Source organism: Mirounga angustirostris, unplaced genomic scaffold, assembly GCF_029215605.1.
Source record: "Mirounga angustirostris isolate CCGP_5_RB_7025 unplaced genomic scaffold, mMirAng1.0.hap1 SCAF_5, whole genome shotgun sequence".
NCBI lineage: Eukaryota > Metazoa > Chordata > Mammalia > Carnivora > Phocidae > Mirounga > Mirounga angustirostris.
Window position 1 is genome coordinate 1 of NW_026991713.1, and position 53,735 is coordinate 53,735.

Below are 53,735 nucleotides of genomic sequence, written 5' to 3' on the forward strand. Positions count from 1 at the left end.
GAGAGGGAAACACGGACAAGGGAGGCTTCTGACGTTTCTCACATCACCCCTGGAGTCCACAGATCCTGCTCCTGTGAGAGACACAGAGAAAGAGACAGAAACAGAGAAGGAGGCAGAGAATGAACACACGACAGAGGGAACCAGAAGAAGTCACACACTTTCCTCCATCAGCTTGGAAATGACATCCCAGCATTTTGCCCCATTCTCTTCCTGAGAGCGCGGTCACACAGGCCATCCACCCCGGAGGGGAGGGGATTCCACAGGGATGTGTGAGCAGGATGCGGGAATGCCCGGGAACCCCTGTGGGGACTGCCCAGCACATGGGCGCAGACGAGGCCCCGGGGCCTGAGCCTAAACCTAAAGAGAGCCCCCTGGAAGTGTGCATCACCAGGGGACAAGGTCAGAATCCGTTCATTGCAACCTTCCCACAGGGGCTGGGAACAGGCAAGAAGGCGGTGGCTTTGCCCAGACCCCAGAGCAGACCCAGGCCCCTCTGAGCTGTATTCCATGTCCCGCCCAGCCCCTGGCTCATCCTTGCATTGCCAAGTGTGCCCCAGCCTCCTGTGATAGCAGGTACGGAATGTATGTAGAGGTCCTACCCCTGATGGCGTCCCTAGGAGTAGAAGCCAGAACACCCCACTGTGCAGATGGGGAGCCTGGGGAGGCCCTGAGAGGCACAGGGTCTGTCCAGGGCCACAGCCCTGGGCACGCACAGGAGCCCAGTCTGAAGCCAGCTCTGTGTCCTCACAGTGGGGACACCGGCTGCACCCAGGCCTTGGGAAGGCTGTGGGTGGGCTGTGAGGGAGTCACTGTATGGATGGGGCATGGGGGGAGGGGGAGCATTGAGCAGCTGGGGGAGGGGGCCCTCGGGGGTGGGGGTCTTGTGTGAGGAGGAAGTTGGGTAAGGGGACCCCGGGCAGTGGTGACCTCACTTCCCTGACAACAGAGTCCAACAGAATTTGGAACCCAGGTAACAAGGCACCCACATTCCAGAGACAGCCCCCTGCCCAGCTCATTTCATTGGAGATCATCCAACCATGAACATGTGGGCTTGTTGCCTCCCTAAGTCTGGATGCTGCAGGCTGAAGAAAGCCCGCCCTGCAAACGCTGGCCCCCGCTGGGGATGTCCCATCAGGGCTCCCCACCGTCTCTGGCCGTTTGGCCGGAAGGCCCGAAAGGTGACACCAGCAGGCCCAGAGCCGGCCACCCAGCCCCACAGGGTCTAATCCACCTGTGCAGCCCCAGGTCCCCTCCCCTCCGTGTGTGTGTGTGTGTGTGTGTGTGTGTGTGTGTGAAGAGGGGTCATGTGGGGTGGGCCAACGCCATTCAAGAGCAGGCTGATGAGGGGTCAGATAACCCGTGGGCAGGTCATGTTCAAGGTCCAGGCTGGCTGGGTGGGACGGGGTGTGGGGGGCTGTGAGCTTCTGCCCAGGGTTTATCTCGATCGCCCTGCAGGGATGGGTCATTGTCCCGCGAGCAGGGCTGTGCACCCACAGGTGTGTGTCTGATCTGGGAGCAGCAGGGCGACTGGGCAGGGGACAGGGAGGTTGGCCGGGCAGGACTGGGATGCCTCCTGGCCGGCTACCCGTCCCTGTCTTTGCAGACCTCCGATGAGATCGGCACGAGGCTGGCGGACACCCACTCCATGTCCGGGATCCGGAGCGTGACCCCACAGGACTCCCCTGGAGCAGGTGCTGGGGATTGCGGGGAGAGGCCTCCAACACCACCCAGACCACTGTCCCTGGTGGTCATTGACTGCATTGTGCTCCAGGAGCCGGAGCCCACGGAGACCGAGCCTGAGGCTGAGAAGCCCGGGGCTGGGTGCCCGTGGGTGTGTGCGGAAGGGTGGGGGCTGGCCCCACAGGGAGGAGCCCCCAGAGCCTGGTGTGGGGCCTGGAGCAACGACTGGGCTCAGAGTGCCCAGCGGGTGGACTGCGGTCGGGGAGACGCCCCGGGGAGGGCTCCTTCCTGGCTGCGGCTTCTCTGGGAGGCCCTGGGCTGGGTTCTGTCTCCACGGAGAGCAGGCTCGGGCTGAGCTTTTCTCCTCTCACAGCTGCTCCACCACCTGAGGAGCTAGAGCCGGTTCCAACTCCATCGGCAGCTCTGGACGGAGGGGTGGTGGCTGCGACTTCAGCAGGAGACCAGGAGCCGGCAGGTGACCCAGCACCCACCCACGGAGAGCCTGACGGTGGCCAGGAAGGGCCTGCTGGACAACCTGCCTCCGGAGAGCCTGCCCCTGGGCCTGCCCCTGTTCCTGCCAGAGCCGCCGCCCCTGCACCTGCCCCGAACTGTGGCCCTGCTCCTGCCCCCGACCCAGCTCCTGCCCTGGATCCTGACCCATCCCTACCCCTGCCAGTGCCCCAGTTCTTGCCCCTGACCCAGACACTGCCCCAGTTCCTGTACGTGCCAATGCGGCAGACCCTGTCCCTCCCCTTGCACCTGCCCCCTCCCCTTCCCCGGCTTGTGCTCCTGTTCCGGCCCCTGCCCCAACTCCTGCCCCTTCCCCTGCCCCTTCCCCAGCCCCTGCTAGAGCCAATGTCCCTTCTCCTGACCCACCTCCTGCCCCTGCACCTGCCCCTTCCCCAGCACCTGCCTGTGCACCTGTTCTTGCCCCTGACCCAGCTCCTGACCCTGCACCAGCCCCTTCCCTTACCTGTGCACCTGTTCTTGCCCCTGATCCGGATCCTGACCCTGACCCAGCTCCTGCCCTGGATCCTGCCCCTTCCCTTGCCCCTGCCTGTGCTCCTATTCTTGCCCCTGACCCGGGTTCTGCCCCTGCCCCTGCCCCTGCCTGTGGTCCTGTTCCTGTCCCTGACCCACCTCCTGCCCCTGCACCTGCCCCTTCCCCTACCTGTGTTCCTGTTCTTGCCCCGGACCCAGCTCCTGCCCTGGATCCTGCCCCTTCTCCTGCCCCTGCCTGTATTCCTGTTCTTGCCCTTGACTCGGCTTCTGCCCCTGCAACTGTCCCTTCCCCAGCCCCTCCCTGTGCTCCTATCCTTGCCTCTGACCCAGCTCCTTCCCCTTTCACTACCCATTTCCCTGCCCCTACGTGTGCGCCCATTCCTGCCCCTGACCCACCCCCTGCCCCTGGACCTGTCCCTTCCTCTGCCTGTGTCCCTGTTCCGGCCCCTGCCAGAGCTGATGCCCGTTCCCCTGCCTGCGTCCCTGTTCCTGCCCCTGCCCCTGCCCCTGCCAGAGCCGATGCCCTTTGCCCTGCCTGCGTCCCTGTTCCTGCCCCTGCCAGAGCCGATGCCCCTTCCCCTGCCTGCGTCCCTATTCCTGCCCCTGCCCCTGCCAGAGCCGATGCCCCTTGCCCTGCCTGCGTCCCCGTTCCTGCCCCTGCCAGAGCCGATGCCCCTTGCCCTGCCTGCGTCCCCGTTCCTGCCCCTGCCAGAGCCGATGCCCCTTCCCCTGCCTGCGTCCCTGTTCCTGCCCCTACCCTGCCAGAGCCGATGCCCCTTCCCCTGCCAGTGTCCCTGTTCCTGCCCCTGCCAGAGCCGATGCCCCTTCCCCTGCCTGCGTCCCTGTTCCTGCCCCTGCCCCTGCCAGAGCCGATGCCCCTTCCCCTGCCAGTGTCCCTATTCCTGCCCCTGCCCCTGCCAGAGCCAATGCCCCTTCTCCTGCCGGTGTCCCTGTTCCTGCCCCTGCCCCTGCCAGAGCCGATGCCCCTTCCCCTGCTTTCCAGGGCCGCTGCCCCTTCCCCTGGCCCTGCCTGTGCTCCTGTACTTGCCCCTGACCCAGCTCTTACCGTGGATCCTACCCCTGGCCCTGCTCTTGCATCTGGCCCTGCCCCTCCTCCTGCTCCTGCAGGGCTCCCAGAACCACATCCAGAGCCCACATCCTCACGGGGAGAGCTCCTTGTACCATTACCCTTAGCTCCATCACCCGACCCCGATGCCCCGCCAGATTGTTTCATCCCCTCCCCCTATGTTCTTTCTCTCTGGTTCGTATTAACTGTTCTATTCTCTTTCCATGTCCTATATGCTGTTTATTATTTATTTTAAATAAAATGAATTGTTTTCAGTTGAACAAGTCCTGAGCATCAAGTACATTCCCAACGCCGGGCCACCACACCACAGAACATGGCTGTGGAATATCTGCTTCCCCAAAGGAGTCCCCGAACCAGAAGACCTCCCTGGAAACCCCTAAGCTGCTTCCTCTCTCTGTTCCTTTACCTGTTCTGGATGTTTCCTGTACGTGGAATCACACAGTATGGGCCTTTGTGTCTGCCCCCCTATTTTCAAAGGGGACTCCTTCTTTTCTGGGTTGACTTGACATAGAATTTCCCTTATTTGATGTTGAAATCCCCGATGGATTACAGATGAGATGGAACCATAGAGCCCCCTTTGGTAAATATGGACACAATCTCGGGGCAGAGACCCCTGTTCCTGCTGGGACACCTCAGCCTGACCCCAGACAGGAAAGGGCTGGTTCCTCCTGTGACCCACAGAGAAACCAGGGAAATGCAGAAAGCTGGAAGACACACCCCAAAGGGCCAAAGCATTGCTCACAACCCAAGGCCACAGAAAGGTTTCCCATGCCTCTGGTCCAAACCATGCTCCAAGTCACTGGGTTCCACAGGGACAGAGACGAAATGCATGCAAGTCCAAGGGGAGGGGGACAGGCATGGGGGGAGTCAGAGATGCAGGAGCTCCCGGGGAAGGACTCTGGCAAAGGAAACCCTAGGGAGGCAGCACTGGTCACCCTCAGACTGGCAGGTGTCTGGTCTGGGGACCAGCAGCCCTGGCGAGAACGTGAGGAAACGGAGGTCCCCGGGAGAGAAGGGTGACGGGCACCCCTGTCTGGGAGAACAGTGAGCAGCACCCATCCCAGGCCACAGGTGCACCCATCACCTAGCGTGGGCAGCTCACTCCCACCCTGTTGAAGGGAACACCGTGTCCATCAACCTCTATTTGCAACAGAATCCATAAAGTGGAGTTTCTGGGTCAACACGTATACAGTGTTGAAGGTACAAGCCTCAACTTCCAACATCCCAGATCTGCTTGTCCACCTTGAGCCTTGTTTGGGAAGCAGGGGTGGGGATCCCTGGGGCTGTGACCTGTGGGAGGGGTGGGGAGGGGGAGCTCTGAGTGGAGTGACCAAGGTACCCGGGGTGACCTGCCCAGCAGGGACCCTCCCGCCCCCAGCCCCTCTCCTGACCTCGTGCACGATGGCGAGGGTGTGACGGTGAAGGTGCTGGCCCTTGGCTGGCGAGTTCCCTAGCTGGTGCTGGAGCTGCTCAAGCTCCAAACCGGGCTCTGATCCCAGAGCTGGCGCGAGAGCCGAAGCTGCAGCTGCCCCAGTCTCGGGAGCTGCGGCACGCATCGGTGGAGGACCTGGCTCGAGCTCTGGGGCAGGTGCTGGAGCTGAATCCCCCTCCAGAGATGATCTAGACCTGGTTCCGCACTTGGATAGGGCTCTTGAACCCACGAACGGCTTTCCTCCCCTGCCCACTTCATGGATGACAAAACTCGGGATGGTGACGGGACCGGCTACATGGGGGTAATGGCTACGGGGGGATTCAGACCAAGGATCCTGCATCCCCTTCACCACGCGCCCCACGCGGGTCGGTCCTGAGCTGCCAGACGGGGACAAGGGCCTGACCCGCTGCTCCCGGCAGCTGCCCCCAGCTGAGCAGAGACACTTGCCGGGGACCTGAAGTACTCGTTTCACCTCTGCTCCGGCCAGCCCCACGCAACCAGGGACCGTGCTTCCTCACCGCTGGGTCCCCAACCCCCAGAACAGTGCCTGGGAAGTGGTAGTACTTCACAGTTTAGTGAATCGGTGGGATCCCCCAGCAGCCCCGGGATGCAGGGGATGTTCTTACAGATGAGAGGTCTGGGCCACAGACTCTTGTGTTCGCGCTTTCTTCCACGCGTGCATCATCCACACCTGTGTCTGTTCGCTGGAACGCAGAGGGGACCCCCAGACACCCTCCCTGCCCTCAGAGCTCCCAGCCTAACCGGTGGGTCAGCATCTCACCCACGGTCAGCAAGTGGGCGGTACAGAGCTAGAGGACCTCGAGCACGAGACCTTGCACGAGCCGTGGGGCAGCTAAGATCTAGAACCATCTGACGCACCAGAACGTGCCCCAGCGCTGACTCGAGCCAGCCGTGGAAGCAGCTCGAGAGCCTGAGCCAGGGCCCTGCAGACTAGAGCCCCTCCAGCTCCGACCCGCGGTCCCCCTCCGGAGGCAAAAGCAGCTCCGGGGTGAATTCCAGAGCAGAGCCACCTCCACACCAGTTCTCCCACCCGATCCGGCACCACTGGCAGAGTGAGAGGCAGCCCGAGAACGAGAGCCAGGTCTCGAGGCAGCTCAGCGCTGCTGGGGGAGGCCGGTTTCCTCTGACAAGGCACAGGGACGGGCTGTGGGGATCAGCACAGGGTGATCACGCTGGCAGGGTGGTGACCTTCTCCCCTCCTGCTGCTTCGGCACCATCTCGAGACGGAGAACTGGCCTCTGCCCCGGGGCCGGTCACCGCTGCAGAGTCGACGCGGCTGCAGAAGCAGCTACAGACCCAAAGCCCGTTGCAGAGCTCGAGGCATTTCCATGTCCTGCTGCGGGGCCTTCGCCAGGAGCTCGGGAGCTGGAGCCACGTGCGCCCCAGTGGGAGGAAGCCCCTGGACCTACGGCTCCATCACCGACTGCAGAGCTAGAGCCAAGGCAAGACTCCGAGCTGGACCGGCTCCACAGTCAGCTCCGGCGGCACCTCCGACCTGGAGCCAGCGCTGGCTCCCCCTGCAGAGCTAGGGCCAGTGGGAGCGAGACCCAATCCAGCACCAGTTACAGCCAGCTCCAGCCCCACCTCCCGGAGCAGCTGATGAGCTACAACCAGGGCCAGTTCCAGCACCAGAGTCGGCCTGTCCTCACCAGCGAACGCATTCCTTTTCTTCTCTTTTGGCTTTTGTTTCTTTTCATGTTTCCAGGTATATTTGTAGCTTAACATAAAATAAACTTTATCTTTTTAAACATTTCAAAGTGTGCAAACCACTGTTATCAACTCCATTTCCCATGCTGGCACCATCACCCTATCTAGTCCCAGAACATTTAATGCCCTGGAGAGAAACCCCGCACCCTCTGAGCAGGCAGTCACTGGTCATTCCCCATCCCCCTGCTCCCAGGCAACCACTGATCTGGCACCTGTCATTTACCTGGGACGAATTTTTCATACACGTGGGATCATACCGTATGTGGTATTTGGGGTCTAGTTTCTTCCACTGAGTAGGATGTTTTCGAAGTTCACCCACGTGATAGCGTGTATCACTACTTCATTCCTGGCGTGGCTGAATGAATCCCATTGTATGAACAGACCACGTTGTGTTTGTCCATTCAACTGTGGATGCACCTGTGGGTTGTTTTCATCTTTCGGTTATTGTCGAGAGTGTTGCTACGATTACTTCCGTGCAGGCTGTTGTTAGAGGGCCTGTATTCCATTCTTCTGTTTAGACAATGAGTGGAGTTCGGCCAAATGAGAACAGTATGCTCAACGTGTGGACGACGTGCCACACCCTTTGCCACAGTGGCTCTGCCATATTACATCTCCCCCAGCAATGGAGGAGGGTTCTGTTTCCCCAGATCCTCTCCAACACTTGTTATTTCTGCTTATTCACTATAGCCCCTCCTCCTGGGTGGGGGAAGTCATGTCACTGTGGTGTTGGCTTGCATTTCTTACGATCTCATGAGGAAAATCGCCCCATGTGCTCACTGGGTCGTCTGACTATCTTCTTTGGAGAAATGTCTATTATTTTCAGTGGGGTTGTTTAGGTTCTTAAGTTGTAGGAGTTTTGTACACATTCTAGATGCAAGACTCGTATGAGATTTGCAAATATTTCCTACCATTCTTTGGGTTTCTTTACATTCTCTTGAGATTACCCTTTTGTTCACAAAAGTTTTTAGCAACGTTGAAGTCCAGTGTCTCTGTTTTCTCTGTTGTTGCTTGGGCTTCGGGTGCCATACAAGAGACACCATATTGCCAAATCCAAGGGAAGGAAGATCTGCCCCTAAGTGCTCTTAGTTTCCTTCTGAGTGTTAAGAATTTTCACTCTTAAAGTTCATTCTTGGATCCATGTGGAGTTCATTTTTTATATGGTGGAAGGGAATGCTCTGACTTCACTCCTTCGTATGTGGATATCCGGTTTCTCAACACCGTTTGTTGGAGACACTGTTTTTGCCTCATTGAATGATCTTGGTCTCCGTGTTCGAAAACAACTGACTGTACATGTATGTATTCCTTGATTCTCAGCAGTATTCCATTGATCCATATGTGTTGGTCTTCTCTGCTCATACCTTTCGGGAAATATTATAATCTCGTACAGAGTTTTTCAAATTCTTAGGATTATTTGCATAGAAGATCATGTCATATATAAATAACCTTTTTCTTCTTCCTTTCCATTTGTGAGCTTTTAGTACCTAATCTTGTATAATTTCTCTGACCAAACTTCCATGACAATATTGAAATGAAGTGGTGGACATGGGCATCCTTGACTTTTTGGGGATTTTAAGGAGAAAACTCCCAGTCTTTCACCACAGAGAATGATATACATATGAGTTATTTTTCATAAATATCCTTTATCATAATTTTTAAAGAATTATTTATTTATTTATTTATTTGAGAGCATGCAAACCTAAGAGTGGGGAGGGGCAGAGGGAGAGAATCTCCAAGCAGACTCCCGACTGAGTGCAGAGCCCTCCCTGGAGCTCAATCTGAAGACTCTTGAGATCATGACCTGAGCCCAAACCAAGAGTCGGACACTCAACCCACTGAGCCACCCAGGCACCTCTCCTTTATCACAACTGAATCTTCTATTTCTATTTTATTGAGAATACTTGTTATGAAAAGGTTTGGATTTTGTCAAAGCTTATCCTACAACAATTGACATGATCATGTTTCTTCTGGATGTGGTCTAGGACACTGATTAGCTACGTTGAACAGCCTTTGCATTCCCGGTGTAAATCACACTTGGTCATGATGTAGAGTCCTGTCAATGTGCTGCTAGATTCTGTCGCTAGAATTCTGTTGAGGATTTTTGCCTCGCTCTTCATAATGGATTTTGGCCTGCAACTGTCTTTTCTTGTAAGGTCTTTGTCAGTCTTTGGAATCGGGACAATGCTCGCATTCTAGGGTGACGTGGGAAGTGTTCCCTCCTCTTGTACTTTTTTCAGACTTTCAGAAGGATTGGTATTATGTCTTCTTTAAACGTGTGGGCCAAATCACCAGGGAAAGCATCAGGTTCTGGACTTTTCATTCTTGGGAAGTTCTCATGACTGCTTCAGTCTATTTACTTATTATAGGTCTGCTCAGGGTTTCCATTTCTTCTGGAGTCACTTTGGTAGTTTGTGTGCTTCTCAGAATTATCTGCTTCATCTCAGGGAGCCAATTGGTTGGTATAAAGTGGTTCCATTTTTGTCTCTTTGTCAATTTTGGTAAATCTGCAAAAGAAAGAACTGTTGTTTTCACTGATTTTTCTCACATGCTCTTCTCTTCCATTTATCTCTGCCCTAATCTTCATAGTTTCCTTTGCTCTACTAACTTTGATCTTCTCCTTCGACTGAACCAGAGGAACATTCTAACTGTTCCAGATGCCAGCCAGCCAGAGGGCCATTGTCTAGGTCTGGGTTGTTGGGTAGAGAAGCAATACAGACTGGAGTGGATCAGGCTACCTGGGCAATTTCTACCTCACCTGGCATTCCAGGTCACCCCCAGACCATCATTTCAGGCTGAAGCTCTCCTCCTGCTAGGCATGATGCCCAGCAACAGACTGACCTGACTTCCCATGAACCACTCACGACCTTAGGGGCCTTCTGTGCTCTAGGAACAAGCAGACTAGCTGAATTTTGCCAAGGAGCACTGCCCATGAGCAGAAAACCTGCATAGCTCAGGGCACTGTCTTCCGTGTGCTTCCTTCACACCTTCCCATGTGTGGGTCACAGCCACCTGTGCCCACGGACACCCTAGAGCACCCATTCACCCAGGGTGTCGGATCAATGCAAAGTCAGCCCTTCAATTCTGCCACCGCACCCCCAACACAACACCCAAGACCAAAAGGAGCGCTCACTCCAAGTCCTGGGACCAGCTCAGATGCAGCCCCTACCTGCGCAGCAGGGACATCGCCTACCCGCTCTGCATGCTCCTCCAGCCCGATGTAGATGTGGAGGACATTAGTGTGGGTTTTGTCTCAGGATCCCTGATGGCCAGGAAAAGGAGGTGACTGTCCCACCCTTTCTCCCTGACAGACATCCCTTCCTGGAGCCTGAATCCCCACTCCACAGCCACAAGGGGCCAAGAAGACTCAGTCTCTAGAAGCTTCTGGGCTAGATGCTGACCAGGGTTGCCTTACACAGTCTGGTGTTTCTGCTGGCCTTGCCATTCCTCAAGTTCCGGAGTTGACCTCCCAGTCGTTGCTGCAGACCTCAGGCATCATCTCAGCCTCTGTCAGCACCTCCCCCTCCTCAGCCTCCATCAGATCTGTGGCAGCCTCGGACTCACACGAGCACCGTGTCTCGGGGTCTGCAACCACGGCTCCTCGCTGCCGCTCTCCATGCAGCAGGTAGGCGCTGCTGCCTCAACCCCATCAGCCTGGACATGAAGATCGGCACCATGTACAAGAGCATCCTGCTGAACTGGGCACGTGGGGCGTCTCTTTGGTCTCCTGACTCAGACGTCTCTGAGTACTGACCTCACTGAAACAGCTAGCTACTCTGACGAAGCCACCTCTGGACCTTCCAGGCAGCATGCCCAGGCCTGGAAGGACGCAGACGACCACCACGGCCCCACTCTACACAGGAGGAAACTGCGGCAGCCTCCTCACCTCTGGCTGGTGCTTGCTTGGTGATCCCCATGCTTGGGTGGGGACAATAACATGCCCACCAAGCTCCTTCTAAATCTACGATGCTGTGGCTCTGGTAAGACTGCCCGGATTGTGTCCCCTGAACCCCCCAACCCGCAGTGTCCCCTGACTCCTTGCCCAATATCCAGAGAGCCCTGCGTGATCTGGTCTAGACATGCTCCCCAGTGTGCACCCCTCAGCCCACTCCAGCCTCTGTAGGGCCTTCGTCCCCCAGGGAGCCCGGCAAGAATTTGCCCCTCAGAACCCCTGCCGTCCCTCCCTATGACCCCCATCCAGGGTGGCCTCACCTCCAAGCCTGGGCTCAAAGGCTACTTCCTCCGGCTCCTCTGTAAGCTCAGGCTTTGGGTCAGATTGAGCTGGGTTCAAACCCACAGCAGGGCCATGTCACGGCCCTGTGACTGGCAAGCTCCTGTGGGAACTCCTGGGACCTCAGTTTTCTACTTTGGAGATGGGGTCAGTGACTCCCACCTCAGGAGGATGGGTTGGGGTTTAAAGCAGGGAGATGAAGGTGTTTGAGTGCCGGATTTTGGGGAGAGGGGCTGCTGCCAGGAAGACAGGGGGAGGGGATGTAGAGGAGGCAAAGGCGGCCTGACCTCCTCCCTGCCCACACGTGTCCCCATCACCCTCCCCTGACCCCCCCGCCATGCACTGAGATGAACACTGAAGTGGAACGTGGGGGCCAGGACGGCAGCGGGGGTATATTTCATTTCTCTCTAGTCCCCAGGTCTCCATGTCCACTCAGTCCAGCGGCCCTGCCTGGCGGGACTGGGGCTGGCCCCCGGCCTAAGAGGACGTGAGGGTCACTGAGCAGGCAGTGGAGATCGGGACACGGAGGACCAAGGCCACAGCCAGCCCCTCGGGGTTGCGCAGGCCTGCTGGCAGGTGGGGTCCCACGCAGGCGTCGTCTGCTGGGCCGTGTGTGCCTGCGCAGGATCCACCTGCCTCCGACCCACCATTGGTGGGAGGGCCCCACCCACCCAGAGTGCACCTGCGCCACGTCCACCCAATAGGTGGGAGCCGACCGGCCACGCCGAGCCACGCTAATGAAGTTCCTCCTCCAAGCCCTCATGGGACAGTCGGCAAACTGAGGGCAGGAGAGGCAGGGACTGGCCTGGGACCCACCAGCTGAGCAGAGGCTAGAGGAACAGGGAGGGTTCCAGCTTCCGAGGCCAAGCTTCACCTCGCATGGGGTTTCCTTTGGGAACGAGGACCCCTATGATCCGGGGGACCCCTGCCCACACTCCCATGTGGGGCCCTTTCCTCTGGTCACCCTCGCGCGGGCACACGTACACACAAGGCTCTGCGTGCGCGCGCGCGCACACACACACACACACACAAACTCCCCAGGGGCGTCCAAGGGGGCGTGGACCCTGGAGGGGACAAGGGGGAAAGAAGGAGGAGGTTGGAGGCAGCTGGGCCGTGGGCTGTGGGCATTGTCTCCTGGGAACATGCCCGGGGCCGTAGCATGGGGCTCAGGGGAGACATGCCAGGCTGATGGCCAGGGCGTCCCCAAGATGCCCAAGGGCTGTCACAGGCACCCACATTCTAGAAACAGCCCCCTTCCTACTCAGTTCACTTGGCTGGAGATGCTGCAATCCTGCTGTATCCCGATGTCCCCAGGATGTGGTCTCAGCAAAGCCAACAGTGAGAGCCGTTGCCTACACTGCAGACCTAGGGTCAGGTCCCACCCCTGACACCTCTGGCCATTTGCCTGGAGGGGCCCAAAGGGAACACAGGGAGGCCCAGAGCCAGCCAGGCCAGCCAGACACCGCTGTGATCTGACCGTGCAGCCCAGCACCCCTCCTGTGTGTGTGTGTGTGTGTGTGTGCAGAGGTCTCAGGCAGGGTAGCCCACCCTGAGCAGGAGCAGGGTGATGAGGGGCCAGATGCCTGGTGGGTGGATCATGTTGACACCCCGGGTCAAGGCTGGCTGGGTGGGACGGGGTGTGCTGGGGCGGCCTCCTTCTCCCCAGGGTTGATCCGGAGCCCTGTCGATACATGTCACTGCACCCCGGGCGCAGGGCTGTGCCCGCACGGGGCTGTGTCTGATCTGGGGGCAGCAGTGGGGCTGGGCAGGAGGACGGTGAGGACGGCCGGGCAGGGCTGTGATGCCTCCGGGCCGGGCGCTGCTCACTGTCTTCGCAGAGCCCCATGGAAGAAATTGGGGACAAGCTGGTCAACAGGAGCCTCACTCGACGGCTCCTCGGCGTGGGGCACCTGCACCAGGCAGTCGGTAAGGGCTGGTGCGGGCTCAGGGGGAGAGTGGGGACGAGGGCGCTCCAGGATCGGGCTCGGGGAGGGCCGCGAGGGTCTCCTGCCCCGACGCCATCCGGGACACTGACGACCCGGGGTGCCACGACGGCTGTGCCCCTTACGTGGCCATGATCTCAACCCAAGGGGTCTGGGCTGCTCCCTTCAAAGACACACACAAACAGACACACACGCCAAACACACACACACACCCAGTCCTTCAAACACACACACACACACACACACACACACCTGGTCCTTCACACACAGACACACACACCCGGGCCAGCCCCAGCCTTGGCCATGTACAAAATCACCCTTCACATACGTGGAAGATGATCCGAACCAATTTGGATATTCTGTTGCACTTCAGGACACGGACAGAAATAGTTTTGCAATTTCTGTGTTGTGAATTGTCCCTCCTTTACCACAGATCAGCCCCACCGTGAACCTGAGTGGGCCCTGCCGCTGGGGGCGAGCCAGAGGCTGTGGGCGGTCCGTGCTGACAGCCTGAGGAAGCTGGTGGAGCCGGGCCAGGCCCTCTCCTGTGGTCCCTCTCCCGGAGCACCTCCCAGAGGAACGCCTCCCCAGCCCTTCCCACACCTGCTGCTCACCAAGGTGAGCAGGGCCCCCCGTCCCGCCCGGAGACTCCCCCTCACCTGCGGGCTGTGTATCTCGGGCCTGGCACGTCCCCTCTCCGAACCTCAGGTGTCTCCTGGGGACCCTGCGTGCCACGAGGCCAGGCCCCACACACGGGGTTGCCGTTGGGCCTGGTGGGACCGCTCCCCGACCCTGTGGCCGGCCCACGGGGAGGGTGGCCTGGGGCTGAGGCGGTTCCTCTCCACCGTGAAGGAGCTCTCTGCCCCAAGCCTCGGTGTCCTGTGTCCGGGGCAAAGCCGCATTCCTGGCTGTGAGGAGGTTTCAGATTCCATCTGGGGCTCCCATCCTGGGTGGAGCCAGAGCAGGGATCCCTGGGGGCTGGCAGAGGGGCCCCAGAGCCACTCAGACATCTGAAAGGTGCTGGCTGGGCTTCATCGACTCCACAAATGGACAGGAAGCCCCTTCTAGACATTTTCCATAATTCAGGGAACAGGGCAGACAAATGTCCCTGCCCCGCGGGCCTCTTTCTAGGTGGGGGTCCGCCGCTAAGCCTAGACGACAAAGCAGAGATGGGCACACGACGTTCCGTGGGACGCCCTGCCGGCCTCCTCTAGATACGGATCCCTCTGCTCTCATTGTCCGAAGGATGACGGGCCCTAGGACGAAGAAGAGCCCTTGTCTCCGAGGTGGTGAGGGAACGCGGGGGACCGGTCAGGTGCGGAGCCATGGGTCTCGTGCACATCTGCCGCAGGGCTGGGTCATGGTACAGGAGCTGTGGGCAGGTCGTCTCTGCACACCTGGCCATGACACACCTGGCTGGCCCTCTCGGTGGGGAGGCCTGCGTGCCTGGTGCACCTGTCCCCCACCTAACCCTGGAGGAGCAGCCACGTTCAAGCCTTTCCATGTCCGACCCTCAGGGACAGTTGGGAACCTGGGTCAAGAGAGGCAGGGACTGGCCCAGGACAACTGAGGGGTGCAGAGTCCAAGGAGCTGCTCTCCAGTCCTAGGCCAGTCCCAACCCTCCCATGAGGTTTGCTTTGGGGGTGAGAGCCCCTCAGATCCTCGGGAAGAGCTACCCACCCCGTCCCATGTGGGGACATGACCTTGGCATCCCCAGGCACGTAGAGGCACGTGCACCTGCACACCCACCCCCCACCCCCCCCCCCCCACACACACACACCACTCTGACTGCCCAGCTGGGGGTCAGAAGGGGAGGACACCCTGGGAGCGAGGTGGGTGACAGGGGGGAAAGAAGAAACAGGTTGCAGATAGCTGGGCCATGGGGCAGGGCATCAGGACTCCTGGCAAGGACCCAGATCCATAGCATGGGGAGGGGAGACAGGCCAGGCTGAGGGTCAGGGGTCCCCAAGGGGCCCAGGGGGGTTGCCAGGGCACTGGGAGAGGACAGGGTCTGGGTTCCGGTGTCCATCACCAGCCTGGGCACTTGGAAGCAGGAAGAGATACCCACCCCCAAGTCCAGAGGGGCTACAGCACAAAGGCCTCAGCTTACTCTTCTGTCACTTGGGCTGTAGAGATGCAGTGTCCCTAGGGTCCCACAGGCTTGTGGAAGAGCCTGTTGGCCTTGGATCTCCATCCCCGACCCACTGTGCTCCCAGTCCTGGGAAAATGCTTTGTACTCCCTCGAGGTCCTTCTGAGCAGGGGACAGACTGGGGGCTTGGGGGGCTGAGGACCTGGGTACGCAGAACGTGGCAGAGCACTGACCACTAGTCTGGGGACCAAGGCCAAGACCCTCCTTGTTGCAGCCTCCGGGTCTCCATTTGGAAGAGGTTCCAGATTCACTGCTCTGGTCCGGGTGACAAGGCCTTAGGAAGGAATGGAGCACCGGGACAGACGAGGGAAACACGGACAAGGGAGGCTTCTGAGGTTTCTCACATCATCCCTGGAGTCCACAGATCCTGCTCCTGTGAGAGACACAGAGACAGAGACAGAAACAGATAAGGAGACAGAGAATGAACACACGACAGAGGGAACCAGAAGAAGTCACAGACTTTCCTCCATCAGCTTGGAAATGACATCCCAGCACTTTGCCCCATTCTCTTCCTGAGAGCGCGGTCACACAGGCCATCCACCCCGGAGGGGAGGGGATTCCACAGGGATGTGTGAGCAGGATGCGGGAATGCCCGGGAACCACTGTGGGGACTGCCCAGCACATGGGCGCAGACGAGGCCCCGGGGCCTGAGCCTAAACCTAATGGGAGCCCCTGGAAGTGTGCGTCACCAGGGGACAAGGTCGGAATCCGTTCATTGCAACCTTCCCACAGGGGCTGGGAACAGGCAAGAAGGGGGTGGCTTTGCCCAGACCCCAGAGCAGACCCAGGCCCCTCTGAGCTGTGTTCCATGTCCCGCCCAGCCCCTGGCTCATCCTTGCATTGCCAAGTGTGCCCCAGCCTCCTGTGATAGCAGGTCCGGAATGTATGTAGAGGTCCTACCCCTGATGGCGTCCCTAGGAGTAGAAGCCAGAACACCCCACTGTGCAGATGGGGAGCCTGGGGAGGCCCTGAGAGGCACAGGGTCTGTCCAGGGTCACAGCCCTGGGCACGCACAAGAGCCCAGTCTGAAGCCAGCTCTGTGTCCTCACAGCGGGGACACCGCCTGCACCCAGGCCTTGGGAAGGCTGTGGGGGGGCTGTGAGGGAGTCACTGTATGGATGGGGCATGGGGGGAGGGGGAGCATTGAGCAGCTGGGGGAGGGGGCCCTCGGGGGTGGGGGTCTTGTGTGAGGAGGAAGTTGGGTAAGGGGACCCCGGGCAGTGGTGACCTCACTTCCCTGACAACAGAGTCCAACAGAATTTGGAACCCAGGTAACCAGGCACCCACATTCCAGAGACAGCCCCCTGCCCAGCTCATTTCGTTGGAGATCATCCAACCATGAACATGTGGGCTTGTTGCCTCCCTAAGTCTGAATGCTGCAGGCTGAGGAAAGCCCGCCCTGCAAACGCTGGCCCCCGCTGGAGATGTCCGATCAGGGCTCCCCACCGCCTCTGGCCATTTGGCCGGAAGGCCCGAAAGGTGACACCAGGAGGCCCAGAGCCGGCCACCCAGCCCCACAGGGTCTAATCCACCTGTGCAGCCCCAGGTCCCCTCCCCTCCGTGTGTGTGTGTGTGTGTGTGTGTGTGTGTGTGTGTGAAGAGGGGTCATGTGGGGTGGGCCAACGCCATTCAAGAGCAGGCTGATGAGGGGTCAGATAACCCGTGGGCAGGTCATGTTCAAGGTCCAGGCTGGCTGGGTGGGACGGGGTGTAGGGGGCTGTGAGCTTCTGCCCAGGGTTTATCTCGATCGCCCTGCAGGGATGGGTCATTGTCCCGCGTGCAGGGCTGTGCACCCACAGTTGTGTGTCTGATCTGAGAGCAGCAGGGCGACTGGGCAGGGGACAGGGAGGTTGGCCGGGCAGGACTGGGATGCCTCCGGGCCGGCTACCCGTCCCTGTCTTTGCAGACCTCCGATGAGATCGGCACGAGGCTGGCGGACACCCACTCCATGTCCGGGATCCGGAGCGTGACCCCACAGGACTCCCCTGGAGCAGGTGCTGGGGATTGTGGGGAGAGGCCTCCGACACCACCCAGACCACTGTCCCTGGTGGTCATTGACTGCATTGTGCTCCAGGAGCCGGAGCCCACGGAGACTGAGCCTGAGGCTGAGAAGCCCGGGGCTGGGTGCCCGTGGGTGTGTGCGGAAGGGTGGGGGCTGGCCCCACAGGGAGGAGCCCCCAGAGCCTGGTGTGGGGCCTGGAGCAACGACTGGGCTCAGAGCGCCCAGCGGGTGGACTGCGGTTGGGGAGACGCCCCGGGGAGGGCTCCTTCCTGGCTGCGGCTTCTCTGGGAGGCCCTGGGCTGGGTTCTGTCTCCACGGAGAGCAGGCTCGGGCTGAGCTTTTCTCCTCTCACAGCTGCTCCACCACCTGAGGAGCTAGAGCCGGTTCCAACTCCATCGGCAGCTCTGGACGGAGGGGTGGTGGCTGCGACTTCAGCAGACCAGGAGCCGGCAGGTGACCCAGCACCCGCCCACAGAGAGCCTGACGGGGGCCAGGAAGGGCCTGCTGGACAACCTGCCTCCGGAGAGCCTGCCCCTGGGCCTGCCCCTGTTCCTGCCAGAGCCGCCGCCCCTGTGCCTGCCCCGAACTGTGGCCCTGCTCCTGCCCCCGACCAAGCTCCTGCCCTGGATCCTGACCCATCCCTACCCCTGCCAGTGCCCCGGTTCTTGCCCCTGACCCAGATACTGCCCCGGGTCCTGTACCTGCCAATGCGGCAGACCCTATCCCTCCCCTTGCACCTGCCCCCTCCCCTTCCCCGGCTTGTGCTCCTGTTCCGGCCCCTGCCCCAACTCCTGCCCCTTCCCCTGCCCCTGCTAGAGCCAATGTCCCTTCTCCTGACCCACCTCCTGCCCCTGCACCTGCCCCTTCCCCAGCACCTGCCTGTGCACCTGTTCTTGCCCCTGACCCAGCTCCTGACCCTGCACCAGCCCCTTCCCTTCCCTGTGCACCTGTTCTTGCCCCTGATCCGGATCCTGACCCTGACCCAGCTCCTGCCCTGGATCCTGCCCCTTCCCTTGCCCCTGCCTGTGCTCCTATTCTTGCCCCTGACCCGGGTTCTGCCCCTGCCCCTGCCTGTGGTCCTGTTCCTGTCCCTGACCCACCTCCTGCCCCTGCACCTGCCCCTTCCCCTACCTGTGTTCCTGTTCTTGTCCCTGACCCAGCTCCTGCCCTGGATCCGGTCCCTTCCCTTGCCCCTGCCTGGGCTCCTATTCTTGCCCCTGACCCGGGTTCTGCCCCTGCCCCTGCCTGTGGTCCTGTTCCTGTCCTTGACCCACCTCCAGCCCCTGCACCTGCCCCTTCCCCTACCTGTGTTCCTGTTCTTGCCCCGGACCCAGCTCCTGCCCTGGATCCTGCCCCTTCTCCTGCCCCTGCCTGTATTCCTGTTCTTGCCCTTGACTCGGCTTCTGCCCCTGCAACTGTCCCTTCCCCAGCCACTCCCTGTGCTCCTATCCTTGCCTCTGACCCAGCTCCTTCCCCTTTCCCTACCCGGTTCCCTGCCCCTGCGTGTGCGCCCATTCCTGCCCCTGACCCACCCCCTGCCCCTGCACCTGTCCCTTCCTCTGCCTGTGTCCCTGTTCCGGCCCCTGCCACAGCTGATGCCCGTTCCCCTGCCTGCATCCCTGTTCCTGCCCCTGCCCCTGCCAGAGCCGATGCCCCTTGCCCTGCGTGCGTCCCTGTTCCTGCCGATGCCCCTTCCCCTGCCTGCGTCCCTGTTCCTGCCCCTGCCCCTGCCAGAGCTGATGCCCATTCCCCTGCCTGCATCCCTGTTCCTGCCCCTGCCCCTGCCAGAGCCGATGCCCCTTCCCCTGCCAGTGTCCCTGTTCCTGCCCCAGCCAGAGCTGAAGCCCCTTCCCCTGCCTGCGTCCCAGTTCCTGCCCCTGCCCCTGCCAGAGCCGATGCCCCTTCCCCTGCCAGTGTCCCTGTTCCTGCCCCTGCCCCTGCCAGAGCTGATGCCCCTTCCCCTGCCTGTGTCCCTGTTCCTGCCCCTGTCCCTGCCAGAGCTGATGCCCCTTCCCCTGCCTGTGTCCCTGTTCCTGCCCCTGCCAGAGCCAATGCCCCTTCCCATGCCGGTGTCCCTGTTCCTGCCCCTGCCCCTGCCAGAGCCGATGCCCCTTCCCCTGCTTTCCAGGGCCGCTGCCCCTTCCCCTGGCCCTGCCTGTGCTCCTGTCCTTGCCCCTGACCCAGCTCTTACCATGGATCCTGCCCCTGGCCCTGCCCTTGCATCTGGCCCTGCTCTTGCATCTGGCCCTGCCCCTCCTCCTGCTCCTGCAGGGCTCCCAGAACCACATCCAGAGCCCACATCCTCACGGGGAGAGCTCCTTGTACCATTACCCTTAGCTCCATCACCCGACCCTGATGCCCCGCCAGATTGTTTCATCCCCTTCCCCTATGTTCTTTCTCTCTGGTTCGTATTAACTGTTCTATTCTCTTTCCATGTCCTATATGCTATTTATTATTCATTTTAAATAAAATGAATTGTTTTCAGTTGAACAAGTCCTGAGCATCAAGTACATTCCCAACGCCGGGCCACCACACCACAGAACATGGCTGTGGAATATCTGCTTCCCCAAAGGAGTCCCCGAACCAGAAGGCCTCCCTGGAAACCTCTAAGCTGCTTCCTCTCTCTGTTCCTTTACCTGTTCTGGATGTTTCCTGTACGTGGAATCACACAGTATGGGCCTTTGTGTCTGCCCCCCTATTTTCAAAGGGGACTCCTTCTTTTCTGTGTTGACTTGACATAGAATTTCCCTTATTGGATGTTGAAATCCCCGATGGATTACAGATGAGATGTAACCATAGAGCCCCCTTTGGTAAATATGGACACAATCTCGGGGCGGAGACCCCTGTTCCTGCTGGGACACCTCAGCCTGACCCCAGACAGGAAAGGGCTGGTTCCTCCTGTGACCCACAGAGAAACCAGGGAAATGCAGAAAGCTGGAAGACACACCCCAAAGGGCCAAAGCATTGCTCACAACCCAAGGCCACAGAAAGGTTTCCCATGCCTCTGGTCCAAACCATGCTCCAAGTCACTGGGTTCCACAGCGACAGATACGAAATGCATGCAAGTCCAAGGGGAGGGGGACAGTCAGAGATGCAGGAGCTCCCGGGGAAGGACTCTGGCAAAGGAAACCCTATGGAGGCAGCACTGGTCACCCTCAGACTGGCAGGTGTCTGGTCTGGGGACCAGCAGCCCTGGCGAGAATGTGAGGAAACGGAGGTCCCTGGGAGAGAAGGGTGACGGGCACCCCTGTCTGGGAGAACAGTGAGCAGCACCCATCCCAGGCCACAGGTGCACCCATCACCTAGCGTGGGCAGCTCACTCCCACCGTGTTGAAGGGAACACCGTGTCCATCAACCTCTATTTGCAACAGAATCCATAAAGTGGAGTTTCTGGGTCAACACATATACAGTGTTGAAGGTACAAGCCTCAACTTCCAACATCCCAGGTCTGCTTGTCCACCTTGAGCCTTGTTTGGGAAGCAGGGGTGGGGATTCCTGGGGCTGTGACCTGTGGGAGGGGTGGGGAGGGGGAGCTCTGAGTGGAGTGACCAAGGTACCCGGGGTGACCTGCCAGCAGGGACCCTCCCGCCCCCAGCCCCTCTCCTGACCTCGTGCACGATGGCGAGGGTGTGACGGTGAAGGTGCTGGCCCTTGGCTGGCGAGTTCCCTAGCTGGTGCTGGAGCTGCTCAAGCTCCAAACCGGGCTCTGATCCCAGAGCTGGCGCGAGAGCCGAAGCTGCAGCTGCCCCAGTCTCGGGAGCTGCGGCACGCATCGGTGGAGGACCTGGCTCGAGCTCTGGGGCAGGTGCTGGAGCTGAATCCCCCTCCAGAGATGACCTAGACCCGGTTCCGCACTTGGATAGGGCTCTTGAACCCACGAACAGCTTTCCTCCCCTGCCCACTTCATGGATGACAAAACTCGGGGGGGTGACGGGACCGGCTACATGGGGGTAATGGCTACGGGGGGATTCAGACCAAGGATCCTGCATCCCCTTCACCACGCGCCCCACGCGGGTCGGTCCTGAGCTGCCAGACGGGGACAAGGGCCTGACCCGCTGCTCCCGGCAGCTGCCCCCAGCTGAGCAGAGACACTTGCCGGGGACCTGAAGTCCTCATTTGACCTCTGCTCCGGCCAGCCCCACGCGAGCAGGGACCGTGCTTCCTCACCGCTGGGTCCCCAACCCCCAGAACAGTGCCTGGGAGGTGGTAGCACTTCAAAGTTTAGTGAATCGGTGGGATTCCCCCAGCAGCACCGTGATGCGGCGGATGTTGTTACAGATGAGAGGTCTGGGCCACAGACTCTTGTGTTCACGCTTTCTTCCACGCGTGCATCACCCACACCTGTGTCTGTTCGCTGGAACACAGAGGGGACCCCCAGACACCCTCCCTGCCCTCGGAGCTCCCAGCCTAACCAGTGGGTCAGCATCTCACCCACGGTCAGCAAGTGGGCGATACAGAGCTAGAGCACCTCGAGCACGAGACCTTGCATGAGGCAGACGCTTAATGACTGAGCCACCCAGGCGCCCTGAGACTGATATTTTTACACAGGCACTAAGACCTCTTCCCTGTGCCTACCCCATACCTCGCAGGTTAGTAAATCGCTCACACAGGGAAGGTGGATACTACATTTAAATATGGGACGAGCACATACACCTAGCAGACATGAGTCAGGTCACCAGGGGGCAAGTAGAGGCCCAGCCAATGGGGGAACAAGCCAGACATGATGCAAGGGGAGAGAAGAGTGCTCCTGGCAGAGGGCACAGAGAATGTAAAGGATTGGAGTCAGGCCCAAGGCACATGTGGGACAACCACACAGCTTGGTGGCCCACAGAGGGGGGCTGCAGTGGGAGAGGTGAGGCTGGAGAGTACAGACAGGTGGGGAGCGGATCGCAGACAGGCTCAAAGGTTATGTTCTGAAATGATCAATCTGGTTACCGGAGGAGAATGGTCTCTATACAGCAGAGGACAGGGAGACCCTAACCCTAACCCTAACCCGTACCCTAACCCTAACCCCTAACCCTAAACCTAACCCGTACCCTAACCCGTACCCTAACCCATACCCTAACCCTAACCTGTACCCTAACCCGTACCCTAACCCTAACCCGTACCCTAACCCTAACCCATACCCTAACCCGTACCCTAACCCTAACCTGTACCCTAACCCTAACCCGTACCCTAACCCGTACCCTAACTTGTACCCTACCCCCAAACAGTAAACCGTAAACTTTAAATCCTACCCCCAAACCATACATCCTATCCCTAACTCTATCCAAAACTCTAACCAAAACCCTGAACTTTAACCCCTTTTTTATTTTTCCCTGGCTCTAGAGTTTCCTTGTTCCCAACCATGTGCATAGCCTTCCTTCCATGAAAAGTTCATCCCCCTAAAATATTTCTGACTCTCAGTTTTAACCCTGCACAGCTCAGTCCCATTTGGAATGGTTGCCTTAGGTTCTAGGGCTTACCTGTAATTAAAGCTCCCAGGTGTCCCCATGAGGATTACTCCTGCAGCCCAAGTCGTTTCGGTCCTGGAAGGGCAGTCCATTCTCCTTCAGTCTCAAAGCACATTTTTGTTGGATAGGGCAGGTGTATTACAGGCCCAAGAGCCCCCTCCCAAGATCCAGCTTTTCAAGATTCTTGCCCTGTTCCAGGTTCCTGCCTATCTGGACCACCATATTTTGTGCATAAGCAGTAGGTACCTCCCCAGCCTGCCAATGTCAGGGCTTGGAAATGGGTAGATTCCATGTACCCCCGACAGCCTACTCCCGAGACCAGGCCTCTCCTGAACTTCTCACTGTACAGATCCCTGGCTACATCCTTGTGTGGCACGTGTGTGTGCAGTATGCAGTGATCAACCAGTCTTGTGTGTCCAGGGCCCTACAAGCCGGTGGAGTTCCAACCTCCTCAACAAAGTGCATGACCTTCTGAAAGTAGGAGGCGCACCCCTGAAAATCGTTCCATGGTGGCAGATTTCCACGTTTGGACTGATTGCATACTGCAGACGCTGACTGGCACAGCAGTCAATGCTCCCAGCTGTTTCATTGGAGGGTACCCCAGCAAGTCTGTGGAGCCCCATAATAGCAAGCATGTGCAGCTTGCTCCAGCTGGGCCTTCAGGGGGAATATGTGCATTTGGCATTAGGCAGATATCAAGTGCTCCAAGCAGCCCCCTCCTAGGGCAGGGCCTCTCCCTAGAGCTGCCCTATTCCAACTCCCTGGCTCCCCGGATCTGCCCAGCTTGTGCACGCACACCACACATCCTTCAGCCCGCAGAGGGCAGCCTGAGCCCCACAGGTCTGTGGAATCTGTCTGCATACCTCCAGGGGAGAGGGTTACACCCCTGAAAATCTCTCTCAGCAGCACCTTTGCACTGACAGCAGTCAGACCCCGTTTGGACCGGCTTCCTGAAAGGGCTCTGGGTCGCTCTTCTTAAACCCGGCCCAGACAATCCCTCACTCTCACCCACCTCTTCCAAGGGTCTTGACCTAGGGTCCATCTTGTCTGATATGGGGAAGGCACACCACGTCTCCACTGGTTACTGTCTGTATGGAGGATCTTTTCCACCCTCTCACTTTAACCCTCTTTGTGTCACTGGGTCCCAGGTGAAGCTCCTGTACACAGCATGCAGCTGGATCTTGTCTTCTAAACTATTCTGCCAAGCTCTGCCTTTAACTGGAGACATCCGCTCATTTACATTAGAAGTAATTTCTTATGTAAATGAGAAGGAAGGACTCACTTCAGTCACTTCCTATGTGTTTTCTGCATGTCTTCAACTTCTTTTCACTGAGTCAAGATTTATTTCCAACCTGGGAAACACTTGGACTAATCAAAATGGTGCTGCTCTAATTTCTGATCAGACTTTAGTACTTCCTCTAGAGATTTTCAGACATAAGACACAGTGAGCCAGCCCGACAGCACATGGTAAGAGTTACAAAGGCCTCGGCTATTTAACAAAACCGAAAGTGACAACAAAATAATGCAGCACAGGACTTGTGCATCCTTGATGAGGACAGAATCAGGAGCAAGTTACTCAAACAAACCAAATGCAAATTTGTTTTTACACTTTTCATGTTTACTTGTAGGCTTTGCTTCATAAAGCCACTGATAATTGAGGAAACTTTCTGTCAAGTACGGGATTTCTAAACAATTTTTTAGGATTTTTATTTATTTGAAATAGAGAGTGAGCAGGGGGAGGGGCAGGGGGAGAGGGAGAAGCAGGCTCTCCGCTGAGCAGGGAGCCCCGTGCGGGGCTCGATCCCAGGACCCTGGGACCATGATCTGAGCTGAAGGCAAGGGCTTAACCGACTGAGCCACCCAGGCGCCCTGGATTTCTAAATATTTTAATACAGAACAAATGAAAAACCCACAAACTACAAATTCCTACACCAAAAGGAAAACACGACCCAGCTGCATTTACCCGTGTCCGCGCACCTCACCATCGCAGGAGGCCCGCCCCTCGCCGCCCGCCGACCCTGCAGCCAACATGCCCGACCCAGCCCCGGCAATCGCGGGCATCTACAGCACTCCCTCCCGGCACCGCGCTAGCCAGCCCGTACCCCGGAGGGGTCCTTCAGGCCTCCGGCCGGGCAGCCCTCCTGCGGGTCCTTGCGCGGTTGCGTAGCAGCTGCGAAGACGCGAACGGGGCCGGAAGCGGAGTGCGGCGCCGAGTGAACCCCGGCTGGCCCGAGGGGTCCGAGGCGGGACCGGGGCGGGGCGGAACGAGGACCGGGGTGGAGCGGGACCGGGGCGGGGCGGAACGGGGACCGGGGTGGAGCGGGACCGGGGCTGCGCGGAACGGGGACCGGGGCGCGGTGGGACGGGGCGGAACAGGGACTGGGGCGGGGCGAGACGGGGACCGGGGCGGGGTGGGACGGGGGACGGGCGCCGACTGGGCCACGGCTGGCCACCGGCGGGCCCAGCCGCGGAGTCCGGGGTCGAACCTCGTTTCCCTCAGGTGGCAGGCCCAGCCTTGGGATCCACCGTCCTTGGGCCCTGGGCGGGAGAAGGACGGATCGTTGGGTTCACGCAGCGGGGTGAGGGCAAGGGCAGTCCAGCCTGACAGGGAAGGTTGGTTCCCAGATGTGTTGGGTGCCCAAAAGATGTTGGTTGAATGAAAGAGAGCTTGCGAAGTGGATGGGGAGGACAGCGACAGCTGTCGAAGGTCTTCGAGCCTGGAGTTTAGGTCTGGGTCTGGCTTGGGAACAGGTCAGTCTGCTCCAGCGGGGAGATGGAAGGGGCAGTCCCTCCCTGTGCTCACCAACCATCTACCACTTGCCAACCACTGGTCATGAGGCTGAGGGTACCCGCGTTAACAAGGCTCAGTCCGTACCTGAGCAGTGCTACAGTCAGGGAACTCGGTCCTGCTGGCATTTTCCACCCCGACGCTGTGCACACCCCTGTCCTACCTCTTGCCACAGTGGACTCCGCCAACATTGTGTCTCCTTTCCTCTGAACCCAGCACAAGGCCTGCTCATGGTGAATAGAGCCTGAAGCCATCATTTCTGTGTGCCTAATTGACTCAGAATCTGTGCTATTGCGTGTTCTTAGTACAGTTTGAAAACTTCTATTTGGCAGCGAGGAGAGAAGAAACAGAGCTAGAGATGATGTCACACCTAGGTGTTGGCACCGGGTGGCCGGTGATGTCTTGTACAGATGAGGAATGTGAAGACTAATGTTTGGGGTGGGCAAGGATTAAGTACTCGTTTTTCATATGTTATTTGTCCTTCTGTGGCAGAATCTACTAGTCCAAATCTGGTAGGCAATTGCCTGAGTCTGCTGCCAAGGGAGGCAATCTCGGTGCAGGTACAGATTTGGCGTCATCACTATTTAGGAGATACTTGAAACTAGTAGAGATGGAAATAACCCTAGAGAAGAGGGTCTGGAGAATGCCCACACTGAGAGAGAAAAAGGCAGCTACTGATTGCAGCAGGGTGAAAAGTGGAGGGGAAGGTGGAGGCATGAGGTAGGTGATCAGGAATGCACATTAGATGTCTTTGGCTGTGTGGTCTGTCATTCAGTGATAAGACCTTAGGTCTACAGAACACTGTCTCTGTCTCACATTGATTGTTTTTTTGTCCTGTTTTACTGGTGAGAAAGCTTTCCCATGTACAACTTGTCAAATAGTCTTTCCAGGTGGGAGTGGGAGGTGTGGCCCTGAACATAGCTGCAGTAAGGAGATGACATAGAGTAAACCACCCAAAGAGGATTTGGGTGGGGACAAGATTACAACCCCACAGTTCAGCAAGTGGCGGCCGGGTTGGTAGTGAATAGAGAGGAATGGAAGTGTGTCCTTGGGCCTTGATCTCATCAGCTTCTCTCTCCTGTCCAGGAAGGGGAAAAAGTAGATTTGGTTGAGGAAACTTCTCATCTCTTTTTTTTTTTTTTTTAAGATTTTATTTATTTATTTGACAGAGACAGCGAGAGAGGGAACACAAGCAGGGGGCACGGGAGAGGGAGAAGCACGCTTCCTGTGGAGCAGGGAGCCCGATGTGGGGCTCCATCCCAGGACCCTGAGACCATGACCTGAGCCGAAGGCAAACGCTTAATGACTGAGCCACCCAGGCGCCCGAAACTTCTCATCTCTTTAACAGTAGCCTCTTCTTGATCTTCCCAGACAGTGACAAGACCCCACACACACACACCTACCCCGGGCTGAACGCCCAGAAGCCAATGGCCAGCGACAAAGCCAAACCCTGTGAGCTCAACCAAGAGAAATACGATGCTGATGACAACGTGAAGATCATCTGCCTAGGGGACAGCGCTGTGGGCAAGTCCAAGTATGTTGGGAGATGAGAGAAGGAAGACTAGGCCCGGAGCAGGTCGGGGTGGCACAGAAGAGCATGGCTTCCATAGGGGTGATAAGGGAGTAGTCTTGGCTGGAGCCCAGGTGTGTGGGGGGAACAAGGGGGATCACAGCAGCTGTGTGTGTTGGGGAAGGGGGAGCAAGTCATAAGGACTGAGTAAATAGAGCTTTCTTCAGGAGTCTTGGCAGCACATATGGGACGGCTCACCCTGGAGACTACTGAAGCAGTCCAGGGTGAGGCGGTAAGAGCTGAGGGATCCTGTATGTTCTGTGTGGGCCGAGAGTCTGCGAGTGGGAATGGAGACCAATGACAGATTGATTGGAAGTGGTACAGATGCCTTCTTGGAGGAGCTCCCCAAGATGAAGCAGAGTGGAAGGAAATGAGGACTGACTGTGGTCAGCCTGGAGATTGGCTGACTCTTAACTGACTCCACTGCCCATGTGCACAGTTTGGGACTCCCCACCTGGTGAGTTGAAGGGGACTCTGCAGTGCATGTCCTTGTCTGCCTTCACAGCAGGAAAGTAGACCAGACATCTGCTTGAGTCCTGTCTCCTAGGTGCTCCAGAGCTACCTTGTCTTGAAGCTTCACCATTGATTCCAGGGGCTTTGCTGGTTTTTAGGCCATCTTCCTAAATTCACATTCTCTCTGCCCCACCCCATATGCATACATTGCAGATCTAGTTTAGTGTTTTACAGTTGCTTTGACCATCCTCAACAGTTGCAGTCTGGGGAGATTGCACAATAAAGAACACCCCCTATTTCCCAGCCAAGTGTAGTGTTTCCCAGCAACAGAGCAGGAATGGCGGGCGGATAAAGAGGAGGTGGGGGCTTTGGAGAGCATAGCTTAGTGTGAGGCCCAGGGTGGCCTGCCTGCTTCCTCAGCACTGCCCAACCCAGAGTTCAATGCTGCTTTCTTACAAGCCTCGCTTAGGACAACAACAAAAAGAATCCAGGAGGTTAGCAGGATTTCAAATACCACAGCATTGGTCTCTATGGCCACAGCATCTGGAAAACAAGCAGGGCTGTGGGGCAGAAGCACCAGGCTTTCTCTGCGGTGCTGTTCTTTCTCATGCAGCAGGTTCATGCCTCTTGATTCCATTTCCTCTTTGTGTCTGTGTTTTTGGCCCCCCAAGCCTCTGTTGAGGGTGGGTTCTAATGACATAGCTCTCTCACTGCCTTCACTCCTGCACGTACCCCCTTCCTGAGTTGGATGCTACTGCAAGATGTTCTCCCCTAACGATCTCTGACCTGGCCAGCTCATGATCTGATTGTCCAGCCTGGGTCCACTTTAATAGACATTTCACTCTACAAGTGCTAAATACTAACAGGGTGAGACCCTGCTCTAGGTGATCAGTAAAAGGCCCTCTCTGTGTGCCCACTTATAACCATGTCATTTGGAGGCCCTGCCGGTCCTCCATACATTTTCCTCACATTTTCTCTACCCCTGGGCATTGCTGACCAGTACCGAGAGGAACCCATACTCCCTCTGTAGCTTCTCTTTCTACAGCTCAAGAAACCGTCTTCCCCTTTTGCGGGGGCGGAGTTCAGGCTATTTTGGGCCTTGCCTTTCTTTTGTGTGTATAGATTTTTTTAAAAGATTTTATTTATTTGAGAGAGAGAAAGCACAAACAGGGGGAGAGGCAGAGGGAGAAGCAGGCTCCCCGCTGAGCAGGGAGCCTGATGCAGGGCTTGATCCCAGGACCCTGGGATCATGACCTGAACCGAAGGCAGATACTTAACCGACTGAGCCACCCAGGTGCCCCTCGGGCCTTGCCTTTCTTAAAGATTTCTTTGGACCCAGATGCTCCCTTTGCTTAATAACAAAACATGGCCTTTCCTTATCCGCTCTTTCAGAGGTTAGCTCCAGATATGGTTTGCCCCCTGACTCAACCACTTAAGCTCCTGGCCTCCCTTTGTTTGTGTGTGGGAGGGGGGAGTGGTGGAAGGATAACAAGGCTTACTTCACAATGTTTTCTAAGTGACTAGCCCAACATTTGACACATGGTAGATCTTCAGTGGGTCTTAGTTTTATCTTCCCGTCTGCCACTAGTTTGACCTGATGAAGAAAATGAATAAAGACAAATCTTTGTTCAAAAACAGAATGGTTAGCTCCAGATGCATTGCCTTTTTTGGGTGATGGCTTTTAGGGTGTCATTCTCTCTTGGATCACTGTCCACCGTTGTGCACAGAGGGCAAAGATGCACACCCTGCTAGGGCGCGTGGTGTAAGCAGACTGGAGTTGACTAGGGGAGATTAGGGAGCGGGATACACACAGCCTGACCCATGTCCCATGCCTTATCATCCCCAAGGACCAGGAGGAGATGGGCTGGATGCCTGGGGAAGGGGCCTCCAGAGAGGGGTGCGGCGCCTGTGACACTTCACATGCTTCTGGGACAGGAGGGTAGGGACCATCACTCTTCCATGGCCCACTCTGATGAGACGAGTCTCTTGAGCTCTGCCTTCCTCCTCCACTTCAGGAGCGCATGGTCTCTCAGCGCAGTATCTGAGCACAGCCCTCTGGACCTCTGATAGCAGTAATTTCACTGGGAGATTTTCCTACTTCCGTGTAAGAAAGTGGTGTATTTTCTTTATAATATGGATGCTGTTTCTTTTCAATTATAAACAGAATCTATTATTCTTCTACAAGGGAAGCTACAGTTTAAATCTTAGAAATATAAAATCATGGCTAGAATGTGTTCAATTTATAGACAGATAAGGAGTGGCCCTTAATATGTGGGGGAAAGTGCAGTTGTAGTCTAAGGAGAGGGGTCAGGGCAGGCCTATTTGTGAAGGTGACATTTGAGCAAAGGTTTGAAGAAGGCAAGGGAACAAGCCATGCGTGGGGAGGAGCATTTCAGCTAGAAGGACTGGCCAGTGGCTGGAACAGAGGGAGCAGCGGGAAGGCAGTGGGAGAGAAGAGAGCAAATGGAAGAGGGCCTTGGGATCTGAGGAGGCTTTGAACTGAAAGAAATGGAAAAACATGGGCTGGTTTGAGCAGAGGAGTGACCAAGTCTGAATAATGTTTTAACTGGATGACTGACCAGGCTCAGAATAGGTGTTCCTCTCAATCATCAATAGAAAAAGGAGAGAAAAAAAAGTAGTAAGGAAACATTTTGACAGCACATTTATCAAGCTTGATTATTCATAGAGATTATATTTAAGACTTTCTAGAATCATGACTAATTATGAAGAGCACCTTTTCAATTATTGATGCTTGATGCTTATTGGTCATTGGAAATCCTCCTCTGTGAAATGCCTGTTTAAGCCAGTTGCCCATTTTTATTGGGTTGTTTGTCTTTTTATTATTCACTTGGAGGAATATCTTCAGACATTTGACCAATGATCCAACCTTCTTCTAGTCTGTGGCTTTTCACTCTATTACTGGTGTATTTTGACGAACAGAAACAATTTTAATAAATTGTTAAAAAATTAAAGAAAATGTTTGAGATGTAATTGATATTTAAGATTGTCATGGTGTACGACGTGATGATTTAACAAACATATTGTTGCAAAATGATTGCCGCAATAAGGTTTGTTAACACATCCGTCACTTCACATAGTTATCTTTTTTTGGTGTGGTAAAAACACTGAAGATCTACTCTCTTAGCAGCTTTCAAGTATATGGTGCAGTGTTGTTCGTTGTAGTCACCGTGCTATACCTTATCCGCCTTGTAACTACGAGTGTACCCTTTGACCAACACCTCCCATTTCTCTGTGCCATGGAATATTACTCAGCCATTTAAAAAGAGGGGACTCTTGCCATTTGCTACAACGTGGGTGGATCTTGAGGGCATTATTCTAAGTGAACTAAGTCAGAGAAAGACAAATCCTGTATGATCTTACGTGTATGTGGAATCTTAAAAAATAAATAAATACATAAAAATAGAAGATGCAAGTTCATAGGTACAACAGATTGGTGGCTGCCAGAGGTGGTGGGTAGGGGTAGGGGTGAAGGGGATCAAAAGGTACAAACTTCCAGTTTAAAATACACAAGTCATAGGGACGTAATGTGTGACCTGGTGACTATAGTTAATAACACTGTACTGCATATCTGAAAGCTTATTAAGAGAGTAATCTGGAATTTCTCATCAAAAAAAAAAAAACTCTGTAGCTATGTGTGGTGATAGACGTTAACTAGGCTTATTTCGGTGATCATTTCACAGTTTGAAAAAAGTCTTTAACTCACTTTGAGTTAGTTTTTGGTGAATAGTATAAGATAGAGATCCAGTTTCATTCTTTTCTATGTGGATTTCTGTTTTTCTTAGCACCATTTATTGAAGAGACCATCCTTTCTCCATGGTGTATTCTTGGCTCCATGGTCAAATATTTGACCATATATGTGTGGGCTTATTTCTGGGCTCTCTGTTCTGTTCCATTGGTCTATGTATCTCTTCTTATGGGAGAATCATGAAGATTTGGTCCTATATTTTCTTCTAAAAGTTTTGTAGTTTCAGCTCTTAAGTTTAAGTCTTTGATCCATTTTGAGTTAACTTTTATATATGGTGTGAGGGAAGGGGCCCACCTTCATTCTTTGGCATGGGAATATCCAGTTTTCCCAGCACCATTTAAGAGACTCTCCTTTTCCCATTGAATGGTCTTTGGCACCCTTGTCAGAAATCAATTGACCATATATGTGAGGGTTTCTTTCCGAGCTGTATGTTCAGTTGGTCTGTATGTCCATATTTATGCCCAGTAGCATACTGTTTTGATTATTGTAGCTTTGAATGAAGTTTTGACCTCAGGGAAATGTGAGTTCCTCAGTTTTGTTGTTCTTTCACAAGATTGTTTTGGCTACTTGGGATCCCTTGAAATTCTGTATGAATTTTGGGATGTGTTCTTTTATTTCTGCAAAAATGTCATTGGGATTTGGATAGAGATTGCATTGAATCTGTTGATTGCTTTGGGTAAAGTTATCTACCTCGAAACAGTAAGCCTTCAAATCCACGAACACTGATGTCTTTCCATTTATTTAGGTCTTGTTTAATTTCTTTCAGCAGTGTTTTATCGTTTTAGTGTACAGTGCTATGTCTTCTTGGTTAAATTTCCTTTTCGTATTGCTCATTGCCAATGTATAGAAATACGGTTTATTTTTGTGTGTGGATTTTATATCTTGCAACTTCACTGAATTTATTTGCTCTATTACTTTTTTTGTGGATTCTTTAGAGTTTTCTATGTATAAAATTATGTTACCTTTGAAGAGAAGGAATTTTACTTCCATCTTTCCAATTTGGATGCCTTTTCTTTGCTTTTCTTGCCTAGGTGCTTGTGTTGAGGGCTTCTTGTGGCTAATGTATTGAATTAAAAATAGTCAGGTCCCTGATGGATGAGGGACATAAGCCACCCACCCACAGTCAGCAGGTAGTTCCCTCAGCATCTGAGTGCCCACTTTGGGGAAGTGAAAACCCTGGGGTTGTTTTGACTGAAGGTGCACTCTCAATATACCCACACAAAGGAAGTAAAGTCCCAAGATTTAATACTTAATACATCCCAGAAGTGGGAGTGAAATGGGCCAGGGGAAGAGCAGTCTTCCATCCTGGGTCACAAGCGAGCAGTACAAGGTGGTTGGGGTAGGGGTCACTAACTATTTGCTGGCTCAAATTGAAGTGGTTATTTATTTATTTGTAATTTATTTATTTCTTTAAGTAGGCTCCGTGCCCGGCGTGGGACTTGAACTCACGACCCTGAGATTAAGAGTCACATGCTCTACTGACTGAGCCAGCCAGGCGCCCCTTAAGTGGTTATTTTAAAAGGTGCCAGGGAAAAGCAAAGTGGGAACTTGGGGCGGGCGTCCTAAGGTCAGGTTCTTTTTTTTTTTTTTTTTAAGATTTTTATTTATTTATTTGAGAGAGAGAGAGAATGAGAGAGAGCACATGAGAGGGAGGAGGGTCAGAGGGAGAAGCAGACCCCCTGCCGAGCAGGGAGCCCGATGCGGGACTCGACCCAGGGACTCCAGGATCATGACCTGAGCCGAAGGCAGTCGCTTAACCAACTGAGCCACCCAGGCGCCCCTAAGGTCAGGTTCTTATCCGAATGTCCAGACTCCGTGTCAGCAAGATTGTCATGCTTGTCAGATACCTGAAGAGCAGGCTTTCATTCTTTCACAATTGAGTATGAGGTTAATTGTGTTTTTTCATATATGGCCTTTATCCTGTTGAGGAAATTACCTTCTGTTGCTAGTTCATTGAGTGTTTTTGTCATGGGATGGTGTCGGTTTTGTTAAATGCTTTTTGTGCATTTATTGAGATAAATATATAGGGTTTTCTGTCTATCGATATGATGTGGTTGATTAATTTTCTTAAATTGAACCACCCTTAAATCCCAAGAGAAATCTCCCTTGGTCATGGTGTATAGTCCTTCTAATATGAATTTGGTTTGCGATGATTGTGTTGAAGATTTTGACATCTGTATTCAGAGATACAGTTTTCTTCTACGGCATTGTCTGCCTTTGGAATCAGGGTAATTTTGGCTTCATAGAAAGAATTAGGAAATGTCCCCTTCTTCAGTTTTTTGGACAAGTTTGAGAAGTATTGGTGTTAGTTCATTAAATGCTTGGTAGAACTCTCCAGTGAAGCTACCCAGTCCTGGGCTTTTCTTTATGGGAGGTTTTTGATTACTCCTTACTTGGTATTGGTCTGTTCACATTTTCTTCTACTTCTTAAATCTGTTGGGTAGTTTGCATATTTATAGAAATGTGTGTATTTCATTTAGATTATGCGGTTTGCTGGTATACAGTTTTTCATGGTATTCTCTTATAATGCTTCTTGTTTCTGAAAAATTGATGTTAGTGTCCAATTTCAGTTCTGATTTTGATCATTTGTGTCTTCTCCCTCTTCCCTTGGCCTAGCTAAAGGTTTGTTGATTTGTGGATCTTTTCAGAGAGCTAATTTTTTTTCATTGGTGTTCTCCCTTGTCTTTCTAGCCTCTTATTTCTCTCCACTAAAATCTTCATTACTACCTCTCTCTTACAAGCTCATGTTTAGTTTGCGCTTTTGTGTCTGGTACCTTAAGTACCTGTTACTGATTTGAGATCTTTCTTCATTTTTAAGGTATGTGCTTATAGCTATAATATTTGCTCTTGGCACATCTTTGGTTTCATCCTGAAGTTTTGGTTAGCTGTGTTTTCATTTTCATTCACCTCAAGGCATTTTCTAATTGTCCTTGTGATTTCTTCTTTCACCCATTGGTCAAAGAAGGGGAGTAGGAGAGGAGAAAGCAGGCTTCCCACCGAGCAGGGAGCCCAATGCGAGGAGGGAACCCGATGCGGGACTCGATCCAAGGATCCTGGGAACATGACCTGAGCTGAAGGCAGACGCTTAACGACTGAGCCACCCAGGCACCCGACCCATTGGTTGTTTAATACTGTGTTGTTTAATTTCCACACAGTTGTGAATTTTCTGGTTTTCCTTCTGTTAGGCATTTCTGCTGTCATTCCATCTTACTGGAAAAAATACTTTGTATGATCTCAGTCTTTTTCATTTTATCAAGACTTTATGCTCTCACCTATGTTCACTTGAGAAGAATGTGTGCTCTGCTGCTGTTGGATACAGTGTGGTCTGTACATCTGTTAGGTTGGACTGGTTGTAAGGTTGTACAAGTCCTTGGTTCCCTTGTTGGTCTGTCTCAGTTGTTCTGCCCATTACTGACAATGCGGTTGGAAATCTCAGCCAACTACAGCTCCCTTGGCTTCTGTCAGTGTTCCCTTCCTTTCTTTTGGGACTCTGTTTAAGTTACATATATATTTATAACGTTTATACATTCTTGATAGGTTGAAACTTTTATCAGTGTGTAGTATCCTTCTTTCTCTCATAACTTGTGACTGAAAGTATGTTTTGTCTGACTGTAATAGAGCTGCCCCAGCTCCTTTTTGGATACTGTTTGCATGGATTATCTTCCTCTTATTTTCAGTCTTTTTGTGATGGATCGTGTATTTTAATGTATTCTGCCAGTCTCTCACTTCTTTTTTTTTTTTTTTTAAGATTTTATTTATTTATTTGAGAGAGAGAGAATGAGAGAGAGCACATGAGAGGGGGAAGGGTCAGAGGGAGAAGCAGACTCCCCACCGAGCAGGGAGCCCGATGCGGGACTCGATCCCAGGACTCCAGGATCATGACCTGAGCCGAAGGCAGTTGCCCAACCAACTGAGCCACCCAGGCACCCCAGTCTCTCACTTCTAATGGGAAAGTTGTTATCCATTGACATTTGAAACAACGATACTTAAATTATTAGTAAAGAAGGACTTATTTCTGCCATTTAGCTATTTGTTTTCTGTGTCTTTTTTTCCCTCAATTATTTCACTACTGCCTATTTGTTTTTTGATTTTTTTGAAGTGTGCTATTTTGATTCTCTTCTTCCTTTTTTGTATAATGCTTTAATCGTTTCTTAGTGGTTACCTTAGAGATAACAATTAACATCTTAAACTTATAACAACCTATTTGATTAATACCAATTTGTCATAACAGCACACAAACACTCTGCTCCTAGATATCTCCATCCCACACTTTGTGTTGTCTCGGCGCAGACTTCATCTTTATACATTAAGTGCTGGTTAACATAGATTTATAATTATTGTTTTATGTATTTGCCTTTTAAATCATATAGGAAAAAGGGGAGTTACAAACCAAAAGTACAGGAATACTGGCTTTTATATTTACCTATGTAGCTGCCTTTACTGAAAATCTTTATTTCTTCATACAGCTTCCAATCACCATCTAGTGTCCTTTCATTTTAATCTAAAAGAGACTCACTTTAGCATTTCTTATAGAGTAGGTCCACTGGTAATGAGTCTTGTCAGCTGTATATCTGGAAATATCTTAACTTCATTCTTGAAGGATCATTTGCTGGATGTAGAAATCCTGGTTGACAGCTTTTTAAATATGTCATCCCACTGCCTCTGACTTTAGTGGTATCTGATGAGAAAGTGGCTGTTTGTCTTATCAAGGATTTTATCTTTAGGTTTCACCAGTTTGCCTGTGATGTATCTCAGTGTGGACCTCTGGGTGTGTGTACTCACGTCTTGCATCAAGTTTGGGAAGTTTTTTGGGTTTTTTTGTCTTTTTGCTTTTAAAGATTTATTTGAGAGAGAGAGCCTGGTGCAAGCATGTGTGTGCGTGTGCACAGGGAAAGGGGCAGAGGGGGAGAGAGAGGGACAGCAAACTCCGTGCTGAGCACAGAGCCTGATGCGGGGCTCGATCTCATAACCCTGAGATCATGACCTGAGCTGAAATCAAGAGTTGGATGCCCAATTGACTGAGCCATCCAGATACCCCAAGTTTGGGAAGTTTTTAGGCATTGTTTTTTCAAATCTCTCTCTTTTCTTTATGATGCATATGTCAGTATGCTTTATGTTATCCCACACGTTCCTTTGCCCTGTTCACTTTCTTTTTTTTTTTTTTACGTTTTTCTCTTTTTTTTTAAGATTTTATTTATTTATTTGACAGAGAGAGACACAGCGAGAGAGGGAACACAAGCAGGGGGAGGGGGAGAGGGAGAAGCAGGCTTCCCACGGAGCAGGGAGCCCGATGCGGGGCTCGATCCCAGGACCCTGGGATCATGACCTGAGCCGAAGGCAGCCGCTTAACCAACTGAGCCACCCAGGCTCTGTTCATTTTCATTCTTTTTTTTTTCCCTCTCCAACTGGGTAATTTCAATTGCCTTATCTCAAGTTTGTTGATCCTTTCTTCTGCCTGCTCAAGTATGTTGTTGAAACCCTCTAGTGAGGGTTTTGTTTTGTTTTTTTTAATTAATGTGCTTTTCAGCTCCAGAAGTTTTGTGGGTTCCTTTTCATAATTTCTGTCTCTTTATGAATGTTCTCATTTTGTTCATATATCATTTCCTGATTTCCTTTAATTCTTTGTCCATAAATTCCTTTAGCTCTTTGAGCACATTTAAGATAATTCCAGTGTCTGTATTTCTTCTGGGATTGTTTCTGTCCAATTCTTTGTTTCATGAGATGGGCCATATCTTCTCATTTCTTTGTTTGCTTTGGCTTTTTTTTTTTTTTATGAGAATTAGGCATTCTGAGTATCTTAATGTGGTAACTTTAGAAATCATGTTCTCCCACTCCTCAGGGATTGCTGATTTCTGCTTGTTTGGGGCTAGAGTTATCTGTTTGTAACTTTTCCAAACTATTTTTGCAAAGTGTGTATTCCTTGTTGTGTGTGGTCACTGATGTTTCTGTTCTGTTATCTGTGGTCAGACCACAGTGACCTGACAAAGATTTCCTTAAGTTTCTGGCTCCAAAAAAGGAAGGAAAAGCAAAGGTGTTCCTAACCCTTGAAATCTCCGACAGATGCCAGCAAGGGAACCCTGAAGCCTGAGAGAGCTGAGACCTAAATGTCTAAAACATGCAACCCAGACTTTCTGAGGGCAGTCTTTCTACTGCCACCCCTGGCCCTAGCCTGGTTCCTGGAGTCCAGGTCACAAGGTCAGCGCAGTGGGCCCAAGGGATGGGTGGTGGCAGCTGCTTGGCCTATGTCGCTCTTCCACCTGGAACCAGCTCTCTGCTTTCATGTAGTGCTCTCCTGCTTGCTATGTGTCCAGTCAGGTTCCAGAGTTCGGAAACGGTTGATTCTGATCAATTTTTCCAGTTTACTGGATATCTCAGTTGGGGGTTCACCCCCTAGAACTTCCTACTCCACCATTTGGTTAACAGCCTCAAGGTTCATTTTTTTCCCAAGCATATTCAATTGCTTAGACACCATTAATTGATGGAACAGTTCTCGACCCCATTGAATCATAGTGATGCCTTTGTTCTAAATGCCATGACCACACGTGTAGCAGCATATATTTTAAGGGCTTATTTAGTGTCTGTCTTCATCTGCTACAATGTAAGCTCCATGAAGACAGGGATCTTCATCTGTTTAGTTCAGTGTTATGTCATGGCACCTAGCATAGTGTCTCGCACGTGGTAAGCACTCAGTAAATTTAACTAGTTGATACTAAAATTACTTGTCTATTCTTTTGAGAACATTTATGATGTTATCATTTTTATGATATTAAACATGATACCACAGTGAATATTTTTGTGCCTACCATCTTGGGTACACATTTAGGCCTGTGAGGAAATTGCCTAGTTTTAGGATTAGCTCAAACTTTAAGATGCCCATATTGCTCTCCAAAATAGTTATGTTACGTGTGCACTCCTGCCAGGATGGTATAAGAGTTTCTGTTGCTCCACAAAATCCCCAGTGTTTGGTGTCTGAATTTTGCCAGTCTATAGGGCTGTGAATGCTATTTCATTCTGTTTTAATTTGTAATAAAATGATTAAATCATTAAATTAAAACACTGAGCATCTTTTTATATATTTGTTATCCATTCATCTGTTCATATTGTTAGTACACAGGTTGTTTGTGTGTTCTCTTATCAGAGCCGTTTATATTTTCTGTATATTAATTCTTGTCAGTTGTTGGCATTGCATATATCTTCTCCCCATCTGTGTGGTTTTGGCTTGCTTTTTTTTTTTCTTAACTTTTCATTTTGAAATAACACAGATTTCACAGGATGTTGCAAAGAGAGTACAGAGAGGGCTTGTGCACCCTTCACCAGCTGCTCCAGTGATAATATCTTAGGTAACTATAGAACAACATCAAGGTCAGGACATTGGCATTGGCTTATTAGTGCATGTATAATTCTGTGTCATTTTATCACATGTGCAGGTTTCTGTAACCATCATTGGCATCAAGATACAAAACTTTGGTCATGTTACCCGTTTCTAGTTACCCGTTTCTAGTCACACCCACCCCACCTCACTTCCCACCACCACTGACCCCTCTAACCACCAATCTGTTCTGCATCTCTGTAATCATGTCATCTTGGCAACATTGTATAAATGGAATTATACAACCTGTGACCTTTTTCACTCCACAGAGTAGTAACCTTAAGACCCATCCAGGTTGTGGCACTATCAATACTTTGTTCCTTTTTGTTGCTGAGTAGTATTCCATGGTGTAGACAGCCACAGTATGGTTTTCTAGACTGTTCCAGTCACCTGTTAAGTGACATTTCGGTTGATTCTGGGTCTTGGCTATTACACATGACACTGCTGTGAACACGTGTGTAGGTTTTTGTATGGACATGAGTTTTCATTTCATGGCTTAATCATACAGTGAGTATATGTTTCATTTGTTAAGAAACTCAGATTTTTTCTAGAATGTCTGTTTTCCCACTAGCAATGTATGAAAGACGTGGTTTTCCTACACCCTTGCCAACATTTAGTGTTGTTGCTATTTTTTATCCTGGCCATTGTGACAGGCGTGTAATGATAGCTCATCGTGGTCTCAGTTTCTATTTCCCTGGTGCTTGGTGGCGTGGAACACCTTCTCCTGGGCTTATTTGCCATGTGTACATTCCTCTTTGGTTAAATGTCTCTTCATGTCTTTTGCGCATTTTCTAAATGAGTTTTTTTTTAACTGTAGAGTTTTGGTAATTCTTTACTTTCCCAGGAACTGGCCTTTGTTCGATGTGCTCTTTGCAGACATGGTCTTCCCATCTAGAGCTTGTCTTCCCACTGTCACAGCAGGCTTTCTCATAAAGCAGAAGGTTTTACTTTCCATGAAGTCCAGTTTGCCACTTGTTTCTTTTACGGATCATGCCTTTGGTGTTACCAAAATCATGGACTCTGGTCTTTGCCAAGCTCTGGCTCCAAAGCATCTTTTTCCTATATTTTCTTCTAAAAGTTTTATATTTTTACATTTTATACTTAAGTCTGTGATCAGTTTTGAACTAACTTTTGTTTAAGGTATGAGGGTGTAGGGTAAAGGGTTATTTTTTTCCTTAAAGATATTCCGTTGGCATCATTTGTTGAAAAGGCTGTCATTCCTCCATTGAATTGCTTTTGCACCTTTGTTAAAAATCAGTTGGCCCTACTTCTGTGAAGCTGTTTCTGGATTCTTTCTTTTGTTCCGTTTGTCTATGTGTCTGTCCCTCTGCGAGCACCACACAGTCTTGACTAAGGGAGCCAAAGTAAGTCTTAAAATTGGGTAGAATGATTCTTCCCACTTTATTCTTTTCAAGTTTGTTTTGGCTTTTCTTTTTTTTTAAGATTTTATTTATTTGCGAGAGAGACAATAAGAGACAGAGAGCATGAGAGGGAGGAGGGTCAGAGGGAGAAGCAGACTCCCTGCCGAGCAGGGATCCCGATGCGGGACTCGATCCTGGGACTCCAGGATCATGACCTGAGCTGAAGGCAGTCGCTTAATCAACTGAGCCACCCACGCGCCCTGGCTTTTCTAATTCCTTTGCCTGTCTATATAAATTTTTCATAATCTCGACAATACCTGTAAAACATCTTGCTGGAATTTTACTAGGCATTGCATTAAGCCTCTATATAACTTTTAGGAGAATCGACATCATTTTTATATTGAGTTTTCCAGTCCATAAACATGGTATGTCTCTCCATTTATTCAGATCTTCTTTAGTATTTTTCACAGTATTTGGTACTTTTCAGTGTACTAGTTTCCCTCTATTCCTGTTGGTTTGTTTGTTTGTTTGTTTTATCGTGAATGGGTGTTATATTTTTCAGATGTATTTTCTCCATTGATTGACAATGATCCTTTGATTTTTCTTCTTTAGCCAGTTAATAGGGTAATCTACATTGATTGATTTTCAAATATTGAACTAGCCTTGCACCCCTAAAATAAATCATACTTGGTCATGGTATACAACTTCTGTTATACGTTCCCACGTTCTATTTGCTAATATGTTGTAAATGCTGTGTGTCTACATTCATTAAGGATATTGGTCTGTAGAGTTGTTTTTCTTTTTCTGTACTGTCTTTGATAGGTTTTGGTATCAGGATAAACTGACTTCATAAAATGAATTCCCTCCTCTTCTCTTCTCTGGAAGACATTGTACAAAATTGATATTAATTCTTACACTGTTTGGTAGAATTCTACCCTGAAACCATCTGGGCTTAGAGATTTATAGTTCTAGGACTATTCAAATGATCTGTTTCATATTAGGTTAGTTTTGCTTATTTGTGGTCTTAGGAATTGGCCCATTATTGAAATTTTCTGTATTTTCATTTATTTTAAGCACATTGTAGTTGTTCATTTCTTTATTTTTTTAAAAGATTTATGTATTTATTTATTAGCATGTGTACACGGGGCGGGGCAGAGAGAGAGGAAGAGAGAAACTCCAAGCAGACTCTGCGCGGAGTGCTAAGCACAGAGCCCGGTGCAGGGCTTGATGTCAGGACCCTGAGATCACAACCCGAGCCAAAACCAAGAGTCGGCCCGACTGTGCCGCTCAGGCACTCTATACTTGCTCACTTATGACAGCTGCTTTAAAAACTTCTATTGGTTGTCTTTTTTCATTCATTTTGAGATCTTCCTCATTCTTAATACAGTAAATGATTTTTGGTTGACACTTGGACATTTTGACTATCCTGTTATGAGACTCTGGATCTTATTTGACCCTTCTGTTTTAGCTGGCTTCCTGTGGCATTGCTCCAGCAGAAGGGAGAGAGGCAGCACTTGGGGCCTCCACTGGCACCATGCAGTGGGGCAGGGGTCTCACTGCCGTCTGGTAGACAGAAAGTTCCAGCTCCCTGTTTGGCCTCCTTTGACCCCAGTGCAGCTTGGTCATGTTGTTGAAGTAGAAGTCTAAGCTCCCCACTAAGGCTACAGTTTTTCTGGTGTTTGCATGGTGGTTATAGTCCAAATGTTTTTTGTCCTAGGCAGCAATAAACTAAAATTCCATAAACTGCTTTCATGGGCATCGCATTCTAGTTGAGAGGAATAGACTGTCAATAAGTAAAATACTATTTCTGTTGTGATTGCCCTCAGGTAGAGATAGAGTACAAGATGAGGCAGGACTTGCCTGTTACAAATAAGATCATCAGGGAAGGTCTCATTGCTCAGGTGACATTTGAGCAAAGCCCTAAAGGACCTGCAGAATATTAGGGAAATGGTATTTGGGCAAAAGGCACAGCCTTCCTGGCATCAGTTTTCCGTGAAGAGGCAGGGGTGATTGTGTTCGTCAGCACTATGCAGAGGCAGAAACAGTGGGTCTGAGAGCCTCCCATGGACTGCTATATACAGGTGTAGTAACGCAGGCTGTTTTGTTATGAGGGGCTAGTAATTCTGATTCCAGGTTCCAGGCTTGGAGAATGGGGTAATGCCACTAACTAGATAATTCAGGGGTAGGGACAGGGTTAGTGGGTTAAAGAAACTCACTTTTAGATTTATTGAGTTTATGGTTCACACAGACTTCTCCAGTGTAGATATATGGCAGAGCTCCAAAGACAGGTCTCTATTTCTTCAACTAATATTAGTGACCAGCTGTTACAGTGTCCAAAAAGGAGTAAGGTGGAGTCCCTGCCCTCAGGCAAAGCGGCTGTGGGGGCTGGATCAGTGTTAGAGCTCTGGGGTGCCAGGAACTTAAAGGGAGTCAGGAAGAGGGTAGGTGGGCAGTTCCTGGGCATTATCCTAAAAGGAAACTCTGTGGCTGTGGAGTGAATGGGGGAGAGGAGCCACAGGTGGCCCTAGGTTATCAGCCTGGACAGGGGTGATGCCGTGGGGCAAGGAGGAGGGGAGGTTAGAGGATGTACCTGACCACCTTGCACACTGTCCTTACAGACTTATGGAGAGGTTTCTCATGGACGGATTGTATCCTTCAAGGTTTGCGGTATTCTGTGTTCCTGTGGTCCTTCCCCCCTCATACCAACTCAACCTCACTGCTCACCCCTTTACTCCAGTGGTCCAGGGAGGAGGGATAGATGAGTGAACACACAGGTTTCATTCATGCTTGTTTCTTACCAGCTGGCAGCACACATCATCGATGCTGCATATTTTGGAGCTTACTCATATTTGCATTTGCTTTCTATCAGGAAGACAGTGGAATGGCTAATAGCACCTGGTCCTATGCCTGGATTCAAACTCCACCTCCTCCTTCTTACTAGCTCTGGCAACCTCTGTGACCTCAAAACTTTGGCTAACATTTTACAGTTCTCTGGTATGAACGAACTTTGTAAAACAGGACCCACTCCCTCCTCCCATGGATTGTCCATGTTGTCTAGGTTTGGAGTGAGACACTCCCTGGCAACCGGGATGGTTTTAAAAAAGCTTCCCGGGTGAATCTACGGAGAACCATGGCAGAAAAGAGCCCTGGAGTGACACCACTCCCTGCCCTGCACAGAGATGCTCAGGGCCTTGCCCTGCCGCCCCGCAAAGTGGAGTCTGAGTATATCTTGCTTCACCTCATACCATGTGCTCCTTCACACCCACCCGCCTGCCTCCCCCCACCCCCTTCCCTCCCCTTGCTGGTTAAAGCTCTCCGCACCTTGCGGCTTCAGGAAGTCTCATTTCCCAGGCTTTTTGTCAGGGTTTCACACACAGGCAGTTCATAAACAGCTTGTCAGCTGTCTGGCTTCTGGAGGCTTTTTTCCCTGGAATTGTCACGTGCTGCTTAAGGCCGGGTTTCCTCTCTGGCCTGCAAGAGCCCCATCCATAAAGGGACTGGGACACCCACGGTTGCATTTTCCAACTACATGAGGCTGTTGATGATGGCTTCTCTGTAAAATTCCATTCCGTGTTGCCCCTGGTACTTAGAGGTCCAAAACACACCCCAGCTTCTCCTGCCTCTCGCCTTTCCGTGGAGTCTGTGCCAGTGATCTTTGAAGCTGATCCTCTGCAACATTCATTCCATTTAAAATAAGAAGAACTCCAGAAAGAAAAAGAGAGGGCCAGTTTCATCACCAGTGCCCCCACCCCACGCACCTTCCCTGCCTTCCTTTTGTTCATCTCTGTTCCTTAACCTGAATGCAGTCGGCCACAGCAGCTGTCCACGTACGCCCTGACCCTGTACAAGCACACGGCCACGGTGGATGGCAAGACTGTCCTTGTGGGTGAGCAGCACAAGGCCGGGCCATGGACTCTCAAGGGGGAGGAGAGGGGAGGGGAGAGAAGTCCATGAGAGAGAGTCAGACAGGAAGGAAGGGAGACCCCCAGCAGAGAGTAGGGGTGATAGGAAGGAGCCTGGGAGCCCGGAGCCCAGGGGAGCGGGGAGGAGGCGCACAAGGCCTCAGTTCCAGCTCTCTGACCTGGTATTCTAATTTAGCCAGCGTAAAGAAATAACAATTGTGGTCTGAGTGTTATCTTCTACAAAAGGTTTTGACTTTCTGTGATGTCACTACCTCCTGCTTGGCTAGGCCACACATCCTGCCTGGCAGTGTCTGCCATCTGTGGTCAACACACGTGGGAAGTCAGCCTAGTTTCAACCTTGGAGGGCCCTGCATCTTGTGGGTGGGGGAATGGGGAAACCTACCTTCTCCCTTTTGGGACTTCCTGTCTGCATTCTCCTTCCTCCTGGCCTGGCCATGTGTTTCCCTCTTACCCACTCCCATGCACACACACGTACACAGACTTCCCATGGCACACCCAGGTGCGTTGTGTCCTGATGACGCACACATACAAGCTGTGTGGTCTTTGTTCCTCCCTGTCCTCCCCACATGTTGTGTTTCTGCACACACAGATCTGCACAGAGATGCTCAGGGTGTCCGGGTCTCTCTGCCCTCCAGCCGCATCAGACAGACAGAGTTGTGTTCATGTTGCAGATTTTTGGGACACAGCAGGCCAGGAGCGGTTCCAGAGCATGCATGCCTCCTACTACCACAAGGCCCACGCCTGCATCATGGTACGAAACCAGCTGGGCAGTGGACGAAGGCTCTGGGCAAGCTTGAGGGGTGACCCAGTAGTGCTGAGCCCTCCTCACCAAGGCTGGGTACTGGGGGAGAGGGGATCGGGGCAGCCTGGGGAGGTTTCTGAGCGAGAACATGGCCGGGTGAGCTTCTCTTCAAGTGGGGCTGGATGAGGAACCCCCATCCAGGGGGTGGAGCACATCCAGGGCCTCAGATTCGGGCATGGCGTCTAAGAGGCAAATACAGTCCTTCCCTGATAGGAGCCACCTCCTCCGACAGGCTCCCAAGGCCCCCTCGACTGTCACCTGGTGCTGCTCCCAAACCAGCCCCTCTCCTCTGTGCTATCTACAACGCAGTCTTCAGGGGGCTCCCCATAGCCACAGGGTAAAAAGTGCCGTAAGAGGACCTGAGGGACAGCTAGAGAAGCGCGGGAGGGCCGTGCAAATCTGTGTCACTGGGGCCTCCTGCCCAGAGCCCTGGCTCCATTCACAAGCTCCATTATCCCTTGACACAAAATCTCTTGAAATTTTCCAAATTGTAATATTAGTACCTGTAAGAGGACAGAACAAGAAGGTGACTGGGTAAGGCACTGGGGGCAGTGCAGGCCAGCAGTCTCACCTGGAGGCTCACATAGTCAACATCTCTGACCCTGGAGAAGTGGGAAGGGAGAGCCCAGCCATGTCTGTTCCAATTCTGCACTGGCCTTTGGGGCTCTGAGCTTACCTGCACTCTCTCTCTGGGAGTAGCCTCCTCCTGCCTCTGACACCTCTCCATTGGCTCCATTTGGACCATCTTCTGAGGCCTGGGGGTGTCTGTCCTGCCAGCATTCCTACATGCCTGTCTGCAGCTCTCTGCTGCATGGGGCCTGGCATGTAGAAAATGCTCGGGTGAGCTTCTCTTCAAGTGGGGCTGGATGAGGACCCCCCATCCAGGGGGTGGAGCACATCCAGAGCCTCAGATTCAGGCATGGCGTCTAAGAGGCAAATACAGTCCTTCCCTGATAGGAGCCACCTCCTCCGACAGGCTCCCAAGGCCCCCTCGACTGTCACCTGGTGCTGCTCCCAAACCAGCCCCTCTCCTCTGTGCTGTCTAGAACACAGTCTTGTGGTGACCATATGGGGATCTGAGAGTCCCAGAGGGAGCTGCACTTTGAAACCCTGACGGGGATGCTCCTCATCCTTGCCAGGTCTTCCTCAGCTCTTGAAACAAGGAGAGGTAGCTCAGGAAACCAGACAGATATGGATGAGAGGTGACTGATGGCGGTCACGGGAGGCAGCCTGGTGTCCAGTGGATTCCAGAGGATTCATTAGTGTGCTTTATAAGAAGTCTTTATTGGGGATTCAAGACAACGTGGTCATTTGTTGAAATGGGGCCTGGGTGTACTGTGGAGGAGCCTCCCAGGTGGACCTCCTGTTGCCTCAGCTGTAACAGCTGGCTGACCCTCGCCCATTGCCATGCAGGGCAAGCCCCTGGCGCTGGGTGAGGTCCATTTGCTCCCATGAAGGGCTGGGTGGTTCAGAAGGAAGAGCAGCCATTCCAGCAAGTTACAGGGTTGTCCACCTCGATCCACTGTTGTGCTGGGGCAGTTTGGGCCTGTGAGTCCATCCCAGAGGCTGGCCTTTGAGGGGCTCCTGCCACAGGTTTGAGGGGCCCCATCCCTGCAGCAGATATTCCAAGCATCTCAGGACTTCTGGCCTCCCCTGCCCTTAGAGCAAGTCTGCAGTGCTCATGCTTATTGCTAATATTTTAAAATAGGTAGAAACTATAAATTGTAAAATTTAATCAAATTACAAGCTACAAAATAATAATAAAAGGTAGTCTTTCCAACTCCGGCCACTGTTGTGAGAGGGGCTGCTGCCATGTGCATGCACCTGCAGGGGGCGGTCGCACAGAACCGCCCCGGCTTCCTGATCAAAAGGAACAAGCAGACGTAGAGCACTGAGGGCTCGCAACTCCTTCCCTTCAAGGGTCCGATTCACCTTAAGACTGTGGGTGTGGAGCCAGCGGCCGAAGACAGAGGTGTAGTGGTGGTGGTCGTGAAGCACAGATCCGGCCAGTAAAAACCTGCCACCTCCTACATGCAGACCACCATCAACAAGAAGCCCGGGCCACCCTCAGCAGCACCAGGCACATGATCTGCAAGAACAAGTACCAACCAGATCTGCGCACGGCTGCCACTTGGAGAGTCAGCGCCGTCCTGCGCAGCCCGAAGCCCGTGATGGTGAAGAGGAAGCCGGCCCGCTCCACCAAGAGCTCCTGAGCACCTGCCCCCCACCTCCAGGGCAATAAAGATGTCAAACCACCTCCAAATAATAATAATAGATAAAAATGACTTAAAAGGTTTAAAATACAAAATGAACAAGAGATTAAACAAAAGTTTAAAATTAAAAGTACACCAATAGTGGGTGCCTGAGTCCGTTGAGCATTTGATCTTGATTTCAGCTCAGGTCCTGATCTCAGGGTCATGGGATCGAGCACCGTGTCAGGCTTCTGCTCGGCAAGGAGTCTGCTTGAGTTTCTCTCTTCCCCCCGCCCCCCACTTGCATTATCTGTCTCTCCCTCTCTCTAAAATAAGTACAATCTTTATTTAAAAAAAAAAAAAGCACATTAGTAACTACAGGGAAATTTTTGAGGCATTTGAAATTATTACAAAGGAATTTTTAAGAAAGATTGATTTATTTTAGAAAGAGAGAGCATGTGTGTGCGGTGGAGAGGGGAAGGGCAGAGGAAGAGGAAGAGAATCTCAAGCAGACTCCCCACTAAGCACAGAGCCCAATGCGGGGTTCGATCTTATGAGCCGAAGATCATGACCTGAGCCCAAACCAAGAGTCGGACGCTCAACCGACTGAGCCAGCCAGGCATCGCACAAAGGAATTTCAAGACAAAGTTTAAGCAATAAAAATAATAGACTAAGAAGAAACCAAAAAATTTACAGTTTGCAAAAGACTATGTTGGTTAGTACAATGATATACATCTTGGTTAAAATGGGTACACAGGATTAGGTGGCAAGATAACAAAAAAAAGAATAAACATTTTAAAGGCCACTTTTGGATCCGGAGGTTCTGGGGGCTTCCCTGAGAAGGGCAGGCACAGGGCCTCTGACCTGCTTGTGTGTGTCAGGTGGGGGTGGTGTGCAGACACTGACGCACCTGAGCTATTTTCCTTCCTCTGTTCATTGCAGGTGTTTGATGTGCAGAGGAAAGTAACCTACAAGAACCTGAGCACTTGGTATACAGAGCTTCGGGAGTTCAGGCCAGAGATCCCATGCATCGTGGTGGCCAATAAAATTGATGGTGGGGCCATCCCTGCATCTGGGTGTCCACACTCCATGGGGGACCCACCACCACACATTTCCTCCTCCATTCCTGGGACAGTAAACCTTCAGTGATCTGTCCTCCTTCCCAGAATACAGCCCTTGTTTGCTTGCTGTCAATCTCTTTCCAGGAGAGAACTGAGCCAATCTTTCCTCTTCCCAAGACACAGATCCCTGTTAAATGAACTCTTTCTAGGACATGTCCCCTGATTGCCCCTGCCTGTCCCACTTTCTGGAATGGCCTCTAGTGACCCACTCTGCAAAACCCTCTCCCTTTCCCTTGATGGACAGGCCAATGTCCTACCTTCTCTCTACAGCAGACATAAAGATGACCCAAAAGAGCTTCAATTTTGCCAGGAAGTTCTCCCTTCCCCTGTACTTTGTCTCAGCTGCTGATGGTACCAATGTCGTGAAGGTAATGGTGGACTGCAGAGGTTAGGAAAGGCCAAGTGGTCAAGGGACCAGGGAAGCCGCAATGAGAAGGGTTGGCTGCAGGGAGAGGACAGGCCTTGCTGCAGGGGCCATGAGTGGGCAATCCAGAGCAAGCGGTGATAGGAAGGGGTCATGGCTTGTTTTGACAGTAGGGGAGGTGATGGGCCTGGGCTTGGTGGGGAAAAATATATTGGTTGGGACAAGGTGAATTGAGGGGTGACCTTGCTTACTTTAGGGGTGGAGTGTTGTGTGGACATAGGATGGGGACAGGGCGCTGGGGCCCACTGCCATGTCTTCCTTCCCGCCACCTCCACCTACCCCCAGCTCTTCAATGATGCGATTCAATTAGCTGTGTCTTACAAACACAACTCCCGGGACTTCATGGACGAGGTTTTGCAGGAGCTTGAGGTAGGTCAAGTGGAAATGTTGGACGGGATAAAGCTTCTCTGCAGAGAGATGCAGAACATAACCCAGTAGAGTGGCTCCTGCTGGCCCTTGCAGGCAACGCATGCTCACCGTGCATGCGCCCCCTAGAAGTATCAGAACTACACGGGGCAGACCCAGGGCCAGGCCTCACCTGCAACCTTGTCCACAGAACTTTGATTTGGAGCAGAAGGAGGAGGAAGTGCCAGACCGAGTGCAGCGTGGCAACATCGAGAGCCCCTCCCCTTCCTGAGTCAGAGAAGGAAGCCTCTCTCCTCGTGGACTTTGGGGAGGGGGCGGTATCTTTCAGAATACCCTCCCCTCAGCAACCCTCCAGTTATGAATTGAAAAATTCTTGCAGACCATCTCCCTGTCTACCTCCTGCAAGCCCACCCATTCCATTGGCCTGCCCCACTTCCATGGCCCACAACTCCTGACCCTTCCACAGTTGTCCTTTCCCCTGGACTCAGGTACCGGGATGGGGTCTGCACCAGCAAGCACCCTTGACAGGTGTGAGAGATCCACAGCAGACCCTGAAGCAGAATTAGAGATCGTAGCCTCAGCCTCCCCAGGTTGTGTGGAAGCAGGGAAGAGCTTCAGGAAACATGCTTTGTGTGTCTCAAATAAAAGGAAATTGAGGTGTTTTCTCTCCCAGAACCGAACTCAGGGCCTATTCATTGTCTTTCCACCAAGGGAATGATTTCTAATCCCTGATGGCCCCTATTCCCAACCCTACAGATTTGGGGTGGGCCTCCATTCTTTTTCATCTTTAGTGTCCCAACCAACTTTTTTTCAGAAATGGTTTTGAGCAGACAGCTGTTCCTATCACAGGACAGGTTTACCATTAAAGCCCAGGGAAACAGGTCACAAGTCCTGCCACCCTTAGCTGTACCGTGAGGCATGCCCCTTTGGATTCTAAGAAGAGCTTCCCTTTAAAGCCCCTGTTCCAGCCGATGATGCTTTCCTGCCTTTTTTTGAGGACTGTTGTGGGTACTGCCCTGTGGGGCAGGGAGAGGGGCCGCCCTGCTGCCTTTCCCACTTCCTTCCAGGACTTGTGGTTCACTAGTGTGTTTGAATGATCATCTTGTGCATCATCATTTCCGTTGTTTTCATATTTATAGTAAAGTTTGAATTAACATAAACATTTCATGTATGTGCATGCTTGTAGGTCTGGATTTCACTGAGCAAAAAGCCACAAAATAACTTGCAATCATCAGCTAGATGAATGAGGGAAGCTGCCTTGATCTGCCATGTGAGGGCAGCCCGGTCAGCTCTGCTGTAATGAAGACCATTGCAGTGGAATTTAGTGGTTTTTGTTTTTGTTTTTGTTTTTTTTAAGATTTTGAGAGAGAGAGCATAAGGGGTGGGGTGGGGTGGGGTGGGGGAGAAGCAGTCTCCCTGCTGAGCAGGGTTAGGGTTAGGCCCCTGAGGTCATGACCTGAGCCAAAGGCAGACACTTAACCAACTGAGCCACCCAGATGCCCCAAAATTTAGAGTTTTAAAAAGAATGAGTATTTGGGAAGAACAAGAAACAAGAACAAACTGTATCTGCCTTTAAATTGCTAATACTTACAATTTCAACTGAAAAGATTTACTTGACCTGGGATTTTGAGAAATGTGTTACCCTGGTGAGGTGGGCTTTTAAAAACTACCAAAAAAAAAAAACACAAAAAAGCCCTTTGGTGTTGTACATGACTAGTATTTTTTTTTTAACATAATGGCTTTATGGAGATATCATTCAAATACCATAAAATTCACCGTCAGTATTAGTTTTCCATAACCATTTTGCATCAGGTTCCCTAGTGAGAGGGCAGGAGGCCAGAAGCTAAGCAAGGGTGTGGTCTCCCTGCCCCAGGGAATCTCCGGAGCACAAACTGGCCCACGGAGTTGGTCCCACTTGGGAACCAGGGGGCTGTTTGTGGCAGTCAGCCAAGTGTGGGAGGGGGAGGAGGTGATGGCACCTAGCCTCCAAGGCGAAGTGGCTCCCGCATTAGCAAGGGCAGTTCTCTGGGGGAAAGGGCAGGTTTATCCATCAACTCTCAAAGCAGCCAGGAGAGGAGTGCTCGGGCAGGGTGCCAGCAGCAGCCATGACCACCCACCCTCACATGCTCAGATCCACCTGCTCCTGAAAGTTCATTCCATCCTGACTCATACAGGAAACACCACCCCTGGATCTTTTTAAAATATTTTACTGAGGTGAAACTTACATAACATAAAATTAACCATCTTAAAGCAAATGACGCAGTCCCGTTTAGTACGACTGCAATGCTGGGCAACTATCACCTGTCTAGTTCTAGAATATTTCCATCACTCAGAAGTAAAACCCCTTGCTCATCAAGCAGTTTCTCCCCCATACCCTCTCCCTTCAGCCCCTGGCAGATTCTAATCTGCATTCTGTCTGGATTTATATATCCTGGATATTTCACATAAATGGAATCCTACACTGTGACCTTTTGTGTCTGGCTTCTTTTACTTACCGTAATGTTTTCAAGATTCATCCGCGTATTAAATACTTCATTCCTTTTTAGGACTGATTAATATTCCATTGTATGTATATCCCACAGTTTATTTATCCATTCATTCCTTGATGGATATTTGGGCTGTTTCTACCTTTTAGCTATGTGAATGGTGCTGCTACAAACATGCTTGTACATGGACTTACAGTAGGTAAGTAGGACTTAGACCAGTGCTCCGTTCTCTTGGGTGCCTTAGTGTGCCCAGGCTGCTATCACAAATTACCACTGATGGGTGGCTTACAACAGACATTTATTTCTCACAGTTCTGGAGCCTGGGAACTCTAAGATCAGGGAGCCAGCAAGGTTGGGTTCATTCTGAAGCCCCCCTTCTTGGCTTGTCGGCAGCTGCCATTTCACTGAGTGCACACATGACCTCTTCTTTGTGTTCAAACAGAGAGAGATCTCTTTCTCTTCCCCTTCTTAAAAGACCACACAGATTAGGCCTCACCCCTATGACCTCATTTAACATAAATTACCTCTCTAAATACTTTGACTCCAAATACAGTCACACTGAGGATTAGGGCTTCAACATACGAATTCTGGAGGGCCATAATTCAGACCATGGTACAGTATATATCTAGGAGTGGAATTACAGGATCATATGGTGGTTACATGTTTAAACTTTGGAGGAACTTCCAATCTCTTCCAAAGTAGAACCATTTACAGTCCCAGAAGCAATGCACAAGGGTTCTGATTTCCCCACACCCTTGCTAGCCCATGTTGTTTTCTATTTTTAAAGACATTTAAGCCATTCTAGTGGTTGTGAAGTGGTACCTCGTTGTGGTTTTGCTTTGCATTTCCCTAATGACATGATGTTGAGCCTCTCTTCATATCCTTGTTAGCCATTTGTAACTTTTCTTTGGTAAAGTATCTGTTCAAGTACTTTGCCTATTTTTAAATTGGGTTATCTTTTTTGTTGTTGAACTTTAGGAGTTCTTTATATATTCTGGATCTAAATCCTCATCAGATTTATGATTTACAACTATTTTCTCCCATTCTATAGATTGTCTTTACACTTTGTGGATAATGTCTTTGATGCACTTAAGTCTTTAATTTCTAAGAAGCCCGGCTTGTCTTTTTTTTTCTTTTGTTGCTCATGTTCTTGGTGTCATTTCTAAGAATCCATTGCCAAATCCAAGGTCATGAAGACTTAACCTTTATGTTCTTTGCTAAGAGTTTTATGGTTCCAGCTCTTATATTTAGGTCATTGATCCATTTTGAGCTATTTTTTGTCTATGGCATGAGGTAGAGGTCCAACTTCATACCTGTGCATGTGGACGTCCAGTTGTCCTGGCACCATTTGTTGCCAAGACTATTTTCTCTTTGAATGGTTTTGCCACCTTTGTCAAAAATCGGTTGGTCATAGTTGTGTGAGTTTATTCCTGGACTCTCAATTCTATTCTGCGGTCTAGATGTGTATCCTTATGTCAGTACCACACTGTTATAATTACTGTAACTTCATAGTACAGTTTTGAACTTGGGGAGTGTGAGTCTTCAACTTTGTTCTTTTTAAAGATTGTTTGGACATCTTAACGATATTAAGTCTTCCAATCCACGAACCTGGGATGTCTCTCCCTTTTTTGAGTCTTTCATTGGTTTCAGAAGTGTTTGTAGTTTTCATGTACAAATCTTTCATTTCTTGGTTAAGTTTATTTCCAGGTATTCTGCGGGTGCTATTTCCTTTTTTGATTGCTCATTGCCGGTTATAGAAACACAGCTCACTTATGTGTGTTGATGTTGTACCCTGAAACTTTGCTGAATTCTTTTAATAACTCTAGTAGTTTTCTGTGGATACTTGTGCATTTTCTATAAATAGAATCATACGTGCATATGGAAAAAGGTTTTACTTATTCCTTTCCAACTTGGATGCCTTTTGTTTCCTTTTCTTGCCTGATTGCTCTAACTAGAACTTCCAGTACTGTGTTGAATTAAAGTGGTTAAAGCAGGCGTCTTTGCCTCGATCCTTACCTTAGGGGGAATGTTTTCAGTTTTATACTTTTGAGTATGGGTTAGCTTTGGGATTTTTCATATGACCTTTATCATGTTGTAGAGGTTCCCTTCTGTTCCTAATTTTCTGAGTATTAATTATGAAAGGCTGTTGGAATTTGGCAAATGCTATTTTTCCTGCATCAATTGAGATGATGGTGTGGTTTGTCCACTTCATTCTATCAATGTGGGATATTACATTGATTGAGTTTTGTATATTGTACCACTCTTCCATTCCTGTGATAAACCCCACTTGTTCATGGCATCTAATCCTTTTAATATGAAGCTGGATATGCTAGTATTTTGTAAAAGGTTTTTGTATCTATATAAGGGATTTTAGGGATATTTTCTTTGCTTGTAATTTTGCTTTGATACCAA

General features: G+C 51.7%; 1 protein-coding gene and 1 non-coding gene across 10 annotated transcripts; one reads left to right on the forward strand and one right to left on the reverse strand.

Annotated features, from left to right (window-relative positions):
• The first annotated feature begins 24,828 nt into the window (after positions 1-24,828).
• On the forward strand, positions 24,829-50,205 carry RABL2B (RAB, member of RAS oncogene family like 2B). Of its 9 annotated transcripts, XM_045872215.3 has the most exons (10): positions 24,883-24,938; positions 26,660-27,024; positions 27,377-27,517; positions 42,628-42,657; positions 43,816-43,895; positions 44,604-44,683; positions 47,869-47,980; positions 48,318-48,415; positions 48,757-48,840; positions 49,028-50,205. In XM_045872215.3, the coding sequence occupies exons 4-10, from the start codon at positions 42,632-42,634 to the stop codon at positions 49,106-49,108; spliced, it is 561 nt and encodes a 186-aa protein (XP_045728171.1). In that variant the 5' UTR covers positions 24,883-24,938; positions 26,660-27,024; positions 27,377-27,517; positions 42,628-42,631; the 3' UTR covers positions 49,109-50,205. The 9 variants fall into 9 exon arrangements, with proteins under 9 accessions (XP_045728169.1, XP_064446459.1, XP_045728171.1 ...); XM_045872213.3 differs by lacking the exon at positions 27,377-27,517 and having other exon boundaries at positions 24,829-24,938; positions 26,862-27,024; XM_064590385.1 differs by lacking the exon at positions 27,377-27,517.
• TRNAK-CUU (transfer RNA lysine (anticodon CUU)) lies at positions 32,704-32,776 on the reverse strand. The gene has a single exon. It is a non-coding gene; the product is annotated as a tRNA-Lys (tRNA).
• Positions 50,206-53,735: the final 3,530 nt, after the last annotated feature.

Bases quoted from the DNA above. Each gene is read 5' to 3' on its own strand.
- RABL2B (XM_045872213.3), top strand. From the start codon at position 26,918: ATGGCCAGCGACAAAGCCAAACCCTGTGAGCTCAACCAAGAGAAATAC. The intron at 43,896-44,603 runs GTGAGCAGCACA...TTCATGTTGCAG, and splicing joins TGGCAAGACTGTCCTTGTGG to ATTTTTGGGACACAGCAGGC. The intron at 44,684-47,868 runs GTACGAAACCAG...TGTTCATTGCAG, and splicing joins AGGCCCACGCCTGCATCATG to GTGTTTGATGTGCAGAGGAA.